This window comes from Amaranthus tricolor, chromosome 12 (genome assembly GCF_026212465.1).
Source record: "Amaranthus tricolor cultivar Red isolate AtriRed21 chromosome 12, ASM2621246v1, whole genome shotgun sequence".
NCBI classification, from domain to species: domain Eukaryota; kingdom Viridiplantae; phylum Streptophyta; class Magnoliopsida; order Caryophyllales; family Amaranthaceae; genus Amaranthus; species Amaranthus tricolor.
The window spans coordinates 10,519,802-10,591,890 of record NC_080058.1 but is presented as its reverse complement, the minus strand read 5'-3'; the positions used below and the strand labels follow the sequence as shown (position 1 = coordinate 10,591,890).

The following is a 72,089-nucleotide window of genomic DNA, read 5'->3' as shown; positions in this document are numbered from 1 at the left end:
ATCCGTCTCAGTAATTATTATTATCGTTTACTCTACAACAATGGATATTAACAATACTAGTCACCATTCATCCAAACCACAAAAATAGTATATACTACTTTTAATTCATCCACCCCTAACTTATTCAAGTTCAATTCACACTTTCAAATGCTTACCCACTTTAAATCCTATTAAGATATAACTTAATCCAAGCTAAGATTCATGAATTTACCCAAATTACTACCTTTAAATTCATCATAATATAAACCCTAATCATTTTATTTCAATGATAATTCTTTTAACTACTACCCATACTATAATTCAATGAGACTAATACAATATACAATCAACACACAACTCATGAACATGGTAGATTCTAATTAAAATTAGCAAATCAATCAATTGAAAAGTGAGATGCTTACAAAGATCAAAACTAGCAAGAATGGTAAAGAGGAGGATGAAGGTCGTGGTGGTGGTGCACGAAAGCCAAGAATGGCTGGAGAAGACCTTAAATCGATAGCAGCTGGCGGCTGCTGCTGGTTTGGCTGCCGGCTAGACACAGCGAGAGAGGAGGGGGTGTGCTGCGGTGGCTGCTGCTTGCGTGGGGAAGGAGAAGCCGGCTGCTGCTGCTGGTTTGGAGGAAGAAGAGCGCAGCCCTTGCTGCTGCTTGCGAGTGAAGCTGTCGGTTGAGGGAAGTGGGAAAGAGGCGCACGGGAAGAGAGAGGAAGAAGGAGAAGGAGGAGAAGGAGAAAACGGCTTGTCTTCAATGTTTAGGGTTTCGTGGGTCTTTAACCGTTTTCTTTTTTTTTTTTTTTTTTTATCTCGGTTCATTTTGTTGCAAGATCCAACTAAGAGACTCACCTTCGCGGCCTCATACATTTTAATAAAATAATCATTTTGATTCGAACCTCTTTATTTGAGAAGTCGTAACTATATTTTTAGTATATATATAAGTCGACATTTAAATCCATATGTGAAAGAAATTTATTAAAACTAATTCGGAAATAATTAAATAATAATTGTAAAATCTTTAAAAACTATTAAAATATTAAGTGATTACGTCATTAAAATGTCGGGGTGTTACAAACTTTATGCAAGTTTGAGATGTATTTTCCACCTTCTTTCTTTGACGTAATGGTTCGTCTTATTGTCCATCTCATTCGTGAGATCAAGCTTTTGAGTCCAGTTTTTTTAAGGTGGCGTTATCTTTTTGAAAGACACATGGGTGTTTTACAAAATAAGGTGAGGAATCCAGCACAACCCGAGGGGAGTATGATTCAAGGCACTGTAAGCGATGAGATTAGTAAATTTATAGCCGAGTAATTAGCCATGGCAAAGCCTATTGGACTTCCCACCTCTCGACATAAAGGAAGGCTTGAGGGAAAAAGAACAATTGGCTCCAAATTGATCACACCTCCTCAAGATAGTCTTCTACAAGCACACTTGTATGTGTTGCATCATATTCTTGAAGTCCATCCTTTTTTGAGTGATCATTTAGATATATTGCGCGCAAAATATCCTTGTAAAGGAGATAGGGGATTGATGCAGTTGCATAACAAGACGTTTATTGATTGGTTTCATAATCGAGTAATAAGTGAAGAACTCAAAGGTGTATCAGAAATTGTTAAGTGGTTAGCTTTTGGTCCTCGTGATGATTTCAACAAATATGAGGGTTACGATGTCAATGGTTTCACATTTTGGACTGAGGGTCAAGATAAGAAGTCATCTTATCTACAGAATAGTACAAAATAGTGGGGTTTCTATTTTGACGTCATCTACATTTTACGCGAGTGCCAAAGATCAAGCGTCGGTTGATGCTAAATTGGTATGCTACGGGCGGGTACATGAAATATGGGAACTTGACTACTCTACTTTCACTATTGGTCTTTTCAAATGTAAGTTGGTAGATAATAATCGACGATGCATAAAAAATGACGACCCTTGTGGATTCACTCTTGTAGACTTAGCTCGTTCGCGTGATAGTGAGGAGCCATTCATATTAGCCACACAAGCCAAGCAAGTATTCGACATTGTAGACCCTTCTGATAAAAAATGGTATATTGTTGTACTGGGAAAAAGAATCATCCTTGGTATAGGTGATGTTGAGGATGAGGAAGAATATGAAGCTTTTGAAGACTCCCCGCCCTTTATCAATTCAAAATCAGTGGATCAAGATGATGTAGATGTTGGTTATATGCATGTAGATTACACGGAAGGAATACATTTGAATTAAGTGATTCACAAGGTATGAACTTTAAGGTTTTTTAAGCTTTTTTGGCATTTTCGTGCATAAAGTAGCTCAAACTTGGTTTGTTTTGCATGAAACTTTACATACAACACTATTTGGTATATATTATTGTGTTGAAGTGGTTAGAATTGTAAATCATAGTCATATTCTTAATATTACTTGGTAAGTTGCAATTTTAAAGTTTTTAAGCTTTTTTGGCACTTTCGCGCATAAAGTAGCTCAAACTTGGTTTGTATTGCATGAAACGTTGCACACAACACTATTTGGTATATATTATTGTGTTGAAGTGGTTAGAATTGTAAATCATAGTCATATGCTAGAAATTACGTGCTAAGCTGCGATTTTATGGGTTGTTTAACTTTTTTTGGACTTTCGCGCATAAACTAGCTCAAACTTGGTTTGTTTTGCACGAAACTTGGCACACAACACTATTTGGTATATATTATTGTGTTGAAGTGGTTAGAATTGAAAATAATAGTCATATACTAGAAATTACGTGCTAAGTTGCGATTTTACGGGTTTTTAAACTTTTTTGGACTTTCGCGCATAAAGTAGCTCAAACTTGGTTTGTTTTGCACGAAACTTAGCACACAACACTATTTAGTATATATTATTGTGTTGAAGTGTTTAGAATTGAAAGTAATAGTCATATGCTAGAAATTACGTGCTAAGTTGCGATTTTATGGGTTTTTAAGCTTTTTTGGCACTAACATCTATTTTTTGTTAGTGCTTTCGACAAGCTGATAATATCGTTGATTGCGGCTACTATACTCTCAAATACATGGACGGTATCTTACAATCCGTGAAGGAGGTTGGAGTCGAAAACATTGACGCCGTAAGTATTTGTTACATTCTTAAATTATAATATTATATATTTACTATTGGTAAAATCTAATAATGTTTATGTAACATTTAATTTAGTATTATATTATAGGTTTTATACGACATTCCAAGGGAAACACCACCTTTGAGAGATGGAGAAATGCGCCAATTGAAAGACATGATTGCCGCGTATCTTGCTAATTTTTGTTCTTGGTAAATAATGAAATTAGTTTAGATTTAGGACTTTAATTTGTATATGTACATATTATTATATACACGATCGAGAGTTTACAAAGAGATTATTGGTGATAATTGGTGATTATCATTGGATCATTGGATTAATCATTGCTTACATTGTACATTATTGGATTATTTATCAGTATTAAATGAAAAAAGAAAAAAAAGTAATATATATGTTTCGGGCTTCCATAAAACCGCAGCATATAGTGCAAAACTATATGCTGCGGTTTTGTGGAGGCCCGCAAGATATAGTCTTGCACTATATGCTACGGTTTTAAGGAGGCCCGCAGCATATGGTTGATTTTTCTGGTGCGATTTTAAACCGCAACATAATAGGTCATCTGCTGCTATCACTAATGTTTGGAGTCAAAACCGCAGCATATTATGTCTATAAAACCACAACAAATAAGGTTTTTTCTATTAGTGTATCTAAAACAAAAGATAATTAAAAATGGAACACACACCCCATAATGAAATAGTTATAGTTTTGATAATAGAATGAAATATTAATTTATAGTTCACCTCACTTATGTATTTGACACGTTATGATGACTGATCATGATCTTATAATCGGCTCTATTCCCATCTGAAAGCACACAACCTAAATAAACTAAAGGCATGAAGAGCTTGACGTTTGGTGAATATCGTGGGCTTGGCTTCTCATCTGTACATTGATCCTTTTTCGGACCTTGTCGCGAAGCAGCTGAATTGTCGATTTATACTGAATATCATGTGAAAAAGAATTGGGACTTGGAAACCAACCTTATGAGTCTTTTTTTCTTCAAATACTTGATATGTAAAGTACGGGTAGCTCCATACTGTAGAGTTCAATTTAAATTGATATCTTGATATCAGTTGTTCAACAGCTTCAGAAAATTTTCATTCGTGTTTAATAAGCAAGGATTATTTTGGCATTCCATAACTAATGCTAACACCATTACTCTCTTTGTCTTGGTGAAAATATAAAAAAATGAGATATTTGGAGAAACTTGTAGATGACATGTAACACTCCAGCCCTTCGGACCGTTGGTAACTACTTATGGACATTGTAGTCTTTACCTGGAAAAACTTTTCAAGATGTCACCCATCCTAAGATTGCTCTCTACTAAGCACGCTTAAGTATGAAATTCTTAGCAAATAAGCTCTCATAAAAAGAAGATGCACCTTGTTAATATGAGCAGTTTATTAATTTTTTTCAAATTAAATATGAGGTATCATACGAGATGAAAAACTGAAATCTTTTCAAAAACACATAAAAAATAAGTTAAATAAAATAAAAATAAGTCAAATTAAATAGGAAAACTAAAAAGTAAATTATGGTTAAGTTTTTAGGAAAGCTTCATTAATAGATAAGATGAAAATGATAAAAAATTAAGAACTGGATAAAAATGATTTTGATGTAGTTATGAGAAATTTGAAATTTGATTTAAAATTAAAAAAGCTACTGCTTCTTTCAATTCAACACTAACGTCCTATTTACTTTACGCATTTATTTAATCCTTAATATCTCTAATTGTGCATTATTAAAAATTATGGAAAGTTGATATAAATAATCCTTGCATTAAGTCGAATCAAACAAGATCCCAAATGATTATATTGTAACTTGTAGATTAATAATAAAATACAAATTAAGAGCAAGAGATAAATAGTGTCCAAAAAGCAAATAAAACGTTAGTGCTGAATTGAAGAGAGTATTATTTAAGATTAAGTTATTTTAGTTAGTTGTTAGAAATATAGGAATTAATAGGATCATATCGACCCATTAAATTAGTTGTTTGAAATATGTGAGTAAGTGGAATTATGTTCACCAATTTTTCTAGAATCAGTTTTCTATAATTAATGTAAAATTTTACGTATATTACTCTACCATACTTTTTTAAAAAAAAAATTTCCCAATATTAACTAGTTGCTCAAACTTTCCCGAACAACCTTACACAACCAAAAGATCACAAATTGTCATAGGATTAAAATGTGTCTTCTTCTCCATTTTCAGAAAAGTTTTTGTGGGAGTTATTAAAATACTTCCTCTGTTATGTTTTTATTACTATATTTGCATGGGTACAAGAATTAAGAAAAGGTGGATACAACATGTAAAAGATAATTATACTCTTCATTTTAACTAAATTGAACATGAAAAAAAAAAACAACTTCTGTACTAAAAATAGGGGTAAAGTAGATATTTATATAGTAGATATAAAAGTTAATGATGTATAGAATAGGATAAAAATTGAGGTAAAATAGATATTTATATGGTTGTTTTATTACTAAAAATAAAAATGTAGCAAGTGATATAAAATTGCCACAAACGAAAAATATAACTATTATGAAACGGAAGAAGTACGTCCAAACACACTTGGCAGTACTATCAAATAGTGCATCCACTTGTCTAATATTCTTTCAACTGTTTTTATTGAATTTCGTCCCTCTAAAATTATAAGAGAAAATAAAAGTTCTTTAAGAGGATATTCGGTAACAAATAATTAAAGCGAATTAATTATATAAATAAATTAAAAAGAGTTAAAATAGATATATAATATTAAAAAAAAGTGATAAACTATCCCCTCCAAATTAATTTAGTTGTCCCATTTGCTTGGACAAGGCTATTAAGGGTGGTGTGGAGTCCATTAAAAAGGTAATAGTTGGGTAAGTAGTGAAGGGTAGGTAGTGAAGGGTTATTTAATTAATTAGTTTGAATAAGTAGGGTATATGGAGGTATATTCGTAATTACGTGTGTGAACTAAGGGTACTTAGGTAAAAAAAGATTGACAAACAAGGAAAATGTGACAATTGATATGAATTTGCCAAATAAGAAAATGTGACAACTAAATTGGTTCGAAGGAAGTATTATCTAAAAATAAAAATGATGAAAGTTCGATGAATTGCTCAAAATCAAAGATAATAATGAAAGAGAGGGATAGTGGAGGTATAATTTTATGAAAATTTGATTCAATTAAGAAAAAATAAATCTTAAAATAGATATGGAATAAACTTATTTTTTAAAATAAGCACGAATTTTCCAAAAAAAATCCCAAGTCTTTGTTCAATAGTACTAACTGTGAACAAATAACTCGACTTTTTTGTACCAGCCTCTTTGTTCGCCGTTGGTAACAATGAACAATCTCAAACCTCAGCTCTAGTAAATTCATGCTTATTTTAAGAAATAAGTTTATCTCATGCCTATTTTAAGATTTTTTAAATATTTTTTTTGCTGAAAATGATTCAAATTTTTTAATTTTATTTCTAGACTTTACTCCCATTCATTTAGAATTATTTGTTATTTTGGTCCGTTACAATTATTTTGCATTATTTTTATTTTAAGACAATAACTTATTGCTTTTATTCTAATCTCATTCATTCATTCATTCATTTTAACTATCTTTTAATTTCAACCACACAATTTTTCTTTCCTTTTTTTTATTACCAAATATCTCCATTTTTTCTAAAAAAAAAAATCATATTTATCTTTGCTACTAATTTATCAGGAGGGAGGAATATATGCATTTAGCTTTTCTTTTAATGTTATTTACTTGTTCCTTTTTCCTACGCCCTCAAATAGAGCTGTTCAAAAGTTACCCGACCCAAAAATCCGAACCGAAACCGAAAGTAAACCGACCCGAAAATGTGTTCCTTTTTTTGGTTTATCGAACCGACAGTACTCGAACCGAAATTGTACTCGAACCGGTTGACAACCGAAAATGGGAAAGCTGAACCCGAGCTGTAACCGATTTTTGTAACCAAGACATAACCGTTAATCGAGATTACCCGAACCTAATAATGACCGACCCGAGTCTTATCCGACCCGAATCATACTCGAAACTAAATTCTATCCGACTAAAACCGACTTAACCCGAACGAATTTCAGATCGAACTGCTATAAACCTGAACCAATTTTTAACATAGAGGTATGATAGACTCATATTCAATCATCTCATTTGTTAATCTAATAAAGTGTTAGATATTTTAATAAATTAAATTTTATAAATACATGGTTTCCTATATTTAGAGTTTATAATCAATGGTCAATGCTTATTTAACTACTTTTAATCGAATTAGATGAATATTGATAGAATTTTATAATTTTAATTTCTGGTCAAACAAGTAAAAGTAACAAAGTAATAATGATTACTAATTGATTTGCATTTTAACTATTTTGCTTTAAATAAAGGGAATCTTGTCATCAATTAAAAATTGACTAACAACTTGATTTGACATTTATTCGATCGATAGTAATTAGTAATACGTAGCTGAATTTGCTTTCAAAAAAAATCTCGAACCCGATCTGTACCCGACAAAACCGAACCAATTAGTAATCGATGACAACCCGAGACCGATTGACACTCGACACGAACTTCAACCGACATCGAACTGATGCTAACCCGATTGCTTGAATAACCGATCTCCAACCGAACCGTGACTAACCGACTCAACCCGAGTGTGACCCGTTATAACACACAGCCGAAAAATAACCAATCTGAAATGCAACCGAACCGAATGACACCCGTCCGAAACCGACCTGATCACCCGAATGAACACCTCTACCCTCAAACATCACTTCAATTGTACTTGTAAATGTTAACTTTTTTTCAACTTATTAGTCCCATGTAGTTTTTCACACTTATCATGACGATAATTTAACTCTTAATATCTCTAATTGTTTTTAATCAAAAATTATAAAAAGTTGATATTAATAATCAATGTGTTGAGACAAATCAAAAAAGATCTTATATGACTATGTTTTAACTTATAGATTAAGAATAAAATACAAATTAAAAATAAATATAAGTAAATAGTGATAAAAAAAAGAAATGGAATTAATGGGTAAAATAGCAGAAAGTATGTATACAAACTTAAGAACACATGATTCACGAATAGCTAATTGAATTCCACCTTCCATGTTCTGAGGTGCAACGAGAATCACGAAAGAAGCCAAAAATACTTTGTTACACTGTTAACTTTATGTTGTAAGTACGGATGGTTATGGGGCGGGTCTGCCCAGATTCGGATCCGAACTCTTTTATTTTTTATAGATTCAGATTCGGATTCGGATACTAAGGGTCCAAAATTTTCAGACCCAGACCTCCTAATCTGACGGGTCTAGGGTCTTTAATGGGTCTTAAACAAAATCTCTTTGATTTGTAAAACTTGAACCTTTTGCGAGTCTTTTTGTATTTTAGTAAGCAATTTATTATCGTATTACAAACACTTGTTCGAGTTCATGAAATTCAAATACAAAATAATTACTAAAACGTAAAAACATTTGTCTAAATGCATAACTAAAAACCAAACATTGTCTAAATGCATAAGTAAAAACAGTTGAATTCGATGGGTCTCAAAAATTAAGATCCAAACCCTTAAAAAACGGCGGGTCCGGAGCATGTCCAATAGGGTCTTGGACCCATGACCATCCCTAGTTGTAAACCATCACACAAGGTGGTTTTTAATTATTAGGATTCTCTTTATTGCTCCATCAACTAATTCTAACTATTAGATAATGTAATGGACTCTTCATTACGTTTTAAGTAATAAAGAGGATTCTAACTCGATTTTCAACGAACAATATCCATACTACTGACTAATGACTATTGAATACCAGAGGTTCAGAATGAATTTGGAACTCAAATTATTAACTAATATATACGCTCTCTTAGTAAGTTTGATTATATAAAGCTTACGATCATTGCCGTCTACTAGGAAGACAAAGCGAGCTATCGCGAGTGCTTTAAATTTTTCAGGGTTCAAAAAATTAATTTTTGTGTATAATGTTGATTTTAACTTGAATTACTTAGATATAATTTACATTTTTTGTAATGTAATATGACTTATAAAGTCATTTTTATAAAATTGTTAAAATAACAACAGTATAAAATAAAAAAAGTATTATATTATTTATTACAATTTTAAGATTTTAAGGGTCTCTTTTATATTTTGCACTATATGGACCTGCTTACTATTAGTAAATAGTAGCTTCTATTTGACATATCTTTAAGAAAATACAACAAAATAAAATAGGAAGAACTAATTTATAACTGAACTTGTCATCAACTAAGATACAATTTACAACTCATGCTCTTAGCAAGTTTAATTATATTAAGCTTACGAATTAATGTGGGTACTCGGATTTCGAGTATTTGAATAAGTCGGGTCGAAATATCATGTAGCCGATTTTATTTGCAGTTGCTTCAACTTTAATTTTTACCCATGTCTGACATGCCTTTATGTGTACTTTAACTATAATGGGGTAGAGGAGATTATTTCTAATGTGCTCCAAGAAACAAGCTACCTCACAGGAAATGTATCAAGGCAAGTTGAGCATAACTGAGTCAAGAGACAAACTCATAGGGACGGAGAAAATGGAAAAAAATAATGAATATGGCGTAGCGTCAATATGTTGGAGTTGATGATAAATTATAGGGAAATTATTAATGGTATTTCTAAGTTTTTGCACTTTATCAATAGTATTCATAAGTTTTTTGGGAAATAATTTAGAAAAAATTATTGTGAATAATACAATATTCCACTGATTTTTATACAATAATATTAATTTGATTAACCATGAATACTCGCAACTAAGAGGGGTGTTTTTCTCTTGCATCTAAAATTAATCCACTCCTTCATCGTGAAACTATCACAACCACAAACACATCAATCAGTGAAACTATGAAACCCACTGCCCACTACAACAAATTTAATTTTTTGCAATATTGAATTTAGTGGCATTAAAAAAATGCCACTAATTTATATTTTTAGTGTAATAATTATTAGTTTTTATTTTAAGCTCCAATATAAAGTGATTTAATGACACTTTATTTGGTCTCTAGTGGCATATTTGATTTTTTTTTTAAAAATTATATTAGATTTTGTTTTAATTATCCTTTTTTGTTGAATAATCTAGAATTGGTTGTTAAGCTTGTTAAATTAGTAAAGAATGCTAGTGGAAATTGGAAAACAAACCTTAGATTTCATAATAGTCATGTTTAATTATAATTATAATATGATGTATATGAGATTTGAATCTTGTGAAATCAATTAAAATAATGAAAATTGAAAATAGGTCTACATAACAACTTAATTGGTGTACATATTTCGGTGGTAATTTTGTAAGTAATTGGATATCTACTAAAAGGTATACATATATGTTTAATATGTTTACATATTTAGATGACAGTTTTATAAATAATATGAACCTTTTCCTTTACAAAAAATATATGTACCCTATAAGATAGTATGTATACTTTTTGGCACAATATGTATATCTCAGTCTGATTTTCAGTTTTCACCACTATAGTGGTTTTCACCTCATGCTCTCCCATAGGGAAAAGGAAAAAAAAATTAGATTATTCACCATAATTTTTCTAATCATCATGCAATACTATAAAAATATTGAAAAATTCCAAGTGTTATTTTTTAAAGAGGCATGATAAATGAAAAAAATTTCATTGAGAATGAAATGATTACATCTGTAACACCCCTGAATTTCCGACCCCTTGTACGAAACCAAAACCGTAAAGGACAGGAGGAAATTCGGGTGTTACATAAAAGAAAAGGAAAAGAATTTAGATAAATGTTAAATATTAACTTTAAAAAGGTGAGTGGAAATTTCGGCAGCATCTGCCCTAATACTGTGCGTCTTTTTAGAAAAACAAAAGTTATTTAGAATCTAATAAAGTAAAGGCATCAACGGCCTATCAAAACTATATCACGGCGGAATGATTCGTCGCCGGCTTCTCGAATCAACATGCCAAGCATGGATCGTGGTTCCAGTGTCAACGCTTGAATTTCAAATGACAAAACTTTTAAACTAAAACATACAAACCAGAAAATTATGCAGCGGAAATAAACTTATACAAATGGAGGTCGCATGCCTCTCAAAACATATACAACCCAGAAAAACATAAAACTTTGGGGTTAAAATCCATGAAAACATTATTATAAACATAAGTTGTGCGCTCGATCCCCCATATGCAATGCACGAGAGACTCCATAACCTGTTTAAGTCTATCTATGATCTCTCTGCTGTTCAACGTAAGACGGAAATATCAAACGTGTCATCATAGGGCCATCATAGAAAGAGCCATTTCAAACAAATCAAACATGTACACGTCAGAAACTAACATCATATCATAGTAAGGCATAATTAATATCAATAGAGTGTGTCATAATATGAGGGTGATTCCACAACACTCCAGGTGCTAATCATAACCACTAAACATCAATTCCTACTTTTCACTGTCATTTCCATCTTCTTCACTTCTTTTTGACTTCATAACTTTTCGGTATCACTTGAACCAAGAGCTTAACTACTTTTAAATGTCTATTTACATATGTGACTAGAGGGCACCATATTGGGGTTTGCAAGACCCACATGGCAACACCTCAACCAAAGACGATGACGGGCCATACCGGCGCCCAATGGTAAAGCATGATCACACCCCCGTACAACGACCATATACAAATGGTCCTACCTCCGGGAACTAAACCCACTGGGGTACCCTATCTAGTGGAGTCACAATAACCAAACAAGTTTGATATGAATCTCATCAATAAGGGACTCATTCCCATTACAACCAACAACTTTCTTGCTCCATCACTAAGGGACTCATTTCCATTCAAACTAACGTAAGTCAAACTCATCAACAAGGGAGTCATTCCCATTCAAACTAGCAATAATCAATCTCATCAATAAGGAAACCAATTCACTATTCAAACTAACGATAATCAATATCATTAATAAAGGACTCGCTCCCTTTCAAACAAATAACAACCAATCTTAATGACAAGAGAATCGTTCTCATTCTAAATTATTATCAGCCTTTGGTATACTAGTGCTATTTTCTATCAGTAATCTTGAAAATCATATAATCAATAACTTTGATATTTCATTCGACGATAATTCATAGATAGTGTGCAACATATGTTTTAAAACAATTCAATATCGATAAATATACAATGCAAGATGCATGTAAGGGTTAATTACTGCGTGTACGTACCTATAAACGTCACTACACAACCAAAAGTTACAAAATTCACCCAACTAAGGTTCTATTTTCCTCTTATGAACTGGAAACCTATACAAGTTAGGAATAAAACTAATAAATCCCCTTAACTACTTTGTCATACCAACTACATACCAAAGTAACCACTATCACCTATTCAACATGAGTTTTTCGATTACTCTAGCACGTACACGACTCATTCAATACAAGTCAAAATCATTAACTCAACACAACATAAGTCTTTTCACTAATTTAAAAGTAAAAGCATATGTGAATCGTTCCTTTTCATCGACTAATTTTGAATATATCGGTTCGCATTACTTATAAATAACTAATCACAACTAAGCCTTACAATTTTAATATAACATTTATACAACAATAAGGCAAATAGAGTTATCGAATCGCGATATCATTTGTTACATACTCCAAAGTTAGAAAGAATTATAATTAAAATACGACAAGTAACTTTATCAACCATCGACGATAAGTTGACATTATGCTCTTGACTTACTAACATTATGCATTATGACTTCCATAACAACCTGTTAGAAATACTTCACATGTGAGACAAGATCCCACATCGACAAAATAGTAGGTTGTTGACTTGCATATATAGTGGGTGAGCTAATCTTCCTACTACCATATGATTTCGGAAAACAATGAACCTCACCAAGTGTATGTGCAAGTCAACACTCTTGACTCGTGGATTTATAGGCTTGAGCCCACGAGTCTCCCGTGTCCACACGAGTGGGCCGCGGTGAAAATTATGTGACGAATTGTCACAGCCTAATACAACCTAATAAGGGTACATGTAATTCGCAACAATCAAACCACAACAATAAGCAACTATTATTCCCAATTTAACAACCAAAATCATTTTCAAAATCAGCTACAATTATCACCATTACTAATTATCACAACAACAATCAATCGACTAAGTTTCAAAACAACTTTAAAGGTTATTTAATCAATCATCACACCACCCAAAATATAGCATAAAGCACACATCATTAGTAATTTCATTTCTAAATCCAAACCCTAGTCATTTCGTGTTCAAAGATAACATATTTAATTAGTTCCCATACTAAGATTCAAAGAATTAAACTAATACAAAACCTACACATCACCCATAATTTCAAATCACACTTCAAACCCTAAGTCATAAACATGTTCAATTCATCAATTAAATTCTTACCCACAAAAAGATTCAATGAAATTAACACAACCAACATCAAACCCAACACACTTAATAATACTCCAATCAAAAGCTAGAAAATAAATTAGAGAAGAGGACATGGCTCAAAGCGTTAAAACTAGCAAAAATGGTGAAGAGGGTAAGTGAAGGTTGTGGTGGTAGTGAACCGAGGCTGTCATGGTGGTTGAGGGGCCCAATGCAGCCTAGCTGCTGTCCACGGGCTGCACAATGCAACCAAACTGATGTGCACTGGCTGCACAACGCAGCCTAGCTGCTGGTGGGGGAGGCGGCGTTGCTGCTACGTGGCTGGCTGTCGGCTGATGGTGGTGTTCGTAGGGAGGCTTGCGTGGCCTGTGGTGTGGCTGGGCTGCTGCTACCGTGAGGAATGAGGGAAAAGGAGAGAAGAAGGGTGGGGAGGTTAAGGATGACGGCTAGTAGAGCAACAAGGGTTTCAAGTCCTTTTATCACTATTATTATTATTATTATTATTATTATTATTATTATTATTATTATTATTATTATTCCCCTTTATTTATTTATTTATTTATTTTAAATTCACTTTCTTGAAATGCCCAACTAAGAAGGCTCACTTATGTGTGCTCACAAGTTCTAATAAATAAAATAATTTCGATTCGAATCTCTTTATTTTTAGTAATCGCAAATTTATTTTTAATATAAGTATGTCAATGTTTAAATTCGTATGTGAATATAATTTATTAAGACTAATTCAAAATACTTAATATGTTTATAAAATCTCCAAAAGTGATAATAATAATAATAATAATTAATGACGTCATAAAAATAATGGGGTGTTACAATGTCATATTGATTAATTTTTATCTTGTAATAGGATGACTAAAAATGGTGAATGAATAAATTAAAACATATAACAATAACCATACAATGTTATAAAAATATCGTAAAATTTCAAATGTCGTCTTGTAAAGAGGCATACAAATGGAAAAATATCATTTGGGTGTGAAATGATTACATGTCATATTGATTAATTTTTATTTAGTAATAATATGACTAAAAATGGTAAATAAATACATTAAAACATATAACAATAATTAAGAAAATAAATATAGTAAAAATTTTGAATTAACGCATGTATTGTCTTAGATTGGAAAATAGGATCAAATGATTACGTAAAGTAGATAATAGTTGATTACATGACAATCTTTATCTAATTTAGGATCTAGTATTTGTTTCAAATTGGAGCTAAATCAGGCAACGTATTTGTATAGTTTACTACTCCCTCCGTTCTTTTTTGATCTTCCACATCACTATAACGGGTAGTTTCAAAAGTTCTTCCACTTTAGAATACTTTCTAATTTTAGTAAGTTTTTATCCCACTTTTACCTCTTAAAACCCCCCTTTTCTTTTAATGACCCCTTTTCATTCATTTATAATTATTTTATCTCTCGTACTTTCAATACAATCATTACTTCACACTACTATTTAATTAAAATAATAACTACTACAACCTCATACTTCTAATACAATCATTACTTCACACTACTATTTAATTAAAATAATACCTACTATAACCCAAAGATTCTATCTTTTTAATATGTGTGAAAAACTCAAAGTGGAAGATAAAAAAAAAACTAAGGGGGTATAATATTTCTATTTAGTTAACTTAGAATTTAATATGTTCAATTGAATAAAAAAAGTTATATATTTGGTAAATAATTTAAAACAACAACGATAATTATGTTTTGATTTAATAAAGTTATGTATTTGATAAATGTATTAATGATAGTATATATTTGCAATCTTGCATTATTATTTGAAATTATTTTCCATATATAATCCTTACTAACAAATTCACACATTACACGAATTTCTATACTAGTAATTTATACAAAGCATACAAATACAAGTTCAAAGATCAACGTAGCAAAAGAGCGACAGATAAATACAAAGCTTCCAGGGTTTTCCATCTGTACTAGGGATGGCAATGAGTTAGACTCGACTCGGATTATACATACTCCGACTTTGCTCCAGATAATATTCGAACTTTTCTTTTTCATTCTAATTGTGATATTAACTAATGATTTTAAAGTATAAAAAATTAACAAAATATTTTTTTGTAAATTCAATTTAACAAAAAATTATGTACTTTTAATTCAAGTTTAACAAGAGAAATATTCATTCTATCACACGTTAACAAATTTTTCTCACATTTTAATTTGTCGTATTTTATTTCTCTAGATCTAATTTGTCGTATTTTGATTGATAAATCTAAATAAGAATACCAAGTTTATTTTAATTACAATTAATATGAGAGAAAGTTTAAATTAGTCGCTTCTAGAATCTTAAAGGAAACAAGATATTGAGATAAAAGTTAAATTTAAAGTCGGATTTACTTCGGAGTCGGAGTCGAATAACTTTTTCATCAAACTCGAATTAGATTATTTTCTTCGAATCCAGTCGGATTAGGGTTAGATTTGGATTGAATTGGCAGCTCTACTTCCTCTTCCCTCCCAAAACCCTCTGCTTCGTCTTCATCTCCATCTTCGCATTTCACTCTCCATCCCTTCCAAACCAGAAACCATGCACGCACCAGTCCTCGTTCTCAGTAAGCTCTCTCTTTTTTTTCCTTTCTTCGATTTCATTTTTTGCGATTTACTTCATTTCCTTTCAGTTTAACCTAATCCTACCATAATTTCAGAAGTTTTAAATTTTGATTATGAAAAACTCGGAAATGCTAGTATGCGAAATGGATTTTGAATAGGGTTTACCGAGTTTTTTCGTAATTTTTTGATCGATTTAGAATAACGAATTTTTCCTTTTGTAAAAATGGTGCTAATTTTCTATGATGTTAGGGCATGCCTGTAGCAAGATCTGATCTTTTTCTCTTCTGTCAATGATTAATATTTTATGTTATTGTTGGTTTTGGTTAATTTGCATTTTATTATCGTTTTGGCATTTTATGATAAATCAATGTGCTGTTGGTTATTTTGGAAATAAAGGCATGTGTTGTTAATTATTGATGTATTACTGACCCATTGAATGGGAGATAGAAAATTTTGTGACTGAGTTTCTTATTTAGCGATGATTTCTTGATTAGATGTTTTAAATTTTTAGGTATGTGAAATTTACCAGTTATGCGGTTTCAAATCTATCTGCTATACTTAATTGTACCCGCTAGAATAGCAGTTTGAAAACTGTTTTTACACAGGTTTAGATGTTTTCCAGAAAATGATCAACATCAGTGATGCTTAACCTTACATGTTTCATTTCCTAATAATATGTATAAGACGTAAAGCCTACAACATCTTGGTACTGTTGAAAATGATGGAGATTGTAAGTGTGGGAAGGTGCTTTTGCCTAAAAGAAGGGATTTAAGATGTGTTATATTTGTAGATTATATTTCACCCGGATTTGAATGGAAGGGTAGACTATCATTTTCTTAGTGTGTTGAACATTGTTGATCTTTTAGGCTTGATACTTTAAGGTATCATGATTTTCTGTTTGTTGATTCTTTACTTTGATTTGAAAATGCAGAGGATTCTACTAAAAGGGAATCTGGCACTAAGGTTCATCATGCTAACATCCGAGCAGCTAAGGTTAGAATGAGTCTCCTGCTCTTGGAATTTGAGGTTTAAGTATTTTCTAGTAGCTGTATAGTGTAACAGCTGTTTTCTTTTTATGCATATGACGTTTATGGATGTTTTTTGTAAAGTGAAACATGGACTAATTTTGAGTAACTAAGTTGAAAATTGTTACGAGATTAAGAAATAATGTGTGATATAGCATATATGCAATCTTATGCCTTAATTGGAATTTGTTTCTTTTACACAGTCCTGTGAGAATTAAATTCCATCACTTTTATTTTTGTGCAAATCAGTTTTCTTAGCTAAAGCCTAAAAGTCTATAATGCCTCTTCTTTGTCTTCTCAATATTAGAATGATCTTTAAAAGTCAAGCCTAAACATTTGTTTGCTTTATTTTTCCATATGTTTGACAGGCTGTTGCTGAAGTGATTCGGACGACATTGGGTCCACGTTCAATGCTTAAGATGCTCCTTGATGCTGCTGGAGGTGATATACCTTTGCTGCCTTGATCTGGGAGTTATTTGTTTTTTTGAATTACATGAGCATCATAGTTCATTTTCTCATTTTTTTATATGTTTCTCTTATTGTTAGAGTGTCTAAATTTCAGTAACAGATAAGAGCTGTAAGATAAGATAGGAACTGATGGAATATTCTTATTTTTTTTGCATTTTTTGGTTGGTCAAGGGGAGGTCTTTGAGACTGGAGATTTGATAAAATTGGTGTTTTATTCGTTGTTGCATGATATGATTCCATGTGTTTTCTTCTGAAACTTCTTGAAGTTTAAGGCAACTATATTAGTTTCAGTCAATTATTTATCTTTGCACTATTTTCTTATGAAATATGTTTGTTGCAGGCATAGTTGTGACAAATGATGGGAATGCAATTTTACGCGAGTTAGATCTTGCACACCCTGCTGCTAAGGCATGTTCTCCTATCACTTTTCTCCTTCCCCCCCTCCCCCCCTCCAATTTTCACAAAAAGAGTTAAAACATTGACACATGTGCAAGCTCTTTGGCTTATGTTATTTCTGTGTGTTTGGTTGTTGGGAATATGTATGTCTTGCGTTGTAATATTGTTTTTCTAGGAGTGCTTTTTCTTGTTAATCGGCTCCTATCAATTGTTATTATTTGTTGGCTTCATTTTGTTTCTTGGTACTTCTGTCACTAATATGTAATTTTCATTGTAATAAATAGTCGATGATTGAACTTAGTCGAACACAAGATGAAGAAGTAGGTGATGGAACAACTTCTGTTATTGTTCTTGGTAAGCTTAGTCTTTCTGAATTCTGAAAAACGAGTTACGAGGCTGAAAGTTGATGAAAGAACAATGTGTTTCTTTTGTTTTTCTTTTGGGTTTGAGATATGAATATATGGTTGCTCCTTCAATTCGTTGATTTTTATTTCAAGCAAAGTTTTGTTTTGTGGTAGTCATTACCACGTAATATCTTATTTGTTTCTTCTTAATTCAAATTGTGTTACAGCTGGTGAAATGCTCCATGTTGCTGAAGAATTTATTGATAAAAATTACCATCCTACTGTGATTTGTCGAGGTAGTATAGATTTGGAATTATATATGCAATTTCTGATGCAAGTTTTTGTGAAAGCGTCATACTTACAGCGTACAATTTATGTTCCCTAGCTTATAGCAAAGCTCTGGAAGATGCAGTTGCAGTTCTCGACAAGATTGCTATGTCCATTGATATCAAGGATCGTAGGTTCCTGTAATCCTATTGATCCATCTATTGCCTGTCTTTATTATTATTTTTTGTGTTAGCTGAAACTTTAGGATTTCTACAGGTGCAATAATGTTGGGACTGGTGAAGAGTTGTATTGGGACGAAGTTTACAAGTCAGTTTGGTGATCTGATTGCTGTGAGTTCTCTTATTTCTTTTCAGTCCAATTCATTATCATCTTCATTCTAATTTTTTTCTTGTAATAATGCACTTGAATGATATTTTTTGGCTGTTAATGATAAATTTTGTACACTCATACAAGTGCATGTTCTTGCCTATGTCTTGAGATTTGTCTTGGTGTGGAAGAGCCATTCTGTGTCTTTTAGGATGATAATATTGTTAAGTCAGATGTTGGGGATTTGTTTCGCTGTTTTATGTGTGTAGATTTTCCCCATTGGGAGAGATATTAAATATGAAAAATGTGAGTTATTTACTCCTTGGGCCTAAAGTCATTGGATTTATAATTTAGTAACATCCATGAGTGAGAGCAATGTCATCTAGGATTTGGGATTGACGATTGGGAGGAAGAGTAGGACTAAGACGATTCATTTGAGAACCACCATTGAAAACATAATTCAGGAGTTACTACATTCTTTTGGATGTTGCTAGTAACCACTTCGTTAAAGAGAAGCAATTACTTGATTACAAAAGGGAGTAGAAATCCATGGGGCTGCTTTGCCTCTTTTCCTTAGCTCTCCTTGCATTAGCTAAGTAGTAGATTTTGTAGCGAAGTAACCTCTTAGAGTACATGTCTTTTATTGTTTTAAAGGACAATTTTATTTTTATGTCTTTTATTTACTCTTGCTAATTCCCTTGTGTAACTTTTTCCCTAGTATACATTATCGCTTATACTTTGATATTTCACTTATGGAATTTTCTTAGCTTCTTTTCATCCAACATTAGAATAGAATAACCTTGTAAATTGAACGATTTACGTGGAAGGTAGTTGCCATGTGAAGAGAATGAATGTAGGCAACAGATGAGAAACGTCTTAGAGACGTTGGTAGTGTTGATGTACATTTATTTTGTTTTTGCGAAGTTGGCGAATCAAGTGTTTTTAAAGTGACTGGGATAGAGGATTAGAGGTGGTAAATGAAGTTTTAATATAATAGCGCAAGCGTAAGAGTGTTATAGTGAATGGATCAAACAAACAGAGACAATGGATTAACGATATTTAAATTTAAAAGATTAAGTTACGCTAAAAAGCAACCAAATAAATATGATGTGGATGGAAAACTAATTTCTAATAACTAAAAATTAATGAAATTTGAATTAAATTTCAATAAAACTAAACCTACGATAATGGGTCATTTAAATAATCATGTAGAAGTTCATTCAATTGTAACCCCTAATGAATGTAGCATTGGTGTAAAATAGATAACCTAATCAGAAATAATTATCTAAACTCAGATGCTTCAATCGAACATGTTCTAGCATACTCTATAACTTCATGAACTTTAGTCTCGAATCAATAGTTTTGATCAAGTTACAAAGACTTTGACTCAACAATTTATAAATTAGAATTAGTAAATCCTAAATGTCATTTATTGTTCTAGTCAAGGTTAGTAAGATGAACTTATTTATAATTAATGAATAATAATATTTTTTTTAGTGAAGAAATTACTCACTAATCATAATGAAAACATGAATTATTTAACTTTAATAACACCTAAGTTTGACATAATTTCCTTTATAAGACAAAAACAAATATTACAATTTAACTAATGAATTAAAGAAAAGATGACGTTTATTAAAATTTATAGAAACTAACCTTACTAATCTAAGTAGGTAAATGGCTCCATTAACTAAAGACACTAACTTTTACTAAAACCATTAACCCACTAAAACGAGTTAAAGAAAATCATAACAAGTATTTCCTATGAGCTCAAGAACTATGCGACAGGGAACTTGACCTGCAAGTAATTTGACTAGTTGTGTGCCTCAATAAACGACTATATTTGACGATTTATGTGTCGGGGTACACGAGTCATAGGTATATTTGATCTCAAGTGTTTATTTTTTGATGAGTAGTGGGGTGAGAGCCACTTGTCATCGGTGCTTCTTCCTCCTTTGATGCCACTCCTTCGATGAGTGGGCATACAAGTTGGGGTTCGTCGTGAGTCGTCGGTGGTGATCATACAACTCATTGAGAATGTTGTTGTCATGGACCGACTAAGCCTTGAAATGAGTTTACTAATGGCGAAACAGAAATGTATATGAGATTAAAAAGGACTAAACCTTTATTTTTCTGGCATCCTTTTGAAGTTATGCTTTCCTCACCTAGTCACAATTAAACTTTCACATGCATCTAATGTGTGCATTGAAACACCATCGGGTTCACAAGTACTTTCTGTTTGTTTTCTTTTCGAAAAGGGGTGGTGGTGGATTAACGTTTCAAGTGCAATTCACTGTAATGTGAGTTCAATTGTGCCCTTTTTTAGGATCTAGCAATTGATGCCACTGCAATGGTTGGTGTGGATCTTGGTCAAGGACTGCGAGAGGTTGATATTAAGAAGTATATTAAAGTTGAGAAAGTTCCTGGTGGCCAGTTAGAAGATTCTCAGGTGTTGAAAGGGGTGATGTTCAATAAGGATGTAGTCGCTCCTGGAAAGATGAGGCGGAAGATTGTGAATCCTCGAATAATCCTTCTTGATTCTCCTCTTGAGTACAAGAAAGGTGAAAATCAAACAAATGCAGAGATTCTGAGAGATGAAGATTGGGAAGTCTTGTTAAAAATGGAAGAAGAGTTTATTGAGAATATGTGCTCACAGATACTGAAGTTTAAACCTGATTTAGTGATCACAGAAAAAGGCCTTAGTGACTTGGCATGCCATTATTTAAGCAAGGCTGGTGTGAGCGCAATTAGGAGAGTGAGGAAGACAGATAATAACAGAATTGCCAAGGCATGTGGGGCTGTCATTGTGAACAGGCCAGATGAACTGCAGGAATCAGATGTAGGTACTGGTGCTGGTTTGTTTGAGATTAAGAAAATCGGTGATGAGTTCTTTGCCTTCATTGTTGACTGCAAGGATCCAAAAGCTTGTACTGTATTATTAAGAGGTGCTAGCAAAGATCTCTTGAATGAAGTGGAAAGAAATTTACAGGTAAGGTTTTAGATCAAGCTCTCAAACATTCATTGGTTAAGGGTATGGTTATAATTGAATTATGTTCATTGTTACAGGATGCCATGTGTGTGGCAAGAAATATCATAAAAAATCCAAAACTTGTTCCTGGAGGGGGAGCTACAGAGCTGACTGTGTCAGCAACCCTCAAGCAAAAGAGTTCATCCATTGAAGGCATAGAAAAGGTTGTCTACTCCCTGATGTTCCCCCATTCTTGCCCCCACTAAATTTTAGACCAGTTGTCATGTTTTAGTTGATTCAGATTTTAATCTGGTTGCTTTTTTGCATTGATTTTGTGGCATTTCACATCTTCCTGTTTCTTGATTGTGTAACAGTGGGCATATGAAGCCGCTGCTTTAGCCTTTGAGGCTATACCGCGGACGTTGGCTCAAAATTGTGGTGTAAACGTTATCAGGACTATGACGGCCTTACGGGGAAAGGTGAGGATTCAACATCTCATTATTTGGGATCTTTGTTTCCACTATGTTTCTAAAACTAAAGATTTACATGTACATACATTTACTTGTCTTCAAATGGGCAGCATGCAAACGGTGAAAATGCTTGGATAGGCATTGATGGAAACACCGGAGAAATAGCAGATATGAAAGAAAAGAAGGTGTGTTTATTTTCTTTTCCTTAATAAAATATGGTGTGTAGTATAGCAGTTATGTACACAAACAAATCTCAAAATTTGACCAGACCCGAATTTGACCTGGAATCTGACCGCTAAGTAGTGATTCATAACCTGGATATTTTCACCCATGACCGGTAAATGACCCGACCCAAAAACTGGAAAATTTTGGGTCAAATCTGGCCGAAACCCAAAATGATCGTTTTGACCCTTTTTCAGTGATATACCCTGATCGTTTTGACCCGTTTTCATTCCATTCTTGATATACCCCTTGAATCACTCTAATGTTTGTCTTAAATTAGCTTGTTTTTCTAGTAGCGTTACCAATTGGACATATGATCACAAACAATGCAAAGTTTTAAAAGTTCATTTTTTGGTCTTGATTTTCAGATTTGGGATTCATTCACTGTGAAGGCTCAGACTTTCAAGACTGCCATAGAAGCAGCCTGCATGCTTCTAAGGATAGATGATATTGTGAGCGGTATCAAGAAGAAGCAGGCTCCTGGAGCACAAGCTCCCTCAAAACCATCGGTAGAGCAGGCAGATGATGCTGATAATGAACAAATGATACCAGAGTGATAATTTTAGGATAAGTAGCTGTTAAGTCCTTAACTAATCACCTATCACTTGCTTCTGGGATCAAGTGATTCATGTAAGGGTTTAGCAAGTCTCAATTGTTTTCTTTATTTGTCTAAAGTTTTGGGCTTTCTTTGTCCCTACAACGGTTTTAGGAATAGGGGTAGCCATTAATTTTGTATTGGATTTTGTTACTGAATTTGATCTCAAACTCCTTAGCAAGTTTAGTTTCATGAAGCTTACTGATTATTATTAGGAAGCTGTAGCTTCTATTTGACATAATTTTCAAAAGTTGGATAAATCGATATATAATTGAACATAATAATAGTATATAAACTTGTGCAATGCACAGAGCTTGTTAATATAGAAATACCTTTAAATAAAATTTTAAAGAAAGATGTCATTGTATATTATAGTGAACATGATTTGAATATTTTATAATCACATTTGAACCTGTAAAAATGCTTTCATTTGGCAAAGCTTTATAAAATCATTATTTGTAATTTTTCTGTATTTTTATAGTATTTTATGATTATATGATTTGATCTAATAAAATCTTTTTGAAAACTTACCATTAATACTTAAAATCATAATCAATGTTATAAAATCTTTTAAATATCTGAAAATCACATTTAAATTTTCTATTTGGCAAAATTCTATAAAATTTTCATTTGAAAATTTTTCAGTTTTTTATAGTACTGTATGATGTGATTGTATGATTGTATGAGTTGATCTAATATATAGGTAGAAACTAGTTCTACAATTTAGTTTTCAAAATAGAAGGATATTGTACACCGTAACAAAATAATAAATTCATAATCATTATTTAGAAAGTCGAACCTTTCTAAAGGAAATTTAGATATTCAGTATTAAAGAAAATAAATTGTGTAGATTAAATTAAAAGAGAATAGATATATGAATGATATTTAAAAAAGGAATCTTTTCCCATAATATTGCCCCCAAAAAAATAATTCCCACTTTAGATATTATGAGAAAATATTTCCCACAATACCGTCCACGTAGGATGAGTTTTTAATTTTTTTTTTTAATAAAACCACCACATGAAATGACGGTTTTGTTTAAGAATTCGAAATAAACGGCTAGATGAAATGGCGGTTTAGATGATTTCAGTTTTTTTTTTTAAAAAAAAAAATTAATAAGAAGCAAACCGCCACTCAAGTGGCAGTTTTATAGCTGTACAAAACCCCAGCTTATGTTTTATTTGCTTCACTTCATTTCATTTGCTTCCCTTTGTAGTTGCTGTCGGTTCTTCTTTAAAAAAAAAAATTTCTTCAATCCTCTTTGATTTCATATTCGCAATTCCTCTCATTCAACTAAATTAATCAACTACATTCTCATCTTCTCCTTCTTTACTTGTTCATTTTCATCATCATTTAAGGTATTAATATAAACCCTAATTTATTTCAATTTGCAAATTGAATATTTTGTTCATTATTGTTGTCATTTGAAGTTATAAATACATTGATTGTTTGTTACATTCTCTTGATTTCATGATTTAAGCTTACATTTTACACATTTGTAGTTGAATTTTATGATTTGGTTTGTATACATATAAAGTGTTTGATGAAATGCTTCAATAAAAGTTTATTACTTTGTTGGTTTAGTTTAATGGTTTTAGTATATATTAATGGTAATTTTAGCTTTATATTTGAATTGAAAGTTCTAATAAGTGTTCTAATACCTTAATATGAGAAATTCTTGTATTCACATTTACACTTCCCTTACTCATAATCAACAATAAAGTGTATGTGAAATCACATGAAAAACATGTTTGTGTTTGCAGAATATGGATCATTATTCCGTTATAGTGTATTGGGGTAAGGAAGTAAGTTGTACTGGATCTGATGTTGTGTATAATGGAGGATTAAATACAGTGATGTTTATCCATTATCAGAATACTAATTTTGAGGTGTTTTATAGCAAAATCTGTGATGTAATTGGTTGTGATCGCAACTCTTTTATGTTAAAAATGGAGATGAAATACCCGGTGACTGGAAAAAATGTGTTAGTCCCGATTAAGAATGATGAAAGCATAAGTGCTCTTGCTTATGCGGCATCACAAGCCTCTGGAACGACAATGGAGGTTTATGCTGAATTGGTTGCAAATTTGGATAATTCAAGGGAAGTCATGACTAGCATGCAACTTTCAGAATCAGGTCCTAGAGCACGCCATGATACATTCACAGAAATGTTAAGTAACCCAAATTACGTTAATGAGCACTTGGATGAGCTTACCTCTCCAACTCATTCACGTGGCATTGGTGGTGGTATAATGAACACCTTCTCCACGAGTCACTTGGGTAGGCGTAATGCGAACGAGCTTGATCGAGCTCTTATCACTGCATTGGTGGAGAGGTGGAGGCCGGAGACTCATACCTTCCACCTCACAGTTGGCAAGGCAACGATCACGTTGCAAGATATGGCAGTTATAATGAGACTGCCCATTGAAGGACAAGCAGTGATAGGTCATGGAGATGAACATTGGCCAACATTAGTTCATGAGCTACTAGGGGTTTGGCCTGAAAACCCTCAAGACCCCACACAGCCAAAGATCATCGTTGGATCGTCATTGAAGCTGACTTGGCTCCGGGAGCATTATAGCGCGCTAGAGGATGACGCGGATGATGTTACGGTTGATAGACATGCGCGAGCGTACATCTTGTACCTGTTTGGATGCATCTTGTTTCTAGACAATTGACTCGGTGCAATTGATCTATGTCCCTCTACTAGAAGACTTGGAGCGCGTAGATGAGTGCAGTTGGGGAAGTGCTACCCTAGCGTATCTGTATCGTAACTTATGTCGAGCATCTCGTAAGGGTGCCAAGGACCTTGGTGGCTGCTTGATGTTATTACAGATATGGTCATGGGAGCATATTCATATAGGGAGGCCCATTATTCTGACGATTCGACCCGATAGGCAACATGATCAGGAAGATGACGCAGATGATCTTAAACCGGTGTTAGGTTCACAGTATCGTCGCGGGATGAGTCCTTTAGCAGTCCTCTAGCAGTAAGATAGCAACACTCAATTCACTATTCAAATTCACAATTTCACTATTTTTTGATACATGAAAATGTTAAACAATGTTTATTTGTTTGTAGCTGGCTTCGCGTATATCTTTCGAGATCCCACTCCCCACATACTCTCGTCTACTATAGAGACACACTTGATCGACAACGAGACAAGCAGGTTATTAACATTTACTATTTGTATTAGTTATGAATAAATTGTATATATTACTGAGCATATTGATTTCTATTAGAGATGACATGACAACCTTACACAGCGGCTAAAATGGACGCTCTGCTGCACATATGTACATCGGGCCACGAGATTTGAAGATCGCGTTGTCCACTTATTTGCTTTGAAATCGTTGAGCTACATCTCCCGGATCGTGTCATGCGTCAATTCGGTTTGGAGCAGGTTATTCCGCAAGCTTGTGACACCCAACCTCAACTACATGCGATCGATCAGAGGACTGGGGACAAGAACTACCTCGTACGACATAGATCGCATGCAGATGCGTGGAATGACCGAGCATCTAGATTGGTTCGAGGAGATAACTTCATAGGTCATAGCTCTGCTATTTACATGAGTTGGTACAGGCGTATCTCCATATTATGCCTAACGAACACCCCATTTGCGCAGCCAGGATCACATTACCATCCGACATCTACGTTACTGGTACGTCTTCTTTCAACACTCATAACATATAGTAATAGTTTTAAGTGACTCTTTTAACAATATAATGATAACAAACAGGCTGAGCGCATCCGATCGGTCCTCATACAATGCAATGACACGATTCAAGGGGCCTCTACATCGCCAGTTGATGTGGGGTATCGGCTATGTTCTCAGACCCTAAGCTCCATTAACGCGTCGTTGACCGATGCATTGAGTCAGGCGGATTATAAGTACCTCATACCGACTCCACCCGTCATTGGCGAGGTAGATGACACATTCCACACTCTTTCTCCACGGCGTTCAGCCCACCGAGGTAGCTCTTCCGGAGGATCCAGTTCTCGGTCCACAAGAGGTCGCCAGCGTTCATCTACTTGAGGTCGGTCTTCCAGATCGCCATCGACATCCGGTACTATGTAGCCATTCGTTCCTCCAGCTTCCATCACCACTCCTCCTCCACATCCATTGCCTTCGCAAAGGATCATCACATATCAGCGTGCTAGTCAACGACGAGCTCCTGATCTTAATGTCATTGCGGAGGTTAACAAGTTCACCATCATCATCTACCGATGCGCAAAACAAAAGGGGCCGGAGGTTGTAGTTTAACAAACTTTGTATATTCTTATATGATTTGAACTTCTTGTATGACTTTCCATGATTGTAATATATCTTCGCATTATTTTTATAATTAATTTTTTCAAATCAAGCTGGTTCGTAATTGATTACTATGGAATAGATGGTATTGAACTAGTTTAATGCATGTTGTTGTTCACTATTTAGGGAAAATGAAAAAAAAAAAATAAAAAAGAAGTGGCGGTTTACCAGGGACCAAACCGCCACATGAGATGGCGGTTTGCCTTGACCAAACCGCCACTTCATGTGGCGGTTTAGTGCTTAAGGCAAACGCCATCTCAAGTGGCGTTTTGTCTGAAAAATTAAAAAAAAAAAACAAATTTCCACGTGGACGGTATTGTGGGAAATACTTTCCCACATAATACAAAGTGGGAATTAATTTTTTTAGCAATATTATGGGAATAGATTCTTAAAAAAGTGATGATTATTATCCATACATAAAAATAAAAGCTATCCAAAATGAAATAACAGTACTAGTAAATATAATAAGTATTAGATGTGTATAAGTCAATTAATATTCTAAATGTGAAAAGTATCAGAAATTGAAAGAGTGAGTATTGTTTGTGTTATGTAATATTGTTATATATGTTTATCAAATAGGAGTTGTAATAATAATGAATCGTAATAATGAGAGTTTAATAGAGGGGCCAAAAGATAATGTTTGTGGGCGACTCATTAAGCTTCAATCAATAATTCTACATACACAGAATTAAAGACAAATAGTTGCATAATGAATCGTAATTTAACGCTTCTCTCTGCTACATTCACGCCTCTTGGTAAGTTGGTTTTGGAATTTTTGAAATACATAAGTAAAATTATCAAACATTAAACAATATTTCAATTAATTTCCAATTATAAGCGCCTTTAGCCCAGACCTCAGGTTCGGTTATATTCGCAGTTAGTAAGTGCGAACAACTTTTTTGGTTTTTTTGAATCAAACCCTTTGTTCTCAGTTAGTAAGTGCGAACAGAACTCATACCTCAAATTTGGGAATTAGGCGCTTATATTTGGAAATAAGTTATAATTTAATGTATGCTTTATTTATTGTTTTTTATAATTTTACTTATCTATTTCAAATTTTCTTGGTTTTGTTTGATTTTTGAGACAAACGATTTTGTGTGATTTATTATTTGGGATAGTTGGCTAATTATGAAATTATTATGCTTTTAGTGAATGGAATCAATATTAGTTGAATCCAATTTGTGTAGATTTTCCAACTTGGTGTATATTGAATGAATAGGAGTGGACTACGTATACATATGTTCCAAAAAGAACACCAAATTAATTCCTATTAATCGTCATACTCAGGAAACCATCTAATAATATCAATGAATAGCCATGCATAAGAGGAAATGAGTGACGATTGATAATGTTATCTAGAGAGTAAAAGTACCGATAAAACTGACAAAAAATAAAAATAAAAAATAAAATAAAATAAAAAACAATATATAAAATGATGAGTAGGTAAAAAAAAAACCAAAAACAAAGCGAGAAAGAAGCAACTAGACGCTAGGGTAAGAAGACAACTAAAAAACCTATTAGTAGTCCAAATCATGGATTTCATAAAATTAAAATGTTGTGAATTATTGTTCAAATTAAATTGGTGAAAATAATTAAGGGATTTTGGAAAAATTAAATTAGACTTCATACTATAGTTGTATGGGTTTTAATATTTTTTGTGAAGGATTAGGTTATATTCATAATAGTTATATTTTAAATAGGACTAAAGATCTAATTCTTTAATTTCGGATTATAATAGTATGTAGTAAAATAGCTCATTATTTCATGCGTACTTCTTATTTGTGTGAAGTATCACATGATGTTTGCCAGTAACGGTCAATTGAAAACTATCTCTTTATAAATTTTATCACTACTAAGGGTAATATTGTATAAATCTGGCAGTTCAAATCCCACTCTAGGTAAGAGTCATTTAATGACATTGGAGCAATGAAATATTATACTCTTATACCAATTTATAAACCAAAGAGTCATTCAAATTTTCATTTCTTGTGAAAATGATATTTAAGTTAAATAGCTCTATAATAAAAAACTTTTAGTATAATGGACCTTTTATATGGACTCATCTTACATTGAGATTAGGTTGGACACATTTTTCATACGAGCAATTTCTAATTTTCTCTAGGTTATTGTTGTATTTTTAAGTGGGAAGGAAATTGGCCTCTTCTTTTCATTCTAATTCTATATAGTGTTTATAATTGATTATAAACTGTTTGTATCTTAAAAATGTATTTCATGTTTTGAGCCTAAGCACAAAGTGGGCGGAATAAACTATTTGTTGGAACTAAAAGGAGTTGTCATTAAGAATTCACTTTTATGGGTTTATCATCAAATATGAGATTGAAGTCATAGAAAGGCATGTATGATATTTGTTCGATCATATTCATGGAATTACGCTGTGGAAATCAACTTTATAAGTCTTATTTCTTCAACTAAATTTTAAGTACCACAAATTGTAGAGTTGAATATATTGTTGATATCTAATACTTTTCAACCATCGAAGCAAAGCACAAATCTGTTGTTCATTTAATGTATAGGAAGCTTTCGGAATAGAAGTACCTATAGGATGCAATTTTGAACGTATACCAAGTTCACGCAGATCGTGTCTTCTCTTGATGTGATCCTTTGTTTTACTTGGCACACACAACAAAGTGTTGAAAATGTTATCAAAAACATTCTTCTCCATGTGCATAACATCCAATTTATGACGAATCATATTAGTTTTCTAATATGACAAATCCCAGAATATGCTCCTCTTCCTCCATTCAGCAGAGTACTTACTAACTTCCTTATTATGTTCCGGTGCATATTCTTCATTGACTCTCAAAAATCCAAAATGGTCAAATTCATCAAGCAATTCATGTCCAGTCCGAATAATAAGTGGATCTCTTTTATCAACAAGGCCCGATCTGAAATTTGTTCTATTTCTCCTATAGGGATTTAAAAACCTTTTATGACAGTAAACCAACACATCTTCTTGCTATGCGTAAAGTAGAAGGCTTGTAAATCATCCATGCAGTAAGGGCAAGCATATCAGCCCGCAGTAATCCACCCAGACAACATCGAATAAGCTATAAAGTCATTGATTGTCCACATTAAAGCTGCTCGCAGTTGAAAATTCTCCTTTCTTGGTTGAAGATATAAGTCAATGTTGTGCTTTGGATTGCTTGGCCCAGGGACAATAACGGTCAAGAACATATACGGCTTCTTCATGCACATCCATGGCGAAAGATTGTATGGTGTGACAATTACAGGCCACGATGAATACTGTTGATTAGAACTTCCAAAGGGGTTAAAACCATCAGTACACAGACCAAGCCGCACGTTTCGAGTCTCCATTGCAAAATCTGGATGTATGTCGTTAAATGTCAACCACGCTTCAACGTCGGAAGGATGTATCATCTCTCCATCTTTAATGTGATGCTCTGCATGCCACCTCATATGCCTAGTTGTTGCCTCTAAAGCATACAATCTTTGTAATCTGGGTCCCAGGGGGAAATAATGAAATTGTTTCCGCAAAACCTTATCACCTGTTTCCTCCCCATCTAGAAGTTTCACAAATATAACCGCAAGTTGCATTCACATTATTCCCCCAATATATCATACATCCTTTTACGACTGCAATCTATCTCCTCAACGGGTAATCCAAAGGTAGCTATTTGTTTTTTGGTTTCATAGAAGTTGTTTACCATCGTATTCTCTTCTGGTAACACTTCGTTCACAGTAGCACAAATATCGTCGTAACACCTCTCAGTGAGGCGATGGTCTGTCTTCAGGTTTGTAAGTCGACCAATAATAGACATCTTGGTGTGATTTTTACAACCTTCAAATAAAGGACTATTTACAAATTTTAACATTTTAAAGAACTGTCGACACTAAGGGTTTGGATATTCGTCAACGTGTACCGGTGGTTCATTATCTACCGATACTACATTATACCGCGAGGGAAGAAACTGATGGTATGTGTCTGGAAATACACTAGCTACTGCATCATGCACCATCTGTGAGTATGGATTTGGATTGTTTGACGATTGCTCTCCCATTAATACTACAACATCAGATTGTGTTCCTATCTGTGTATTTTGATGATATTGCCACTCATAGTAATTTTCAACAAACCCCCTTCTCATTAGATGTTCTCTTATTTCATCTGGTCCTTATAACAACAATTTTTATACTTTTTACAAAGACATCTAATCTCAAAACTCATGCTATTTGTACGAGCAAAATCTGAAAACTCTTCCAACCCTCTCATAAATCTCAAACTAAACTTTCCATTTTTTCGTCGGTTGTACATTCAATGTCTTTCTTGCCTAACATTCATTTTTAACAACTATATATAATATAATAATATAATTATTCAATTGATTAGTAAAGTAAGTTAATGACAATAAAAGTATATAAAAACAAATCATGAGAATAAAAATATATGATAATAATATAATTATTCTAATATGAATTAATAAAGCAAATTAATGACAATAAAAATAAAATAATAAAAAAATATAAAAAACTCATGTAAATAACAAAGAAAATAAAATATATACTAATTAAAAATTAAATTAAATCAAATTAATGACAAAAAAAATTAAATATAAATAATAAAAATAAATAAAACAACTCATGTAAACATTAAAAACAAGCTACATAATAGAATAAGTAAATCACTAACCTTTCTTAATGCTTTGGTTTCCGAAATATACAATGCATAACAATTATACGTCTGGATTATTCATACAAAACATGGCAACAAGATGACGATTACAAACCCCTCGCCATTTTCAAATTCAAATTTGAAAAATACGGACGAAGAAGGGCGACGAGCTGGCTACCAAACAACCGTCGCCAAAGATTAAAATAAAAACAAAAAAAAAGTACTAGTTTTGGCGACCAAGGGGCTACCAACCAAGCCTGTCGCCAACTTCACGAAAGATTAAACTTTTCTGTCAGGGCTACGAAAATAAAAAAAATCCTAGGGGTGGCAACGAAAGGGCTATGAAAAAACCGTCGCCCAGTGTAAATAAAATCAAAAAATAGCTGTTAGTAAGTATAGCGTCGATATGGCGACCACGCTTCCCGTCGCGATTTGACTTTTCTTTCTGGCGACCACTGAAAGCCGACGCCCGGCCGTAGCCAACTTTTAAAAAATAAAAGGAGATGATTTTTTCGTAGCTAATCCATCGCCATTGACGATCATACCTTCCCGTCGCTATTTCAATACTTATTTGTAGTGTAAGGTTGGAAATTCCATCATGCATTCTTACAAATTTTTGCCACATGGAAAATTCTAATTGTTTAATTGCTATATTTATTGAACTAAAATATCATACAATTAATTAAAAAGATTTATTTACCAAGATTTTCCACATGGAACAATCAAAATGGTTAATTGCTATATTTATAAAACTAAACAAGGTAAAAAAAATTTTATTCTATTACACGGGTCAATATGATCCTAAATCATGGTAGCTATTTCAATTTTGAATCAAATCTCAAACATATCAAGACATTATTATTATTATTATTATTATTATTATTATTATTATTATTATTTTATTAGGTTAGAACCATCAGATGAATCAAGCCGAGTTGGTCTCAATTATTTTGAGACGTTGCTTTGTTGCTTCAATTGCTTCATGTCGATGGAGATCATGCAAATCGATCTTTTAGCATTCCATTATTCTGATTTTTTATTTTAAAAATGTTTTCCGCAGCTTCTACATTGAGGTTACGTACAATTTTCCATGCCTAATGTTTTTTTTTTTAATCTCAAATACACGTCATATTCGTAAGATGGGTGGAAATACTTCTATAATATTGTTTGTCCACAAAAAAGATTATATACTCATGATTCTTATTGGAAAAGTCAAACGTTTCTAAAGAAAAGATTTAAATTTATAAAGAGAAATTTTATTTATTTTTTATACTTCTAATTTTTCTATCTTACAAAACTACCATATTACATGTATTTATACTAGTATCTATAACTAAAATCCTAATATTAAGGAAGTGTGACAAACTTATTTAAAACCCCTAACAACAGCTTTATTTTAATTGAAATTTTCTGACACTTATTATTTTGGCATCTAAATTGTCTTTAATACAATTTCAATTGCTTTAGTAGAAAAATATATATAAGAAATACAAACCTTATCATTTCAATTGCTTCTTTTCTGTATCTCACACGTTATTTTCGTAAAATGAATAAGGTGGAAATACTTCTACAATATAGTTTTCAAAAATGAAAAATATTGTCCACCACAACGGAAAAGTCAAACGTTTCTATAGAAAATATTCAAATTTATGGAGAGAATTTCTATTTATTTCCTCTACTTTTGATTTTGTTAACTAAAAATATAAAGTGGATACTATCATATATATATATATATATATATATATATATATATATATATATATATATATATATATATATATATATATATATATATATATATATTAGTAGTAGATTTTGTTAACTGAAACGAAGACTAAAAATAGTTTTTGGTTGTTACTTTGAAGAAAAAGTCGGAAATATTAATATCCGGGAAATCTACGATATAAAAGGTTATCTTTTTCGAGAAAAATCGGGTCTATTAAAGAAATTGATTACAGCATTATATTCGTAAAATAAATAAGGTAAAATACTTCTACAATATAGTTTTCAAAAAAAATAAAGATATTGTCCCCCACAAAATATTATACTCATTATTCTTATTGGAAAAGTCAAACGTTTTTAAAGTAAATATTCAAATTTATAAAAAGAATTTTTATTTATTTCCTCTATTTTGATTTTTCTATCATACCAAGCTACCATATTATATATATTTATACTAATATCTAAAACTAAAATCCTAATATTAAGGAAGTGTGATAGTAGATGTATTAGTTTAATTATTTTTCTTTTCATACAACAATTAGCTCCGCCTGGTCGTGGCCCAAAATTTTCGGCTGGCATTTGTTTTCAGTTCTGATTTTTTTTGGTTCATGTGAGATTTCTTGGGCTAGTTGTTTTGAATGGCTGTTTTATCTTCTGCTAATCTCTCGAGAGACAGTCTAATTAAGAGGCGTATCTTAAACTCAGCTCATTAAAGATTAATGCTTACTTACTGTATATTTAATGCCTATTTACATTATCCTTAACGCTTACTTACGTATCCTTAATGCCTACTTTCAATATCCTCAATGTCTACTTACATCATTCTTAATGCCTACTTACAATATTTAAGAAAATATACAATGGACGGTTCGATTAGAGATGATCTCTCAAATAGACCGTCTCTCACAAGAATTTGCGTTTTGTCTGTATTTATATAAACACACGTCAATTATAAACGTTAAATTGATTATTGATAAGTGTATAATTATTATAAACACACGTCATAGAAAGGCATGTATGATATTGGTTATTGATAAGTGTTCGTTCATATTGATGGAATTACGCTGTGGAAATCAACTTTATAAGTCTTATTTCTTCAACTAAATTTTAAGTACCACAAATTGTAGAGTTGAATATATTGTTGATATCTTGATATCACTTGTTAAATTGATTGACAAAATTTTCATTAGTGTTTGATAAAACAATGATTTTTTTTGATTCCATATACCTTACGTTGACGCTAATACTAACTTGACTATTTCTTTTGTCCCAAAAAAAATGACAGTAAGTACAAATGAGGTGAAAATATGAAGAATGAGTAAAAGTGGTAAAAAAAAAATATTTCACGAAACTTATTATCAATGAAAACAATTTACAACTTAATATATAATGTTTACATAACACAAATGCATTAAGAAAATAATTAAGAAAATAATTAAACTCCTAAGCTATAATATCAGAATAATCTCCAACTTCGGGCAACATTAATATCAAATGGTTTTGAACTTAGGACAAACCATAATTACACCTGGCCTGTCTTCATAAAACCGATACTTGCAATGTTAAGTTTACACTTTAAACTCTAAAAATGAAAAAGTTAACATAAAGAAATGAGTCAAAAGGCTTTACCCTTTATTAGAAAGGGAGGTCGTCACTGCTGTAGGAAGTTTAGCCTCTCCACAACTATATTTTCCTACGCCTACCAATAAAAAGTTATAAAAATTAGTTCCCAAATGCAAATAGTACTTTATAATACAGTTATATATTATTATTATTATTATTATTATTATTATTATTATTATTATTATTATTATTATTATTATTTATTTTTTTTTTCATTTGCTTAAATATTGGAAAAGAATGACATTTATATTTAAATCAAAAATGAAAATAAATATATACCTATAATGATCTCAAAACAAATTGGTTTTACTAGGTCGGAACCATCAGATGAATTAAGCCATATTTCTGAATTGGTCTCAATCATTTGAGACGTTGCTTTGTTGCTTCAATTGCTTCCGATCGATGAAAATCATGCAAATCGATCTTCAGTATTCCATTGTTTTGGTTTTTTACTTTAAAAATGTTTTCCGCATCTTCTACATTAAGGCTACGTACAATTTTCCATGCCTGTTTACTTTCCTCACAAAGTAGTTTCACCAGAGTGAAATCACAATTTATAAAAGAATCTTCACAAGCTTGTGATATACGTTTTGTAATACTGTTGAAACAAGAGCAAAACATTGTCATATAAATAAAATTATATAACTGATTATGATTGCATATGTGACTAGACCTTCAACCTATTCTAAATTTATCGAAAATGAAATTCAGAAGAATATATATGATAGAAATACAAACCTTGTTATTTTAATTGCTTCTTTCTGTATCTCAAATACACGTTATCTTCCTAAAATAAATAAAACGTACTTGTAGAAAATACTTCTACAATATAGTTTTTAAATTTAAAAGGATGATGTCCACCATAACAAAATAATAAATTCATGATCCTTATTGAGTAAAGTAAAACGTTTTTAAAATAATTTAGATATTCGGTAATAAAAATAATTAATTTGTGTAGATAAAATAAAAAAAGAAATATGTGAATAAGATTAAAAAAAAGCGGTGATTTTGTTTTTTGGCAAGTAGGTTGATCATGAAATTATTATGTGTTTAGTTGAAAAGATTTATTATTGTGTTAGTTTTTATTGACATAGTGCAGCATTTATATTGTTACACCATAACATGTACTTATTTTAAAAGTCAGTAAATCTAAGCTATAAAATAGGAAGAAGTTGAGGAAGTAAAGGAAGTTGATCATTCTTCCAACTCACATCAATTTTTTTAAGTTGTGAGAAATACGGTTTTCTGAAATTACTTTTTTTAAATGCCTTCGTATTACAATAATTAAAATTTTATTGTAAAATGGAACATTCAGAATAATTTAAGGTTAATTATAGTATGGTTTTATATATGTTGGAGGTAATTTAATAGATACAAAAAAATTATTAACAATATAAAAAGATGATTCATATAATTTATTGGGTAGTAATAAACGAGTGATAATTATAAGGATTACATGTGATTATTTAATGCAAAAAAGTTGAAGAATTTAATTTTCTCACTCAAGAGTGACCAAAATGGCAGAAGTTAAACACAGATGAGAGAGAAAATGAAAGAAAATGGTTTAGTTGAAGAAGGAAGTTAGTTTAGTCGGTTAAAGGTGATTTGAATCTTTAAAAGCAAATGCAAATCAAAGTACGAGTCTTTAAAAAATAAACGCAAGTTCAAATCTTTAAAAGCAAATAATCTAAAGTTCGTACATTTAAAATCAAATTTTCCTAATATATTTTGTCAATATTTATATTATGTTGGATAATAATTATATTTATTATTGAATGTAAATCAATCACCTTTAATCAAGTATATTATCTTATTAATCTATTTTTTGCACATTATCTGCTTTTATTTATGTCTGAAATCAATAAAAAATTAACAAATTTAGAACTAATTGGCTTATACATTTATCCCTTAATATAGATTATTGTTGTTAAATTAACAATGCATCGCAAAACCGCTAAACTTTAAACATTAACCATGGTAATGATATGTATATATCATGAAAATTTATACTACAAATCATTTTCATTACCACTAATTAGTACTATTGACCAAACAGGTCGTGAGAGTAGGCCTTGATTCCATATTGTGTACAATTGATCTAAAACTTCTTTTTGCGATTTTATATTAACATGAATAATTTGCGAATTACAGTCTTAAAGTTTAGTCCTTTTGCGAATTACAACCTCAATGTTTATTTTTTGCGAATTATAGCCACTAAAGTATCAAAGTTTACAAGTTCAAGCCAAAAATACAAAATTCCGATCACTTAATCTGAAATTTTGACCACCAAAATGGTTGAAATTTTGTGTTTTGGCCTGAACTTGTAAACTTTGATATTTTAGTAGTTTTACACTTTTTAAAAATGAATGCAAAAACACATGAGGTTGATATACAAATACAATAGCCACAAAATGCCTCACTCTTTATCAGTAAGGAAGGTTCGCACTGCAGTTGGAAGCTTAGCCACTCCACGGCTATGTTTCCCTACGCCTGTTAGTGAAAAAGATTAACTATTAGTCTAGTATTCTTCACTTCTAAACACTTACGATTTCAAGAGGAATAAAATCTTAATAATTTCAAAATTAAAAAACAAGTTGATGTTTTATTGTGCCTAGGCAATCCAAATAAGGAAGATAATAAGTAATCCACATTCAAACTCAAAAGAGTTTCACTACTAAAATGAATTGGCCGTATTAGTTAGAGTTACTCTTCAAGTTTCTTAAGTAGCATATCATCTTCTCTTTAATCGATGTGGAACAACTTGGTAATGACGGAAACTTTTACAGAAGGGCGGTCTCATTTGATATATGGTAAACTAATCAACATTTAATGTAAACTTCAGTCACACACTCATTTTTTATCAAACTAAAAATTATACTTCTTATATATTATTAGTTCATTTAGCAATGAACTTTTGAGATGAAGGCTTGATTAAGGGAAGTAAGAATACATTAGAAATGAAGAACACTAACTCATATAATTAATTAACTAAGCAAAATGAAGAAATTCAGAATTGAAGGCTACTGCTATATACCTGTAATAACTTGCAACAAGAGTGGTTTTCCTTTGTTTGATGAAGAACACAAGGTTTTGGACTTGGTCTCAATTGTATTAAGACGTTTATTTACTGCATCAACAGCTTCAGATGAATGAAGACCATGCAAGTCAATCTTCATTATCCCATTTTTCTTGTTTGTTGTTTCAAAAATCTCGTCGGCAGCCTTTTTATTGAGTATATGAACAGTTTTCCATGCCATCTTACATTCTTTAGATAACCGTTTTTCAGAAATGCGATCACCCTTTGCGTAAGCATCTTTTTGCTCCTGGGAAAGAAGTCTTGCTAAACTGTCTCGAATGCTGGTTTTCGACATCTCAAATACAAATTATCTTCTTCTCGCAAAATTTTCTCTTTTTCCTTACAAGGCTTTACAGGTTCACATGTTAAGTCGTGCAGCTTATCAACGATTTTTATAAAATCCGTATCAAATAATCTTGCAGATTCTAAAATAATATCCGTATCACAAATCCCGTTTATAAATTTCATTTAGTTTTTCAAAGATCTCTTCAAATATGTTTCCTTGCGAATGGAATTTCTCATTAAAATTTCCAACACCCAGATCAGATTCACCAAATTCAAATAGCTTGTCATCATAGAGATTAACGTTATAAAAGAAACTTCTAAATTATTATTGAATATGTGACTAGACATTAAAACAAATAATAATAATAATAATAATAATAATAATAATAATAATAATAATAATAATAAAAAGAAAAAAAGTTACTAGAATTAGTTTTCGGCCGCCGTTATTTTTTGCATTCCATTATATATGCCTTTTTAAGATGGATTCAGTTGGCATTGATTTAGTTTTTCATTTATTTTTTTTATTTATTTTGTAAAATCTCCACGTTGTTAGGTGGATTGGATTAAGCCTAAAATTATTAATCATTCACTTATAGTGGAGATATTTTAGCAAATCACTTTTTTTAAGTTGTGAGAAATACGGTTTTCTGAAATTACTTTTTATTAAATGCTCTCGTATTAAAATAATTTAAATTACTTCTTATGAATAAGCATTTTTAAGGCCCTCACCTTACCAAAAGTCATATCAATTGCTTCTTATGTTAATGTTTTAGCACATAAACATCAGTTTTGTTTTTTGGTTATAGAACAAATTATAATAATAATAATAATAATAATAATAATAATAATTATTATTATTATTATTATTATTATTATTATTATTATTATTACTATTATTACTGGAATCAGTTTTTTTGATGAATTCAATTACTTTGTCATATGCTTTTGCCGCCCTAAGTTTTGAAATTTCAGTAATTGTATTTGTGTTTTTTTCCTAATTTTTAAGGAATTTAGTTTTTTTTTTTTAATTAACTATGCATCAAGTACGAGAGAGTATTGATTTTAATTATTTTCCAGGAAAATTAGTTTTTATAAAAAATCAAGATAAAGGGAATTTAGTTATTTTTTTAAGCTCTTAAAATGGTTTATATTATTTATTTGGTCTATATTTCCTATTTTTTTTGAAATGTAGTTTTTTAGGTGTTGGAATCAATTTATTATTTAGTTTTTATTTGTTTAGTTTGTTCAAATTAAATTGGTGAAAATAATTAAGGGATTTCGGAAAAATTAAATTAGACTTCATACTATAGTTGGAAAAATTAACAAGAAAGCATAATAATTCTACCAACCAAGCATGTCACCAACTTTACGAAAGATTAAACTTTTTTGACAGGGCTATGAAAAAAAAAAAAAAATCCTAGGGGTGGCGACGAAAGGGCTACGAAAAGACCATCGCCCAGTGTAAATAAAATCAAAAAATACCCGTTAACAAGTATAGCGTCGATATGGCGACCACGGTTCCCGTTGCGATTTGACTTTTCTTTCTGGCGACCACTGAAAGCCGTCGCCAGCTTTTAAAAAATAAAAGGAGATGAATTCTTTGTAGCTAATCCGTCGCCATTCGCGATCATACCTCTCCGTCGCAATTTCAATACTTATTTGTAGTGTAAAGTTGGAAATTCCATCATGCATTCTTACAAATTTTTGCCACTTGGAAAAATCTAATTATTTAATTGCTATATTTATGGAACTAAATATCATACAATTAATTAAAAAGATTTATTTACCAAGATTTTCTATATTCATAAAACTAAACAAGGTAAAAAAAAATTTATTCTATTACATGGGTCAATATGATCCAAAATCATAGTAGCTATTTTAATTTTGAATCAAATCTCAAACATATCAAGACATTATTATTATTATTATTATTATTATTATTATTATTATTATTTCATTTGCTTATATATTGGAAAAAAATGACATTTAAATTCAAATTAAGAGTGAAAACTTACGAATAATTTTAGCTGGTTTGGAATCAAGTTTTCATAAAGAGTATTGTCTTAAAGTATATTCGATTAAAGGTTATACATATATTTTAAGTTATTTAAATTCGTTATAATTTCAATTTCTAGAATTTTTTATTAGGCTGTAATTACTTGTAATCTGATAGTTTTATTTATATAAAATACACAAGAATTTATAAGCGTTACATTAGATTTAACATGAAATAGTTAAACCATTGTCGAACTAAAAGGACTTGTCATGTATGATATTTGGTTATTGAAAACTGATTCAACCAAAATCCAAATCATGGAATTGGCATGTGGAAACAACCTTTTATGAGTCGTATTTCTTCAAATAAATGTTAAGTAAACAATGATATTTTTTGGCTTTTCATAACTTACTTTGACGCTAGCTAATGCTACATTGAGTAATTCTTTCGTTTCAAATAAATAACACCAAGTACAAATGAGGCCAAAATATAATAAGGGAGTAAAAGTGGTAAAAAATATATATTTTTTACATTATTATCATCGAAAACAATTTACAACTTAATATATAATGCTTACATAACACTAATGCATTAAGAAAAAATTTACACTCCTAAATTGTAAAATTCGACTAACATTAAAAAAAATTTTACACTCCTAAGTTGTAAAATTCGAATAATCTAAAATTATGGAAACATTAATATCAAATGGTTCGTAACTTAGGACGAACCATAATTACGCCTGGTCTGTCTTCATAGAACTGATACCTGCAATGTCAAGTTTACACTTTAACATTTGAAAATGCAAAAGTTAACATAAAAAAATGAGTAAAAAGGCTTTACCCTTTATTAGAAAGGAATTTCCTCACTGCTGTAGGAAGCTTAGCCTTTCTACGACTGTGTTTTCCTACGCCTACCAATCAAAAATTTTAAAAGTTAGTTTCACACAAGCAAATAGTTATATATATATATATATATATATATATATATATATATATATATATATATATATATATATATATATATATATATAATAATAATAATAATAATAATAATTATTATTATTATTATTATTATTATTATTATTATTATTATTATTATTAATATTTCGTTTGGTTAAATATTCGAAAGAATGACATTTAAATTTAAATTAAAAGTGAAAACAAAATATACCTATAATGACTTCCAAGTAAATTGGTTTTATTAGGTTGGAACCATCTAATGAATCAATCCATATATCCGAGTTGGTCTCAATTATTTTGAGACGTTGCTTTGTTGCTTCAATCGCTTCAGATCGATGGAGACCATGCAAATCGATCTTCAGCATTCCATTGTTCTGATTTTTTATTTTAAAAATGTTTTCCGCAGCTTCTACATTGAGGTTACGTACAATTTTCCATGCCTTTTCTTTTTCTTCATAACGTTGTTTTGCCAGACTAAAATCACATCTTGAAAAAGCTTCTTCAAAAGCATAGGATAGACGTTTTGCAATACTGTTGAAACTACTTTATAAGTCTTATTTCTTCAACTAAATTTTAAGTACCACAAATTGTAGAATTGAATATATTGTTGATATCTTGATATCACTTGTTAAATTGATTGACAAAATTTTCATTAGTGTTTGATAAAACAATGATTTTTTTTGATTCCATATACCTTACGTTGACGCTAATACTAACTTGACTATTTCTTTCGTCCCAAAAAAAAATGACAGTAAGTACAAATGAGGTGAAAATATGAAGAATGAGTAAAAGTGGTAAAAAAAAATATTTCACGAAACTTGTTATCATTGAAAACAATTTACAACTTAATATATAATGTTTACATAACACAAATGCATTAAGAAAATAATTAAACTCCTAAGCTATAATATCGGAATAATCTCCAACTTCGGGCAACATTAATATCAAATGGTTTTGAACTTAGGACAAACCATAATTACACCTGGCCTGTCTTCATAAAACCGATACTTGGTTTAAGGAAGATATGTAATTATAGAAAAGGAATTGCGTACAAAATGCAAATTGAAAGATAAGAGAAAAAAAAAAGATTTTACGATCACATAACTGGTTTATTTTTTGAGAGACGATCACATAACTGCCCAATAATTTTCTCCAAAACTCGGAATGATTTAGAACATACGTAATGACAATAATGGGATTTTAAGGTAGACTCTTTCATTCCTTGTGGGTGTTGGACACTGGTTTATTCTCATTTGTCCTTCCTTGGAGGCATACTTGTTGAACTTACGAATAATTTTAGCTGGTGGTTTTGTATCAAGTTTTCATAAAGAGTATTGTCTCAAAGTATGTTCGATTAAAGATTATACATATATTTTAATTTATTTAAATCATGGAATTGGAATGTAGAAACAACCTTTTAGGAGTCGTATTTCTTCAAATAAATGTTAAGTACCGCATATTGAAGAGTTGAATATATTGATAATATCTTGATATCACTAATTAAATAGATTCAGATATTTTTCATTGCTGTTTCATAAACAATGATTTTTTTGGCTTTTCATAACTTACTTTGACGCTAATGCTACATTGACTAATTCTTTCGTTTCAAATAAATAACACCAAGTACAAATGAGGCCAAAATATAATAAGGGAGTAAAAGTGGTGAAAAAAAAAATATATTTCACAAAACTTATTGTATATATATATATATATATATGTGTATATATATATATATATATATATATATATATATATATATATATATATATATATATATATATATATATATATATATATATATATATATATATATATATATATATATATATATATATATATATATATATATATATATATATATAGAGGAGGGATCCATTGAGAAGGGGTTAAAAATGAGAAGGATAAGAAGGACTCTACACCCTAGATTTCACTAAAAAAAAAATCTATGGTCACAATTGAACTAAAAACTCATATCTATAAAAGTAACTATGTTACACAGAAAGGTAACTATGAAATAATTTTTAAAATGTTCTTAATTTATAACATAGTATCATTTTTTGTATATATAGTAACCAAACAAAAGCAAACAAAAATGCTTCTCACCCATGTCATTTTAAAATCCTTTTTATTTTGACATAATTTTAAGTATTTCTAATTTCTTTCTATTTTCCTTTTTTTAGTTAGAAAACACCAAAATAATCATTCAACGCTTCTCTCTCCATGCTAATTTCTGGGAATTCTGAAATATAAAGGGTTAACTTTTTTAATGCTGATTAAATAAATGTTATTAAACGATGGTTTATTTGAATAATAGGCATGCCAACATAGGATTAGACCCTGAAGCAGAGGCCAATCTTCAAGCACTAAAGAATCTTCATCATAAGGAAATTGAAGAAAATGGTGTTGATATTCTCACACCTCAAGAAGCATATTCAAGGGTCTTCAAAAGCAGTAATAATTATATAAGAGGTTTTGGTTATGGACCAAGATGCTCAAAAAGAGCACCGAATTTGGGTTGTTCGGGTAAGGGAAGAATTCAACAAATGGAGCTACCATCAACTGAACAAGAAGCTGCTCTCCGAGGTGAAATTGAACGATTGAAACAAGAAACGCTCGATATAGAGAACAACTTACCCAAATAATTTTTCGTCCTTTCTTCGTCCTTTCTTCGTCCTTGGTTCAAGATTATGGCAATGGCGTTTTTGTTTGACTCTAACAGTTGATTCTTGTAAACACAGCAACAAGCATCATCATCTTCCTTTAATTGACGCCTGACTATTGTAAGACATTCTCCTTGCGTTTAATTGTTTTGTTTTACTGTTAATGCTTACATTGAGTATACACACCCATCTTTCCTTATATCATGTTATTGTTTCATTAATTGTTCTAAAAATCAAATCTTTAACAATGAAGATTACCTTTCTATTTCAAGACTTGGTTAGGACCCTTGTTTTAATTATATATTGGCCAAATATTAAGATTAGTATTGAATATTGAAATATTAGATTGTTATTGGAAATTTTGGAATCCACTTGGAATATAATGGTTATGGTAAAGTATACAGTAAATGATGTTCTTGAACAAATTACTGCTTCTTGTGGAGAAAATAATTGTGGTTATTGAATTGGATAGTTAGGCACTCTTGTAAGAGATAGATATTATATTGATCGATATATTCAGGTGAAGTTGAGATTAATCATTTTATTGTGAATACTCGTCAAGAGCTAATTGTTAGATGATTTAATATTCTTGAAGGGATTATTAAGTTATTTGAGGATTTTTGATGTTGGGTTTAAAGGTACGTATTGGTGTTTAATTGGAAAATAAAGAGAATTATGAAGGCGGATAATCTTTAGAAGATGTAAATGAATTTTAGAGCATGACTACGTCGCCTTGATGGTCTATTGTGGTTTGAGTTCGAACATGCACAATTCTTTTATAATTAGAAATATTAGAATAGAAGATGGAACTAAGATGTGGTCTTAGGAGGAGATGCAATGAGCTATATGAACCTAGTTGTGGTATCGTACGCTTTGTTGTGATGTTATGTTTGTTATGCTTCAGGAGGCGATGTCATCGAGGAACCTTTCTAGTTGATAGTTGCGAATCGATCACGGCTCTTTGAAGCGTATTGTTGGTGAGTAGTAGCAGTCCCTTAAAGGGTCTGATCAGACTACATTCTTGAACATAAACTTTTTACTAAAGCTCTTTTAAATTGGAAATTGTTGAGACAATTATTGATTGTGAATGCTTATACTAATATTATGATATGGTCAATGGATCGGGCTTGCAAGCTGGTCATTGACGGAGTTGAGGAACATTGTTTCCTGCTTCCTGTTTGAAGCGAATTGTCATTGAGATATTGGCTAGCTTCACCCGAGAGTGACATAGCCTTAGAGCTATGGATGTTCTTCTCAACTAGACTCCCTGTGCGCACATAGATCAAGGGAACTGATTTTGCTTTTAAACCTATGATTTGATTTACTGTGTTTTGTTGTTTTGGATTGTTACTTCTCATTCAGTTTAATTTGACCCTCTGTTGTTTCCATCTTTTAGTTTAATTACAGATCGGAACCGGTCGGGAATGATCGGTTAGCGGTGATCGAATAGCTTTCCAAGGTTGTATTTTGAGCTGAGCACGTGGGAATTTGTAGTTTTGTATTAGTTTTTGGATAAATGTATATTTGTTTTGGCTGTGCTAGTTATATTGGACTTGTAGGGAATTGTATGATTACTTGTGTTTTAGTTAGATACTTGGTTTGAGAATTAGCTTAGTTAGTTACGTTAAAGAGCTTGTGATTGCTCAAGTTTTGGAAGTGTGATTTCAGTTTCTTGGGAAACGAACCCAGTGATGACCTTGTTTACCCAGTCAATGGTAAGTCGGGCTACACATATAATTGTGTCGCCCAAAACAGGATATGGCCCACAAACACCAGTATGTCGCCCAAAGAAATGGGCTGTGTAGTAATTGTGTCGCCCAAAGTTGAAATATGGGCTACATAGATGTGTGTCGCCCAAAGTTGAAATATGGGCTGCATAGACGAGCGTGTATCGCCAAACATGGGTAGTGTTAATAGGGCGACACTCGCCGTGTCACTTTTTAGTTTTGTACACTTTGGGCGATATAAATTGAAAATTAGACGACATTCTGGTGCGTCACCGAAATGTTTTTTCAGTGAGAATTCATATACTCACTGTTATAATGCAGTTGTGTTATAAAACATTATGAGGTATGTAAGCTGTAAATTGTTTTGTTGATAATAAATTATGTGCCACTTGATAAACAAAAATTAAGTAATCATCCTTGGTAAAATAAATTGTGTTTTGGTTAATAATACCGACTTTTAAAAATTATGTCACAAGAAGCTACTACTCACTAATAATAATCAGTAAGCTTTATATAAACATACTCGCTAAGAGTTTGAGATCAAATTCAGTAACAAAATCCAATACAAAATTAATGGCTACTCTATTGCTAAAACGTTGTAGGAATAAAGAACAGAAGCCCAAAACATGACAAAAAAAAAAGAAGGAAAATAGACAGGAATGAGCGACCAAATGTTAAAAAAGACATTCCTGCAGAAATTATAACAAAAATAGGCACTTGCGAAACCCATACATGAATCACTTGACCCCAGAATTCAAGCAATAGATAGGTGATTTGTTAAGGCTACTTGTCCTAAAATTATCACTCTGGTATCATTTGTTCATTATCAGCATCATCTGCCTGCTCTACCGATGGTTTTGAGGGAGCTTGTGCTCCAGGAGCCTGCTTCTTCTTGATACCGCTCACAATATCATCTATCCTTAGAAGCATGCAGGCTGCTTCTATGGCAGTCTTGAAAGTCTGAGCCTTCACAGTGAATGAATCCCAGATCTGAAAATCAAGACCAAAAAATGAATTTTTAAAACTTTGCATTGTTTGTGATCATATGTCCAATTGGTAACGCTACTAGAAAAACAAGCTAATTTAAGACAAACATTAGTGATTCAAGGGGTATATCAAGAACATAACAATATTCCAACACCAACCCAAGCAAACACATCATACATAAACAAACATATCAACAAGGTCGGACATGTCAGTTATAGTGTGTTTTGGGCCGAGTTTAGTCAACCGGATGGGTCAATGACTTTTTAACATTTTTTATTATGATTAATTTTTTTCAAAAAATATGGAAAACTACTTTTTTTAAAAAAAAATTGATTTAAAACGAAGTGGGTTCAACTAAAATGGTGACTTGGAACAGAAATGAAATGCTGACGTGGGACTAACAACGGGTCAAAACGATCATTTTGGGTTTCGGTCGGATTTGACCCAAAATTTTCCAGTTTTTGGGTTGGGTCATTCACAGGTCATGGGTCAAAATATCCAGGTTATGAAATACTAATTACCGGTCTTAGAATTCGGGTCTGGTCAAATTTTGAGTTTTGTTTGTGTACATAACTGCTACACTACACACCATATTAAATTAAGGAAAAGAAAATAAACACACCTTCTTTTCTTTCATATCTGCTATTTCTCCAGTGTTTCCATCAATGCCTATCCAAGCATTTTCACCATTTGCATGCTGCCCATTTGAAGACAAATAAATGTATGTACATGTAAATCTTTAATTTTAGAAACATAGTAGAAACAAATATCCCAAACAATGAGATGTTGAATCCTCACCTTTCCCCGTAAGGCCGTCATAGTCCTGATAACATTTACACCACAATTTTGGGCCAACGTCCGTGGTATAGCCTCAAAGGCTAAAGCAGCGGCTTCATATGCCCACTGTTACACAATCAAGAAACAGGAAGATGTGAAATGCCACAAAATCAATGCAAAAAAGAAACCAGATTAAAATCTGAACCAACTAAAACATAAAAAGTGGTCTAAAATTTTGCGGGGGCAAGGATGGGGGAACATCAGGGAGTAGACAACCTTTTCTATGCCTTCAATGGATGAACTCTTTTGCTTAAGGGTTGCTGATACAGTCAGCTCTGTAGCTCCCCCTCCAGGAACAAGTTTTGGATTTTTTATGATATTTCTTGCCACACACATGGCATCCTGTAACAATGAACATAATTCAAATATAACCATACCCTTAACCAATGAATGTTTGAGAGCTTGATCTAAATTCTTACCTGTAAATTTCTTTCCACTTCATTCAAGAGATCTTTGCTAGCACCTCTCAATAACACAGTACAGGCTTTTGGATCCTTGCAGTCAACAATGAAGGCAAAGAACTCATCACCGATTTTCTTAATCTCAAACAAACCAGCACCAGTACCTACATCTGATTCCTGCAGTTCATCTGGCCTGTTCACAATGACAGCCCCACATGCCTTGGCAATTCTGTTATTATCTGTCTTCCTCACTCTCCTAATTGCACTAACGCCAGCCTTGCTTAAATAATGGCATGCCAAGTCACTAAGGCCTTTTTCTGTGATCACTAAATCAGGTTTAAACTTCAGTATCTGTGAGCACATATTCTCAATAAACTCTTCTTCCATTTTTAGCAAGACTTCCCAATCTTCATCTCTCAGAATCTCTGCATTTGTTTGATTTTCACCTTTCTTGTACTCAAGAGGAGAATCAAGAAGGATTATTCGAGGATTCACAATCTTCCGCCTCATCTTTCCAGGAGCAACTACATCCTTATTGAACATCACCCCTTTCAACACCTGAGAATCTTCTAACTGGCCACCAGGAACTTTCTCAACTTTAATATACTTCTTAATGTCAACCTCTCGCAGTCCTTGACCAAGATCCACACCAACCATCGCAGTGGCATCAATTGCTAGATCCTAAAAAAAGGGCACATTTGAACTCACATTATAGCGAATTGCACTTGAAATGTTAATCCACTACTACCCCTTTTCGAAAAGAAAACAAACAGAAAGTACTTGTGAACCAGATGGTGTTTCAATGCACACATTAGATGCATGTGAGAGTTTAATTGTGACTGGATGAGGTAACCATAACTTCAAAAGGATGCCAGCAAAATAAAGGTTTAGTCCTTATTAATCATTGTAAATAATTTCATCAGTCATGTTGACTTCTTAAACAAGTGACCAACCTTTGGTCCTTTTTAATCATTGTAAAATATGACTTTATTAAACATTACCACAAGATAGGTCAAAAATTCATTATAAATAATTAGGGGCATTTGGGAAAATACAGGTTTGGGTTAAAAGAGTTATTATGAGGCACTTTTAAAATTTGGGTGGTGAAACAAGCTATTCAGGTTCTCAATAGCACAAAACCTTCTAAATCAAAAGGCACCATACATAATTTTAAAAGAGTTGGTTGAATTTAATGAGTATTTAGTGACTTAAATGTCCTTATTACAATTCAACTATCCCAACATAAAATCAAATCATGCCCTTGTTACTTTGGTTGAATAAGAGCCACATTGAAAATAAAATAATGGAGAATGCTTTATTTTAACTAATGAGTTGTACCAATTGCTTTATTCATTTACAAGTATCTAAATTTTTTTATTTTGCTAAGGGCACAATGATGTCATTTTACAAGAGCAAATTTAAAACAAAACAAGAGTGTTCACAAATAAATTGACCTCAAGACCTGCAGATAAGTGTTATTTTTATACAACCAGTACTTTTTTGAGGTGCGTTCTGGGTAGAATTAAGGCATTTTGAGTTGCATTTTGCAAGCATACATCTCTTAAGTTATTTTTAGTGATATATGTACATTCTATGCCAAATTCGGGTTTTCATGAGACTTGAGTGGCTAGCATGTAAAGGATGTGAGCGCGACATGATCTGTAATTTGTTCATGGTCCTTAAATGAAGATCCAAGAAAAAAGCTTGCATTGGTACAAGTCTAAGAGTGATTTGAAGCAAAGAGCAATGAGGGCAACTGTCATGAAGGACTGGGAAGGGTATTATAGGAATTAAGTATTAAATAATAATTAGAAATTACTTAAGTTGGGGGAATAAAAGGTAGATATAATTAGTATAAATAGAGGGGAAGGGAAGGGAATTAGTCATTAATTCAAGTAATAGTTTTAAGAAGAGTTTTATACTCATTGGGAGAGAACAAGTCTCTCGAATGCTTGTATACTATCTTTTGTAATCGTTCTTTGTTTACATTCAATCTTTCACTATACATTCACATTTTTCATACAAATTGATTAATCATATACACATTTCTGTTTCGCCATTAGTAAACTCATCTCGTGGCTAAGTCAGTCCATGACAACAACATACTCAATGAGTTGTATAATCACCACCGACGACTCACGACGAACCCCAACTTGTATGCCCACTCATCGAAAGAGTGGCATCAAAGGAGGAAGAAGCACCGATGACAAGTGGCTCTCACCCCACTACTCATTAAAAAATAAACACTTGAGATCAAATATACCTATGACTCGTGTACCCCGACACATAAATCGTCAAATATAGTCATTTATTGAGGCACACAACTTGTCAAATTACTTGCAGGTCAAGTTTCCTGTCGCATAGTTCTTGAGCTCATAGGAAATACTTGTTATGATTTTCTTTAACTCGTTTTAGTGGGTTAATGGTTTTAGTAAAAGTTAGTGTCTTTAGTTAATAAAGCCATTTACCTACTTAAATTAGTAGGGTTAGTTTCTATAAATTTTAATAAACGTCATCTTTTCTTTAATTCATTAGTTAAATTTTAATATTTTTTTTTGGTCTTTTAAAGGAAATTATGTCAAACTTAGTTGTTTATAAAGTTAATATTTCATGTTTTCATCATGATTAGTGAGTAATTTCTTCACCAAAATTATTCATTAATCATATATAATTTCATCTTACTAACCTTGATAGAACAATAAATGACATTTAGGATTTACTAATTCTAATTTATAAATTGTTGAGTCAAAGTCTTTGTAACTTGATCGAAACTATTGATTCGGCACTTAAGTTCGTGAAGTTATAGAGCATGCTAGAACATATTCGATTGAAGCACCTGAGTTTGGAGAATTATTTCTGGTTAGGTTATCTATTTTATACCAATGCTACATTCATTAGGGGTTACAATTGAATGAATTTCTCCATGATTATTTAAATGACGCATTATCTTAGGTTTAGTTTTATTGAAATTTAATTCAAATTTCATTAATAATTAGTTATTAGAAATTAGTTTTGCATCAACATCATATTTATTTAGTTACTTTTTAGCGTAACCTAATGTTTTAAATTTAAATATCGTTAATCCATTGTCTCTGTTTATTTGACCCATTTTTACTACAACACTCGTACGCTTGCGCTGTTATATTAAAACTTCATCTACCACCTCTAATCCTCTATCCCACTCGCTTTAAAAACACTTGATTCGCCAACTTTGCAAAAAAAAAATAAGTGTACATCAACACTACCAACGTCTCTTTGAGACGTTTCTCATCTATTGCCTACGTTCATTCTCTTCACGTGGCAACTACCTTCCACGTCAATCGTCTAATTTACAAGGTTATTCTATTCTAATGTTGGATGAAAAGAAGCTAAGAAAATTCCATAAGTGAAATATTAAAGTATAAGCGATAATGTATAGTAGGGAAAAGGTGGTTACACAAGGGAAAGAGCAAGAGTAAATAAAAGACATAAAAACAAAATTGTCCTTTAAAACAATAAAAGGCATTACTCTAAGAGGTTACTTGGCTACAAAACCTACTACTTAGCTAATGCAAGGAGAGCAAAGGAATAGAGGCAAAGCAGCCTAATGGATTTCTACTCCCTTTTGTAATCAAGTGATTGCTTCTCTTCAACGAAGTGGTTACTAGAAACATCCGAAAGTATGTAGTAAATCCTGACTTATATGTTCAGCAATGGTTCTCATATGAATCGTTTTAGTCCTACTCTTCCTCCCAAAAGTCAATCCCAAATCCTAGATGACATTACTCTCACTCATGGATGTTACTAAATTATAAATCCAACATGACTTTAGGTCCAAGGGGTAAATATAACTCACATTTTTCATATTTAATATCTCTCCCAATGGGGAAAACCAACACATAAAACAGCAAAACAAATCCCAAACATCTAACTCAACAATATTATCATCCTATAAGACACAGAATGGCTCTTCCACACCAAGACAAATCTCAAGACATAGGCAAGAACATGCACTTGTATGAGTGTACAAAATTTATCTATAACAGCCAAAAAACATCATCCAAGTGCATTATTACAAGTAAAAAAATAGAATGCAGATGATAATGAATTGGACTGAAAAGAAATAAGAGAACTCACAGCAATCAGATCACCAAACTGACTTGTAAACTTCGTCCCAATACAACTCTTCACCAGTCCCAACATTATTGCACCTGTAGAAATCCTAGTGTTTCAGCTAACACAAAAAACAATAATAAAGACAGGCAATAGATGGATCAATAGGATTACAGGAACCTACGATCCTTGATATCAATGGACATAGCAATCTTGTCGAGAACTGCAACTGCATCTTCCAGAGCTTTGCTATAAGCTAGGGAACATATATTGTAAGCTGTAAGTATGATGCTTTCACAAAAAATTGCATCAGAAATTGCATATATAATTCGAAATCTATACTACCTCGACAAATCACAGTAGGATGGTAATTTTTATCAATAAATTCTTCAGCAACATGGAGCATCTCACCAGCTGTAACACAATTTGAATTAAGAAGAAACAAATAAGATATTATGTGGTAATGACTACCAAAAAACAAAACTTTGCTTGAAATAAAAATCAACGAATTGAAGGAGCAACCACATATTCATATCTCAAACGCAAAAGAAAAACAAAAGAAACACATTGTTCTTTGATCAACTTTCAGCCTCGTAACCCATTTTTGAGAATTCAAAAAGACTAAGCTTACCAAGAACAATAACAGAAGTTGTTCCATCACCTACTTCTTCATCTTGTGTCCGACTAAGTTCAATCATCGACTATTATTACAATAAAAATTACATATTAGTGACAGAAGAACCAAGAAATAAAATAAAGCCAACAAATGATAACAATTGATAGGAGCCGATTAACAAGAAAAAGCACTCTTAGAAAAACAATATTACATCTCAAGACATACATATTCTCAACTACAAACACACAGAAATAACATAAGCCAAAGAGCTTGCACATGTGTCAATGTTTTAAATCTTTATGTGAAAACTGGAGGGGGGAAGGAGAAGAGTAATAGGAGAACATGCCTTAGCAGCAGGGTGTGCAAGATCTAACTCGCGTAAAATTGCATTCCCATCATTTGTCACAACTATGCCTGCAACAAACATATTTCATAAAAAAATAGTGCGAAGATTAATAATTGACTGAAACTAATATAGTTGCCTAAAACTTCAAGAAGTTTCAGAAGAAAACACATGGAATCATATCATGCAGCAACGAATAAAACACCAATTTTATCAAATCTCCAGTCTCAAAGGCCTCCCCTTGACCAACCCAAAAATGCAAAAAAATAAGAATATTCCATCAGTTCCCATCTTATCTTACAGCTCTTATCTTTTACTGAAATGTAGACACTCTAACAATAAGAGAAACATATAAAAAATGAGAAAATGAATTACGATGCTCATCTAATTCAAAAAAACAAAGAACTCCCAGATCAAGGCAACAAAGGTATATCACCTCCAGCAGCATCAAGGAGCATCTTAAGCATTGAACGTGGACCCAATGTCGTTCGAATCACTTCAGCAACTGCCTGTCAAACATATGGAAAAATAAAGCAAAGAAATGTTTAGGCTTGACTTTTCAAGATCATGCTAATATTGAGAAGACAAAGAAGAGGCATTATAGACTTTTAGGCTTTAGCTAAGAAAACTGATTTGCACAAAAATAAAAGTGATGGGTTTAATTCTCACAGGACCGTGTAAAAGAAACAAATTCCAATTAAGGCATAATATTGCATATGTGCTATATCACACATTATTTCTTAATCTCGTAACAATTTTCAACTTAGTTACTCAAAATTCGTCCATGTTTCACTTTACAAAAACCATCCATAAACGTCATGCATAAAAAGAAAACAGCTGTTACACTATACAGCTACTAGAAAATCCATAAACCTCAAATTCCAAGAGCAGGAGACTCATTCTAACCTTAGCTGCTCGGATGTTAGCATGATGAACCTTAGTGCCAGATTCCCTTTTAGTAGAATCCTCTGCATTTTCAAATCAAAGTAAAGAATCAACAAACAGGAATCATGATACCTTAAAGTATCAAGCCTAAAAGATCAACAATATTCAACACACTAAGAAAATGATAGTCTACCCTTCCATTCAAATCCGGGTGAAAAATAATCTACAATATAACACATCTTTAATCCCTTATTTTGGGCAAAAGCACCTTCCCACACTTACAAGTCTCCATCATTTTCAACACTACCAATATGTTGTAGGCTTTAGGTCTTACACATATTATTAGGAAATGAAACATGTAAGGTTAAGCATCACTGATTTTGATCATTTTCTGGAAAACATCTAAATCTGTGTAAAAACAGTTTTGAAACTGTTATTCTAGCGAGTACAATTAAGTATAGCTATGAAATTTCTAACGCATGAGTTCCGTTGACGATTTCGCCACATCATGTCATCTGAAATTCATATAGATTATCCCATTGCAGATAGATTTGAAACCGCATAACTCGTAAATTTCACATACCTAAAAATTTAAAACATCTAATCAAGAACTCATCGCTAAATAAGAAACTCAGTGGGAAAATTTTCCATCTCCCATTCAATAGTTCAGTAATACATCAACAATTAACAACACATGCTTTTATTTCGAAAATAACCAACAACAAATTGATTCAACATAAAATGCCAAAACGAAAATAGAACGTAAATTAACAAAAACCAACAATAACATAAAATATTAATCATTTTTGAAATTATGGTAGGATTAGGTTAAACTGAAAGAAAATGAAGTAAATCGCGAAAAAAGAAATCGAAAAAAGCAGAAAAGAGAGAGAGCTTACTGAGAACGAGGACTGGTGCGTGCATGGTTTCTGGTTCGGAAGAGATGGAGAGTGAAATGCGAAGAGGGAGATGAAGACGAAGCAGAGGGTTTTGGGAGGAAGAGGAAGTAGAGCTATAGTCTGTAGAGATGGAAAACCCTGGAAGCTTTGTGACTGTCGCTCTTTTGCTACGTTGATCTTCGTAACTTGTAATTGTATGCTTTGTATAAGTTACTAGAATCATTTGCCTTAAGGGCACTGTTAATGGTGACCCAATATTGGGTCACATGATCTATCAAAACAAAAAAATCTTATTATGGTGATCCATATTAAGATGGGTTATGGAATAGGTTGATTGAATAGAGCATGTGATGACCCGTTCAATGGAACGGTCATCTGAATTTTTTTTCAAATGAATTGCCACGTGTCAATCACTGATTGGCCCGCGAAAAGTAAAATGCATCATCTTTCCCAGTCACACTGCTGCACGCCACTTGTCTTCTTTTGATTGGCTGTGAAAAAATAGCCGTTTTTTATCTTTAACGGCTATTTTCGCATTAAAATAATTTTTTGGATTTAAGTATGTGAAGTTAAAAATGACAAAAAATTTTACTTTGTTGTCTTTTTAAAAATATGTTTTAAAGTAGTGTTTAAGTATGTGAGACCTATTATTAAGTTATTTACTTTTAGTTTGGATTCTCTAAACCTATGAACCAAAATAATAGTAAGTCTAAGTAGAATTAGAGAAGAAAAATAATATATTTTGTAATGCTGACTAAAATTTATTTTTTAATATAGTTTTTATGGAGGAAATAAATTTAATTAATTTATCTTAATTTGATTTAGAGGCTTCATGCCTAAAACTAAGAACGACAAAATTTGGTATACACCTCTTATCATATCTGCTAGATAAAATTAATTATGGTATAATAATATCGATATTAGATCACAACAAAGAATCAAAAGTCAGAATTTTCTTTAAATATAATTAAAAATATCACGTAATTAAATGAGTTGGGAAAATTTAAAAGAAATTAGGATTGCATGGGTGATATATTTAGAACAACGTTAAGCAGATCACTTATTTATCTATTTTATTAAAAATAGTTCTTGTCTCAATATAAACAAGGAAAATTTGTTAAATATATCAACTATAACTTATCTACTTTAAATAATTCATATTAGTGATTAATTCAAAATAATCCAACTTATTTTTTAATGTATTAATCGAAAGCATTTTGAGAAGATACATAAAAAATTTGGTTCATTATGAGAAAGGTATACCAATTATAAGGATAATTTTGAGTTAATCAATACTAATTAAGGATTATTTTAAAGTGGCAGGCCTTATCAGTATATGAGAAAGAGCTTTTATCTTTGGTACATAGAACAATACTTAGTTGAAAAGCATTTTATTGTGAAGTTGGATCTAGAAAAGTCTTACATGGCTTTGCAACAACGAAATTCTACTCCCTTCCAACAATTTTGGCTTTTTAAACTTGTGGTGTTTGATTATGAGATACAATATAGAAGTGGAAATGATAATGTGCTTTTTGATGCCTTGTCATGAAGGCAAGGTGTAGACTTTTAGATTCTTGTTCATGGCTTTGTTAGTAGTCTTTACTGATTTAGCAAGCAAAATTATAAACTAGATCCTTCTCTATTAGAGATGATTCTATGAATTTCATCACCAATCAACATAAATCTATGGAAAAGGAGGTTACTATGGTGGAAGTAGACATATTGAGTAAAGCAACCTGAAAATGATTTTATATTAGAGTTCAAAGAATGTATTTCAAATTTCAATATCATCAACATCGAGAGTACGAGGTTTTGTTATGAACAAATTACACTGTCAATGAAAATAATGTTTGTAAGTGAAAATAATGGAATAAAAATGACATAAAAATTTAACGAGGTTCACCCAATTAAGGCTACGTTTTCCGGTGTGTAGTATCTCGCTTATATTATCACAAAGGAGTTCAAAGAACTCTTAAATGGAAAATTACAATAAAGAAGAGATTAGGCTTGTATTTAAGCTTAGGGATTTTTGTGGATGTATTTGATGAGCATATGAGACTTCTATTTATAGAGGTGATCACATTAATGAGTATTGCATACTTAATACAAGGGATTAACTCCATAATAAACAACTCCAAAGAACACCAAGAGTCAAAAACCGAATTCAATGCTCGATCAAGGCAATGCTTCATTACTTGGATGTCTCGTATCACCCTTATGCCAATTTAATATCCATATTTAAGACACCTATCAATACACTCATAACTAATGCATTGAACACACTCTTAAACACCACCATAAACTTCCCTCTTAACGTGCATACTCAGTGGCGGATCCAGAAAAAAAAGAAGTGATGTCAATAATATAAAAAAAATTACAATCACCATTTAATAAATTAAGGCAAATGCCCACGTAGCGTTTTCATATTTTGGAAGCGATGCATAATGTCATCATTTGACAAACTATGAAACAAATTACACTCAAAATAAGTTACAAATCACATTAAGATTAAATGACAAAAAATTGTAAAGAAAAAAGAAAAAAAATAACCTTAAACAAGAGAAAGCATAAATGGTCCAACAAAAGACAGTGATGTGCAGCGCGGTAGCCGGCAAGTGGAGTGGTGGATGCCGGTTGCCGGTCATAGTCTCACAGAGGGTTTGGGTCTTTGGGAAAGGCTTCGACATTCATTGGCTTACTGCCGCCTGTTGGGCTTTTACTTTCTTTGGGAATTTTGGGGTAATTAATAGGGGGTAATTAATAGGGGTAATAAAAACAAAAAAATATATATTCTTGAATGATGTTAATAAGTTTTGAACCTAGGTCTATGTTATAGGAGATAAGAGTACTAACCATTGATCTAACATATATTTCTTTATATTATTTGATTTTATTTTGGATTTAAGTGATGTCAATTGACCTCGTTGACCTCACTTTAAATCCGCCTCTGTGCATACTCAATGCACACACTTTAACACATATTAATCCACCGATGGGATTCCATCTCTATGCACTCAATTAATGCATAGAGTTGATTTGTTGCACTCAAGTAACCAATTACACTAACACAACCTATTTCTCACACCTATCTCATCCCTTTAATGCTGCATAGGTAGCCCAATCATACTTAGATCATGTGTTTAAACTTGAAATTTTGAAAAAAGTAAGATCATTTAACAACTTAATTCCAAAAATAAGCTTCGTAAAAACTTAATTCCCAAAATAAGCGTTCGTACATCCAAACCTAGCCTCGGTTTAAATCGCTGTTACTAACAGCGAAAGACCAAAAATAAAAATAAAAAATAAAAGGCATAAGTCGCTGTTACTAACAGCGATTGATCCCTTATATTTTTTCCAGTCTGCTTCTTCCTCATTTCAATTCACGCGTTTGTATTTTCTCATTCTAGCTACGAGATCTTCCTCTTCTTTCCACCATTAAAATCAACTTCAATCCTTCAACTAAACTCACCAAATTCCAAGTTTGTACCACTAATTAGTTCTGTCATCTTCCTACATCGACCTAAGATACTATTTTTTTGTGTTATTTTTCCATTTTCGAAAAATTAGGGTTTACTGAATTTTAATCAACTTTCACGTTAATGTAGGTTCATAAACTTGCAATTTACTAATTCTTGTTGATCTACAGCTTACTGAGGTACGTTTTTATTATAATGTTTTTATTTGGTGTTGAATTTAAAATGTATGTCATGTATGGTGGTCATTTACACTTAAACTCTACGAATATGTTGAATGTAGTTGTTATTTACCTTGATCTTCATAATGAGGTTGTTTGTTCGTAAATTTGTTGTTGAATTTAAAATGTATAGTGGTCATATATTTATGAATCTGATGGTGATGTTGATTTTGAATGTGTTGTTGTAGAAATGGATTCATTTCGTGTGACTGTTGTATGCTTTTGGAATGGTTCAATTCGACCAACTAGTAACAATGTTAAGTATGTTGGGGGAAGACGTAAACTGTTTGCATGCAACTCATACATGGATTTGAATGAATTTAAACATTTTATATGCTCTAAGATTGGCATTGACACTACAAGAAGTACTGTTAATTTAAGTTTTAAGTACAATCTTAGTGGAGATTTGTTAGCTTTTCCGGTTGAGGATGAAGAGGCTATAGATGCAATGTGGGAGTATTCAAGGTCTACCCCTACTCCTTCTTTAGAGTTATATGTAGAAGAGGTACCCCTAGGGAATGAAGGTATCAATGTTGTGGAAACAAATGCATTCATGAATATACCTTCTTCTGCTCCTTCTCATACGCCCTTCCTTACCCAAGAAACCCAAAATCTCTTTATGCCATCTTCCTCTTATCCTTCTAATGAACCCAATCAACTTCAATTTCAAGTCACAAATGATGATACTTTTAACTTAGAAGATACAAATGAGCCGTGGGGTGATGTTAATAGTGAGAGTAATGAATTTGTAGAAGCTCCTTCTGAGGACGATGTGGGTGTTGACGAGGAGGCTCTAGCTAATGACATGAGCTTAGGCAACATTCCAACAATCATTGCTCCTACACCCTATGCAATGGTTCCCCCTTTAGATGAACACATTGAGGACAACTCTTGGAGGTCTTGGGATTGTGATACAACCTACACCGATGAAGGAGAGTTTCAAAAGGGTATGATGTTTGATAACAAGGATACCTTGTTGGACGCTGTTAGATTGTATCATATTCGTAGGAACGTTGAGTACCGAACTGAGACTTCAAATCAAACCGTGCTCACCTTGAAGTGTAAGAGAGGGTGTGGTTGGAGGCTTAGGGCTAGGAAGAGCTCCTATTCACCTACTTCGGCGAATTACATGCCGTGGTTCCTCTCCATCACCTCGTCGATGGATGACACCACGAGGTATCATGGCGACAGCCCAGTACGCTCCCGCAGCACCGACGATGACACACTTTGTAAGTATTCTTCAACATTGATTATTATCCATAGAACTTACACGTTATACAAATCATTAATACTTAAGTCTTACTGTAGGCACAGGGCATTGCATCAGTCATCAGCTCCTCCCAAGAGGAGCCCGTACGGAAGAGTGCCCAGGGCATACTCCAAGGGACGCAGTTTCAACACTTCATTCCGGAAGTGACTGTGCCCCACACCACTATGTACGAGTACGGGTCATCTCCTCATCATGCCGATGTTCATCTTGAGGAGGTTGACTTAACGTGCCCGGACTACGGTGCCGGGTCCTCACAGGGTGCCACATCATCACAGTATCAATCACCTCCCCTACCCGAGCGTCATGCGACGGCCTCTTACTATCGTAGGAGACGTCGTAAACCATCACAGTTAGACAGGTTACAGAAGGAGGATTAGCATTAGAATACTGTTTGTATATATTGAACATTTGTACATACTCAATATTTGTAACATTTGGTCTTTTGTGTATAAATTGTAACATATATGTAGATGTATATATTTTTATCATATTATCACACGTCTACTGTAACATCCTCAGAATAGGTCAAACTTTGAAAACACCTTTAATGAAAAACATGAGCCAAAACCTACTCATGGGAGTGTTACCGCCACATCTATTTCTAATAAAATAAATGTAAGGATTAACAACTAAGAAATAACTTAATAATTTTAAATCCAACAAAAGGGTCTTACAACATAAGAAAAGACTGAAACGTAATTTGTGTCCATATAAAATTTAAACAACCTAAGGTAAAATTTAAACTGAAATACGACTCTAGTAAAAGCTATATTTCTAAGTGATCCTCACTCCGCGATTCCCATGCAATCAATAAACTGTAACATAAGAATGCAAGAAAAACAAGGGAAAAACTCCCAAAATCAGGAAATTGAGTAATTCTAACTCCATCCCGTAAAACGATTAAGTTTGAAAATGATTTAAGAAAATAAAATATAATCAAATTGAAAACAATTTTAGAAAATAATATATAGCTGAGTTTAAAAGAAAAACAATTTCAGAAAACAATATGTATAATATCACATAAACCAATTTATTAATTTGATATTTAATAATGACAAACACATAATTAATTTTTAATTTGAGGGAACGAGAACGCCAGTAGGCCGAGGCTTTACCCCTATACCTACTTCATCAAGAGGTCGTCACCCCAAATAATTCAAGGTCAGCAAAGTAGTCTCAGGGAACCCTAGTGTGCACACCCCTTCTACTTGGATCACAACAAATAGAAGGAAGACCAAACATCGTATCAAGTATCAGAAATAATAATAATAATACCTGTCGGCAGCTATACTAACCAAACAGGGCAACCTGTTCATCACCCTTATACTTGGATCACAATAAATATAAGAGCTTCATTTCCCTCGTGTTACACTTTACGTGATTTAATAGATTTTAATAATTAGTCGCGATCACGCAAACATACATTATACATTTTATTTTATGATCATAAATTTTCCCAATAAATATATATCTCAGGAATATCTAACTGAAATCTCATTTTTCAAATCATCATTCTAACATCAATTAGTGGCAACAGAAATTAATATCATAAATATTTCTCTTTCAAATAAATTGTATCAAATTTCAATATCAAAATAATAATATAAATTTTATCAAAATAATAATTATAAATTCAAGTTTGACCAAAGAAATAATAGTAAATATAATTTGAGAATATATAAAACATAACATCATATAAAATAATGTCATATAAAATCATGCATCCTATCTAAACACCTTAATTATCACTTAGCACATAATACTAACGGGATAGTCCTAATTAGATGGACATTGAGAATTACCTTGTCACGCGATCCTAGACAACGTACACTCCTAATAATCTCTGTCTACGAATCCGCTGTCTTTAATATCGAAATCTTGCGTTTTCTTGACTGAATTTTAAGCAATTGGAAGATGGAGAAAGTACTTTGTTGGAGAAAAAAAAGGAAATGTGAGTAATAATGTGAATGAATTAAGGGTAATTGGTTTAATTTATAAGAGGTAAGTGAGGTTGGTTATAAGGTTTAGAGGGAGGAGTGGGAAGTTATTGTTAATGGGGAGTTATGTTTTCTTTTTTTATTTTTTTTTTCTGAAATTTATTTATTATTATTATTATTTTAAAAAAAACGGTTGTTACATCTACTATCCCAAGAAATGATGTTAAGTACTCAGACTTTTCGGCGATGAATCATTCCGCCAAGAATGCAGTATGAATTTAATCAAAAACAAACAGACAATCATATTCAAATAGGAAACATGCTATCGAAAATTCAACACAATTTCATTCAAGTTCAACAAATCCATATCAAATAACATGGTTCATTCGTTAAGTTAAACTACCGTTGCTAACTAAGACGGCTTCTTAAACTTTCTCATAATCCTTTCAATCTCTTCTTTCCTATGTGCCATATTATCTATTTGTCTCTTTAGATTACATACCTCATCTTTAAGCTCTTGTTTTTCCTTTTCAAGCCGTACTATAAAGTCTCTCTGCCATTTAGTACCCTCTGGAGCAATCCATCTAAAGTATGTGCATCCTAATCCGTCAACCAAGTAGAAAGGGCAAGCAACAAAATCACGCGCCCTGGATTGAAGTCGCTCCAATCTGTATTAATTTCAACTTCATAACCACAATCAAAAAACTCTTCAATACAATGCTCCTTTGACATCTACGGAATACATATAATATAGTAACGTAAGTGAACTTTCAAAAATAATATTAACATTTATAAATTGAGAGTAAAACTAACATAATACCTTATGTTACCTTTATAAATTGATTCAAAAGAACAAGAATGATGTAGATTGGATATAATGAAGTAGGGAAATGATGGAGTTTTTTATAGAACATCATTACAACGACTATTTTCAAGTTCGTAACGGCTATTTTTCTAATTAACAATGACTAGTTTAATTCGTACAAAAAATTAAAAATAAAAATAAAAGCATAAGTCGCTGTTAGTAACAGCGACTTATGGCTTTTATTTATTTTTATTTTTTTTGGCCTTTTGCTGTTAGTAACAGCGATTTAAACCGAGGCTAGGTTTGGATGTACGGACGCTTATTTTGGGAATTAAGTTTTCCCGAAACTTATTTTTGGAATTAAGTTGTTAAATAATCTTACTTTTTTCAAATTTTCTTTAAACTTCACAGTTGGCCCTAAAGTATTGTGAGTAGGCCTATTTAATGGACCGGATAAGGGTCGGGCCAGGCTTAAGTAATATGGGCTGGATTGGATAAGCGCCCTTTAAATATAATATGGGATTTTAATGAGCTGGACTTTTGAAAACCCAACTTGGCCCAATCTGGCCCATTTTTATTACTAAAATTTATTTAAATTATCATTTACTATATTCCTAATTAAATTACCTACAATATCTAATCTTTTCATAATTTTTCTACAATAATCCCCCCTATTTTAACGATGAATAATCCCAACGTTGGAGGGTATTTTCCTAGAGTAAATCCAGTAACCGAATGAATTCTTATAGCTAGCTTTATTTTTTTAATAAAAAAATTAAATTAAAATAAAATGTCGAAAAAAATACTAAAAAAATATTAAAAAAATTTTTGATTTTTAAAATTATTTTTATGTGAATTTTTAATATTTTTCTTTAATTTTACATTAATTTTCATTTTATTTTTTTGGTGAATTACTTACTATAGCAGGTCATTGGGTTACCCAAACTTACTCTAGGCAAATACCCCCTACCCCTAAAATTGGGATTATTTATGGTTAATCAACAGGTGGGATTATTTTAGGAAAATCATAAAAATGTTGGATTATTTAGGTAATTCTGCCCTTATGATATTTAAATTATCCATTAATTATGCTATTTACACATGCCGTTTCCGACCCTTATTAAGCCCGCTTAATTTTAATTATAGTAGAGCACATTTTGGCCGGGCCCGTTTTTGACCCGGCTTTTACAAAGCCCTTCTAAAAGCGGGTTGGGTAAGTGCTCAAAATAGGGATCCGGCCATTGAACACCTCTAATTGTGAGGGATAGAAATCCCATAGAACACCCCTAATGAATCATTAGCCATTTTTGGAAAGCTCTTTTTACAATACATGGTACTCAATTATGTTATATACTTCTTACCATCCTCAAAGTGATGGTCAAATCGAGGTAGTGAATATCTGTTTGGAGATGCATCTCAGGTGTATGTGTGGGAAAAGGCCAAAAGAATGGTGCAAGTGGTTACCAATAGCTGAATGGTGGTACAATATCCATTTCCACATTTCAACCAAACTTATCCTCTATGAAATTGTCTACAACCAAAAACCTCCCTTTCATCTACCCTACTTAGCTGGTGAATCTACTAATGCTGCAGTAGACAGGAGCAAACGCAAACAAATGATTGATTTAGTAAAAGACCAGTTATTGGAAGCCCAGAACAAAATGGTTCAATAGGCCAATATACACAAAGCTGATAGGCAATTCGACTTTAAAGATTGGATTTGGTTAAAAATGCAGCCTTATAAACAAGGGACAGTTTCCACCTATCTCCCAACAAAAACACATTATAGACAGAAGACATCACATAAAACTTGCAGCTAGGACGTCATCTAGTCTATGCATTATGCACAATACAAAGGATCAGATATTGGAATGAGCCAACATTTTCGAGTCTTAGTCTGCGCCCTTGGACGGTTTATTATCAATGCTAAACAAACATTGAAGGACAAAATTTCCAGACCAGCAAGCACAGATAACTTGCTTCTTATTACTATTATCAGACATACTGTGAAGAAAGAAAAAATCAATAATTATTTCATGTAATAAACTATAGTCTAGTTCCAAGTAACATGAGCTGGAAGAACCAAATCTGCCAAGACACTATTCTCATCAATGACTTACAAATACTACAATAAACTGACATTCAAACAAAAGGCTACACCTAAGAATTGGTCGGATTTTTACAGTTAAAGCTACACTTGAGAAAAGTTATTCTCGACAGTCATATGTACATGACCTATAATCAATTTGGAAAAACCTGCTGAAGAAGTAGAGCCAATGGAACTGCATCCTGGGGACTGCGACCAATCAACCAAACTCTGAAATCAACAGGGAAATAGTTCAAATCACTCCACCGCTTCAAAGATGACAAGGAGAATGGCCCTTGGACTCTGCCCTGAGGATCAAAATAATGCCACACTAACTGTTCAGGAAGAGGTCCCTGAACTTGAATCCCGCCATTTCCCTGAGCTTGGATCCCGCCAAAACGCTGAACTGGAATCCCACTATTCCCCTGAGCTTGGATCCCGCTAAACCGCTGAATTGGGATCCCATTATTCCCCTGAACTTGGATCCCACCAGTCCGCTGAACTTGGATCCCGCCATTCCCCTGAATTTGGGTCCCACCATTCCCCTGAGCTTGGATTCCACCAGTCTGCTGAACTTGGATCGCTGTATTCCCCAGAACTTGGAACCCACCAGTCCGCTGAACTTGGGTCCCACCACTCCCCTGAGCTTGGATTCCACCAGTCTGCTGAACTTGGATCCCGTTATTCCCCAGAACTTGGAACCCACCAGTCCGCTGAAATTGGGTCCCACCATTCCCCTGAACTTGGATTCCACCAGTCTGCTGAGCTTGGATCCCACTATTCCCCTGAACTTGGATCCCACCCACCCACTCAACTTGGTTCCCGCCATTTCGCTGAACTTGGATCCCACCATTTCCTTGAACTTGTACCCCATCACCTGGGGTGTTATCTTTATCATCATCGTCGTCGTCATCATCACTCAAATCAATCACGACCCTAGCCCCTCCTGTTTCTTTTGTGTTTGGGAGCTGCAGTGGGTATTTACTTTCTTGTCCTGTGTTTACGATACCAACATGGTTATGACTGTTGCTTGTCATTGTAATTGCTTCACGGCAAAAATTTTCTTGCTGTGTATCTGTGTTTGGGATGTCAGCAGGGTTGTGACTCTTGCTAGTAAACCTAATTGCTTCAATATGAGGAGCTTCTCTTTTCTCTAATTCCAGAGACTCGGCATGTCCATTGTTTAGTTCTGCCACTGGGTGAGCATTGCCATTGCTTCTCGTGGTGACTTCAGTTGCTGCAATAAGTAGATTAATAAATACGTACAATACAATGAGTTTGACTCATCAAAAAGTTGGGTGACTAGGGAAAACTCATCAGGAATAAATATGATGTTCAATCAGGATGTCGGTTGGGAGCGGAATTTTCAGGACAACAAATCTATGAGCTAGGGTCTAGGTTTAACAAAGCAAGGAAGTCTCAAAAGGAAAACATAAGGGAGAGCTGAACAGGAGAACTTTGTCCGATCACAACCATGGACCAATATCACCGCCATCAAGGATCTTGCAATCAACGAGTCAAGATTCCGGAAGAATTATACAATAATAAACGTCTACCAATGAATAGAAATAACTAGTATTACAAGGTTTACTTGCAACAATTAGGGCTGCTAGTCGGCACAATGATCATTATTTACAATGTGCGGAGCCTCAAAAGCCAGAAGTGAACTTCACACTTGATGAATAATTAGAACCACACAGTTTCAAATAACGACAACTGCTGAAAGCAGAGTAGAGACTTTTTCATCACAAAAAGGTATTAGGGGAGTCATTACAGTAAATTGAAAAGTGCTACGTCATTGAAGCTACATATATTAGATTGGCTAGTGAAGCACTATAACTGAATTTTAATCAAGAATTTAACTTTATATAGCTTCTGCCAGAAATTACATAAAGGAATTAAAAAGAGTATCGAATTTTTGAACAAGTTTCCACGGTAAAATGAATGACAACTAAAAAGCTAGATTTAGAAAAACCTAAAATGCACGCTTGTACGAAGAGCAAAGGTTTTGTTCTTACCAGTATTGCCAGAGTCATCATCACCAGAAGTTCTCGGACTTGCTGCAAAATATTTATTGTATTAGAATGGTCCCTTTTCAAGAGTACTTCACACGAAAAATAATAAATTCCCAGTTAAAACCAAAATTTAAATTGAAATTCTTGTTTCTCGCTTTTTTTTGTTTATTTCTTATTGCATCGCAAGTCTTAACCTTACATTTCTCCTAAATCCATGATCAGCTATGTTATGGGTGATGGATATTTCAGTCCCCACTCCCAAGATTGTGGTTTGGAGGTTCGAACTTAATTTACCACTTCAAGGCCCAGTTTATCTTCAAAGTCTAAAGCTAGAAAAAAATAATCACATTGAAAGATGCTTTTAAAATGTTCACAGATAATAATATGCAACATATCTATGTGGTGAACCCAAAAACACACGCATAATGCACATATTTGATAGGTAATATAAAATCCACGTAAATTTCCTCACCGAGAACAAATGTCAAAAACGTGGAGTGTAACTAAATTCACTTTCATGTACCCATATGAGAAATAATGGCACACAGACCACTCATCTAGCCCCAACATTTCGTACGCTAGAATATGATATCCAATACCCAATCAAATTCCTGAAAGAACAACTATCTCATACAACCATACATGATGAACCACATCTAAGGTAAGCATATTTGTATATTCTCACATTGGAAATTTAAGTAGAAGTCATTGTTAGATGCACAAAATAAACTTGACAGGTGATAACATCGTTTACTTCACTTGACATATATTTAAAAGAACAATTAACCTAACAATGAAATTTTCTATTTTTTTCAGCTACATATCAATCATAGACAATTGGCAATAATTTTCGTAATCTTCGAGCATTTAAGCAGGGGCCAAGAAGACAAGGAAATAATTTATAATCGATAAACACATGACCCTTTCAAATATAGAGTGGGAAAGATAGCTTTTCCATTATAAACTTGAAAATATCTATTGACTCGAACATATTTACTGAAGAAAACAATAGAGCTTCTTACGCAATCCATTAGACCAAGGAAAAGACACATGATTAATGAGAAATTTTTTGAAATACTAAATGGTTTCATCAATTAAAAAGTAGAGAGTTGTGCAAAGTAAATAAAAAAGGAAACCTCCATATAGTTAAATACATGGACAAAGGTAGGTGTGGTAATATCCAATACAAATGCAAACATGAAAAAGAAATTATTTTCCTGAAAAAGAAGAATATTGTAGACTATTTACTTCAAATAATTGCAGACTATTTACTAAATCTAGTTTCAAAAGCTATTTCCCAAAAATGTCAAGAATTCCATATGCTACACAATGAAGGACCTATTCATTGTGTAAAACTGCAGTAACAGAACGGTGATGCGGTAACGGGAGTGATGCTGTTATTGTAATGACTAAATATCAGTATGATATCTCTTGATACGACCCAAAACGCGATTTTTTGCACCTTTACAATAGGTTCGTTTGTCTTGAAAACTGTTACAACGCAACTGATGCGATGCAATGTGGCCTTGTTTTTACACTATGGTCACTCATTTCCTTGATTATTGCGGACTTTTTATTTCAATACATTGCCCATGGTCAAATTCGATATGGTCAAGCATCATGACCTATTAAAATTAAGGCGTGCTAGGAGATCAACTTTGCTTTAGTCAAAAAGAAGTCACAAACATGTGCCTTGTCCAACACACATTGCAGCCAACAAAGTTTCTTTAGGTACAACTATTGTATTACTTCACTAGAAAAGACATGGCCTTTGTAAGAAACCCAACATGATCCATAGAAGGCTAATGAGAGGGATAAGCCAATAGCAAAATAAAAGAAAGGAAAAAGCAAAGTCCTAGAGGAAAGGAGTCAGGGTTTACATATCCCGCTCATAGAAACTATGATAAGGGTCTGGGAAGAGATACAAAGACGACAAATCAGAGATACAAAGACGACAAATCATACCCATAAAGAAAGATATAGCCAAAGAATACCTCAGCTCGAGAAAGACCTGCAAAGGAAAGCAAAGCAAGACAAGACAAGACAAAAAAAATACGAAAAGGCAATACAAGATAAAAATTAAAGCTAATGAAATGACCAAAAAATATAAAAGCAATCATAAAAGCCAGAACTATAAATGACGCATAGGTGACAAGTGTAGGCGTAGCCATGTAGGTGACTATTACAAGATATATGACTAAACCAAATTTAATTCCTAGGGCTGATATTCAACTCAATTAACCAATCTTCCTATGTGGTTTAACCCTTTAAGCCCTAGCTGGAAAACTTGAACATTATTATAAGATTTATTAATAATAAAGACATGAGAGGAAAGAGAAAGAAGTAAACTTTCATAATAAACAATAAATAGATACCCCTAAGGGTGTCACACCCTGGAAAAAGACTTTAAAAAAATAGGTTGTCAGCATAAGGGATTTAAAGTTACACAAAAGATTAATTACAAATTTGAAACAGCTAAAAGATAGATTTGTCCTAATTAGATATTCAACTAGGTATTAGGATACATGATCGAGTGTTAAGAGAATAGAAAATATGCGCAAAATCTGGAAAACCGGAATACAAAAACTGGTATTAATTACCCAGTTGAGTATTCTAATACCCAGTCGAGTATTGGTCTTCGTAATAGTTTTATCCCTAGTCAAGTCCTCAGAAAGGTGCAACTCGTTCATGTTATTTCTAATTTTCTCCTTTCATGTTTCTTAGGCCTACTGCATCTTATCTTTCCATCAATTGTGATGCTTTCCACCCTTCTCACGATGGCAATGGGCTTTCTTTGCATATATCCAAATCATCTCAGTCACGCATGTTTGCAAAGAGCCATAGATGAGTGCAACCCCTAGCCTCTCTCTCTCAAAAAGGCTTTAAGGAAAGAAACTAACATGCATAGAACTAAAGAAGCAAACAATTTCAATTTGTTAAACTCTTCGATGATATACTCCCTTTGTTCCTTAATAAAATTCCTACAAGGAATGGTCACGGGAAGTAAGAAAAATAAAATATTTTAGATAGTAGATATATTATTTTATTGAATAATAAATATGATGGAGGAAAAGTGGAGACCATAAACATTAAAAAAAATATTTAAAGAAAATTAGTGGAAAAAAATATAAGGACCACGACTAATAAAAAAAATATTTTTAAAAAGTAAGTGGGAAACATGTGGAGACCATAAGGAATATAAAAATGTTAACATAAAGTTAGTGGAAGATATGTGAGGACAAAAACATTATTAAAATATTAAAATGATGATGAACAAGGTTATTTTTGTACAAAATTTGCGATAAAAATAGAAACATTTTTTATGGGAACAACAAATGAAACACCCGAAAATGGCAATGGGAAACTCTTTAAGGAATGGAGGGAGTATATTGGACATCACACAAATAAGGAATAATTTAAAGACAAACGAAAACGGCAGTGTTTCAACCTTGGACAATAGTGTGATAAAGTAACTTTTTGATACCATTTACAATACTTTCAATAAGAACCGAATCAAAGGGTGAAGATATTCTGGTGCAGAGAGTTTAAATAGTTCAAATGACAAACTAATCAAATAAGTAGAACATCCAAGTAACTGCATTACCCTCGATAGATCTGTAGTCTATAAACGTATTTCAAAGACTCAAATCTTGAAATAGCACATAGAGACGATACTTCATTTCATAATTTACATCAAGTATTACGCCCACTTTCCATTTTTATTTCTCCCATATTTGATTTATCATATTAAGAGATCTAAAGCATTCATAAAGTGATGTAACTAAAATTGTAAGCATACGTCACTAACTTATTTTTATTGCCTCGAACATTCACCACAAAATTCTTACAGCACAACATTTAAAAGTGCAAAAACTTTTCTCAAGGTTAGCACCAAAGCAACAAGGGTCGGTGCATGTAAATAGTTTGTTTGTGCATGAGTTTCTACCAAGCTTATCTAGTACAAAAAAGAGGGAGGGAGAATGATTCACTGGTAAAATAAGCCCAATCATTTCAGCATGCCTAAGCTCCCTATGCAAGGGGTGACGCTAACAACACTTCCTGGAAAGTAACCTAAATATCATTTGGGTTGGGATGTACGATCTTCAAAACTAACTTAGTATTATATAGATATGCTTTATTGTTTTTAAAAGCTCACATAGTAATTGACAATTAAGTAAATTGAGAGGGGCGAAAGAGTATATGTTATTTTAAGCATTTTGTAGAATATTGCAATTTTCCCATACATAATATGACACGTTCAGTCTCCAAGTCACTAGTATAGTTACAAATCCACTAATCACTTTCCCTAGATCTCAAAGTTCAAACAAAAAGGGAAACTAATGTCGATGAGATATGTGTAGTTCATTTAGCTAAACCCAGATGCCAAAATAGGCATCATTTACTGTATAAAATCCACCAATCACTTTCCCCTTATTCTTAATGTTTAACCTAAAAGAGAAACTAATGCCAATGAAATATGTGTAGTTCACTTACCAAAATCTAGATGCCAAAATACACATCATTACTATATACTAAAGGAATGTCGAAATAGTATTGAAATTCTGAATTCACACCTAAAAGCCTTACCATTGTAATAAAAAAATTTATTTAAAAGCATATAATTACATTATTATAAAAATTGTAGACATAGTTTTTATAATAGGTATATTATTTAATTATATGTATATCATTTAATAAACTTATTGGAATACGTAGACTGTATTTCCACGCCAACTCGTTACATCATGAGCCAGTAGTTTGGATTTCCATATTTGAGAAACAATATCTTAAATGTCTTCTAAATTGCCAATTGATCCTCATTTTTAGGAGATCATATAATATTTTATATTGTCAACAGGCAATGATCATCTAACTCCTTATGTAAGAAATGTTCTATCTACTTGATATAATAAGTCCATCAATGTATGACTTTATAGACCATGGAATATTGTTGACCTATAAGTTAAAATGATAATTAATATGATTGATAATATATATATATATATATATATATATATATATATATATATATATATATATATATATATATATATGCAATCAAT

At 32.4% G+C, this 72,089-nt stretch overlaps 3 protein-coding genes across 4 annotated transcripts in view; 1 reads left to right on the top strand and 2 right to left on the bottom strand.

Moving 5' to 3' along the window:
- The first annotated feature begins 15,861 nt into the window (after positions 1-15,861).
- LOC130828196 (T-complex protein 1 subunit gamma) lies at positions 15,862-23,337 on the top strand. The gene is made up of 13 exons (XM_057694044.1): positions 15,862-16,061; positions 16,991-17,052; positions 17,453-17,525; positions 17,893-17,960; positions 18,233-18,302; positions 18,520-18,588; positions 18,678-18,749; positions 18,836-18,909; positions 21,213-21,875; positions 21,953-22,078; positions 22,229-22,333; positions 22,435-22,509; positions 22,915-23,337. The coding sequence occupies exons 1-13, from the start codon at positions 16,037-16,039 to the stop codon at positions 23,101-23,103; spliced, it is 1,671 nt and encodes a 556-aa protein (XP_057550027.1). The 5' UTR covers positions 15,862-16,036; the 3' UTR covers positions 23,104-23,337.
- Positions 23,338-46,628: 23,291 nt separating this feature from the next.
- Positions 46,629-55,518, bottom strand: LOC130828195 (T-complex protein 1 subunit gamma-like). The gene is made up of 13 exons (XM_057694043.1): positions 55,220-55,518; positions 54,342-54,403; positions 53,872-53,944; positions 53,439-53,506; positions 53,108-53,177; positions 52,822-52,890; positions 52,661-52,732; positions 52,501-52,574; positions 48,403-49,065; positions 48,200-48,325; positions 47,945-48,049; positions 47,769-47,843; positions 46,629-47,149 (listed from the first exon to the last, which is right to left on the bottom strand). The coding sequence occupies exons 1-13, from the start codon at positions 55,440-55,442 to the stop codon at positions 46,961-46,963; spliced, it is 1,869 nt and encodes a 622-aa protein (XP_057550026.1). The 5' UTR covers positions 55,443-55,518; the 3' UTR covers positions 46,629-46,960.
- Positions 55,519-64,932: 9,414 nt separating this feature from the next.
- LOC130828193 (uncharacterized protein At5g08430) overlaps positions 64,933-72,089 on the bottom strand; it is a 23,624-nt gene continuing 16,467 nt past the window's right edge. For both annotated transcript variants that reach the window (XM_057694042.1, XM_057694041.1), the window contains exons 8-9: positions 67,030-67,071; positions 64,933-66,248 (exon numbers count right to left, since the gene is read on the bottom strand). In XM_057694042.1, coding sequence (XP_057550025.1) covers positions 65,167-66,248; positions 67,030-67,071 — 1,124 coding nt within the window. In that variant the 3' untranslated portion in view covers positions 64,933-65,166. The remainder of the gene's footprint in view (positions 66,249-67,029; positions 67,072-72,089) is intronic.

Bases quoted from the DNA above. Each gene is read 5' to 3' on its own strand.
- LOC130828195 (XM_057694043.1), bottom strand. From the start codon at position 55,442: ATGATTCTAGTAACTTATACAAAGCATACAATTACAAGTTACGAAGAT. The intron at 53,178-53,438 runs GCATGTTCTCCT...TTGTAATAATAG, and splicing joins TTGCACACCCTGCTGCTAAG to TCGATGATTGAACTTAGTCG. The intron at 52,575-52,660 runs GTAGGTTCCTGT...GGATTTCTACAG, and splicing joins GTCCATTGATATCAAGGATC to GTGCAATAATGTTGGGACTG.
- LOC130828196 (XM_057694044.1), top strand. From the start codon at position 16,037: ATGCACGCACCAGTCCTCGTTCTCA. The intron at 17,961-18,232 runs GCATGTTCTCCT...TGTAATAAATAG, and splicing joins TTGCACACCCTGCTGCTAAG to TCGATGATTGAACTTAGTCG. The intron at 18,910-21,212 runs GTGAGTTCTCTT...GCCCTTTTTTAG, and splicing joins AGTTTGGTGATCTGATTGCT to GATCTAGCAATTGATGCCAC.